The sequence below is a fragment of the Phoca vitulina genome, unplaced genomic scaffold (assembly GCF_004348235.1).
Source record: "Phoca vitulina isolate PV1807 unplaced genomic scaffold, GSC_HSeal_1.0 scaffold62, whole genome shotgun sequence".
Lineage (NCBI taxonomy): Eukaryota > Metazoa > Chordata > Mammalia > Carnivora > Phocidae > Phoca > Phoca vitulina.
In genome coordinates, this window is record NW_022589765.1 from 6,629,520 (window position 1) to 6,701,130 (window position 71,611).

Consider the following 71,611-nt stretch of genomic DNA (forward strand, 5'->3'; position numbering starts at 1 on the left):
TGCCTCTTGTTCCGTCCTTGAGTCTCTCCGACCCGCTCTTCACTACCTCCCTCTTCCATGGTTAAGGACTCATGTGATTAGATTGGGCACACCTAGATAAACCATGATCATCTCTCCATCTCAATGTCCTTAAACCTTAATCACATCTGCAAAGTCCCTTTTGCCATGTGAGGTAAATAGTCACAGGTTCCAGAGATAAGGATGTGGATACCCTTGAGGCAGGGATCATCATTCTCTCACCCCAGGTTTGGACAACTGTCTGCTTGACTTCTCTACTTGGATGTTTCATGGGCATTTCAAATCTAACATGTCCAAAAGAGAACTTTTAATTCCTTCCCCACCAAAAATCTACCCTACATTGTCACATGGCAACATTATCCACCTTGTCAATCAAATCAAAAGCCAAAAACCTAGGTGCCGTCTTTAATTGCTTCCTTTTATTTGCTACATTCAATTGCTCCTCAAATCCTGCTGAGTTCAACTCCAAAATATGTCTGAATACTCTCTCCTCTCCAGCTTTAGTGCTACCATTCAAATCTAAGGCATCATTTCATTTTTTAAAAGATTTTATTTATCTATTTGGGAGAGAGAACAAGTGGGGTGGGGAGGGGCAGAAAGAGAGGGAGAAACAGACTTCCCGCTGAGCAGGGAGCCCGATACGGGGCTCAATCCCAGGACCCTGGGATCATGTCCTGAGCCGAAGGCAGACGCTTAACCGGCTGAGGCACCCAGGCGCCCCTAAGGAATCATTTCTTACTTGGACTTTGTAAGTCTCTTCTTACCTCGTCTTCCCACTCACAGCCTTTCTTCCCTCTAATCTATTATCCACACAGCAACCAGAGGGATATTTTTAAAATGAAAATCAGATTATATTGCTTCTGTACATAAAAACCTTCAATGACTCCTGACTGCATTTAGAATAAAATCTAACTTCTTTTTTTTTTTTTAAAGATTTTATTTATTTATTTGAGAGACAGAGTGCGAGAGAGCGTGAGCGGTGGGGAGAGGGGCAGAGGGAGAGGGAGAAGCAGGCTCCCCGCCGAGCAGGGAGCCCCATGCAGGGCTCGATCCCAGGACCCTGGGATCATGACCTGAGCCGAAGGCAGACACTTAACCCACTGAGTCACCCAGGTGCCCCAAAATCTAACTTCTTATTATGGCGCCAACAGTGACATATGATCTGGCCCTCTGTCCAGCCTCATCTCTCACACACGCTCACTTGAGCACCACACTACCAGTCTTTTCCCACTACCAGTAGCACTTTTGCACCTCTGTTCCCTCTGCCAGAATGCTCTTCTCCCTAGCTCTTTGCACAGTTGGCTCATTGTCATCTTTCAGGTCTCATCTCAAATATCACCTCTCAGAGCACTTAAAATATTTCCCTCAGGGGCGCCTGGGTGGCTCAGTCATTAAGCATCTGCCTTCGGCTCAGGTCATGATCCCAGGGTCCTGGGATCGAGCCCCGCATCGGGCTCTCTGCTCAGCGGGGAGCCTGCTTCTCCCTCTCCCACTCCCCCTGCCTGTGTTCCCCCTCTCGCTGTGTCTCTCTCTGTCAAATAAATAAAATCTTTAAAAAAAAAAATTTCCCTCACTCCCACCTAATTCTCTGATAAAGTACCCTGTTTGTTCCCCTCATACCATTACAATTTATAATTACCTGACTTGCAGATTACTTTTTTATTGACTCTCAACCTTCTAGAATGTAAGCTCCATGAGGGCAAGGAACTTATCTGCTTTACTTTCCACTGTGTCCAGAGGTCCCAACAGTTGTCAAATTGATGTGTGAAAGCCAGTCTTCTTACTCTATCCCACTTTTTGCTTGCTTCCATCTTTGTGACACTGCATATGACCCACCTTCAACCTGCAACCTATCCTTAGACCTATTCGATCTCCAAACTATTCTTGACCAACTAATATCCTCTCCTCTCCTTCAAAACTTAGCTCAAGACTCGTTACTGGCTCCTCTCACCTATGCGGATCCCTTTCTTTTTTCTTTCTTTTTAAGTAGGCTCCACACCCGTTGTGGAGCCCAACGTGGGGCTTGAACTCACGACAGGGGTTTGAACTCACTGAGTTCAAGACCTGAGCTGAGATCAAGAGTTGGACACTCAACTGACTGAGCCACCCAGGCACCCCTAAGATGATCCCTTTAATCACTGATTCAGTAGGTATACAGGGAGCCCCTTGGTAGTCTTATAGACAGTTGCTACCACATTATCATGTCTTTGCTTGTACTTGCTTTGTAATCAGGGCCATTTCTTGTATGTAGGGATGTTTTATCTTTAAGACTGTGCTTTTCCTGCGTTAATGTTGTATCACATTTCTTTATAATCCTCCTAAAGTACTTAGTTCAGTTTGATGCACACCTCCAGCCGTAAAGCAGAAAAGCAGAACACTTCCTGAGAAAATGAAAATAAGCTGGAAGTTTATTTTAGGAACAAAGCTAGAGGTTTTTTAAAGTTAATTTTATTTATTTATTTATTTATTTATTTATTTATTTATTTACTTTAGTAATCTCTACACCCAACGCGGGGCTCAAACTCACGACCCCAAGATCAAGAGTCGCACGCTCTTCCGACTGAGCCAGCCAGGCGCCCCCCAAAACCAGAGTTTTAAGAGTTGTCCTGAAATTAGAAAAACGAGGCATTCCTTTTCCCCACTTAACTTTATTGAAAAAGCCAAAACTACAGCTCAGGGGACATTCCTGTGTGTGACAGTAACAAGAGTGTGGCTATCCGTCTCATCGTATGGGTGGGAGAATACACAGAGGATATTAACACGGTGTAAGTAACCTGAGGCTCGGATTTTAGAGCTAGTGAAAAAAATAATTTTTTTGCAGATTTCAGAACTTTAAAAAAATCGGTCGCCTCAAGGAATATGAAGGGCTAATAAATAGGGACTATTCACTATGGGTAAAGAAGTTGCCACCCTCTGCACTGTAACAGATTGGGCTCCAGATGAGATCCTCCGCTATAACTCACCTTAGGGATGAATGACCAAACAACATTTTTCTTTGGAAATTACATTTAACAGGGAAAAATACTTCCAACATACTGAAAGCCTGTGTGTGTGTGTGTATAAATTAACAATTTAATATTATTGTCTTTTAATGCATAGATAGGCACTATTTGAAAGTAAGGTTATATAATCTTGCCATGGAGTTCCCAAAGTGGAACAACGCAAAATTTGATTTTTAAAAAATCGAGTAGAGATGATTAGCCTGAAGTGTTTTCGTTCAGTTCTATTTTTCTTTTTGACAACGTGTGTCAAATGTTCTATTTGATCCTTTTCTAGGCAACTGGGACATCTTGTGAGAATAACTTAAGTTGACTAAATAATTTATTTTCAGGGTAGGCTTGCAAAGCAAGTGGAAAAGGCAGGGAATTCAGGCCACTTCAACTGTACATGATTTCAATTGGAAGAAGGTCTTCTGGGGCATTAAGCAGTCACAGTAAAAACTGCCTTCCTAAAAAAGATTCCTGAAATTCTTAAGCTTGAGATGCTTCAAATTTAAATAAAAAAGGATGGTTCTACTATGAGAGAGTGATGACTTTTAAATGTTAAAGGTTTTAATTTAGTTTCTTTTTTTAAAAGATTTATTTATTTATTTGAGAGAGAGAGAGAGTACCCACAGAGGGAGAAGGAGAAGCAGACTCCCCGCGGAGCAGGGAGCCCGACGCGGGGCTCGATCCCAGGACCCTGAGATCATGACCTGAGCCGGAGGCAGACGCTTCACCGACGGAGCCACCCAGGCGCCCCTTTCATTTAGCTTCTGATAGGGTGTAATTTATGCTATAGCATGCACACGCAGAAGTCAGCAAACATTAGGAGTTTCGGAAACAAGCGTGTTGGGAAGACTCGGGTCGAATGGACAACGCGAGGCCAGTGTGGGTTAGTGCAAGCTGCAGCCCTGTGGCTGAGCTCCTGATGTGCTACTTGCTCAGCCGCTTTGAGGACATGACACTCTGAGGTCACGGTGATGCCCTTTCTTTGGTGTTGTGTAAGTTGCACATTTACGGAGTGTAATCGCACGTTTCGTTAATGCTAGCTTTTGTTACAAAATCTGGTGGAAGGCCACCATGCAGCAGTCGTGTTGGGAAGCTCTTCCAGGGCACAGGTGATCACCAGGACATCAGTTTGGAGCTTGGAGCTGGTTCTGTGGCTGAATCTTCTCACTTCCAAGAGCAGCAGATGGGAGTATCCTCTCGCCACTCCACGCACACACAGTTATGAGATGACATTTTTTAAATGATTATAACACGCCTTTGGGCAGTGCACTTCTTGTTTCATTCAGTTTTAAAGAGTTGGTTTTTTAGACTTCAGCTGTCCAGTTTTGAAGAACTTTTTAAGTTCCCGCAATTCCTGGGGCTTCAAACTCTGATCCACCCCTGGGGTCAATTTACAGCTCAGAGGAGACACAATGTAACCATTTTGGTAAAGACAGATTCTCTTGCAGAACTCAAAGGTGCCAAACATAACTCCAAAATATGGAACTATCTGTTTAAAAAGAAATGAAGATCATGTTAAAATCTTAAAAAGAAAATGTCAGTGCATCCGCAGTCAACCTGGACCAGGGTAAACTGAGGTAAAGGCTGTGGACAATACAACATCATTCTTTTTGGAGTCGGGGAAGATGGCAGAATGAAAGCTGACCCAGTGTGGGTTGGGGGAGCGTGGCCTGGATTAATGTGCCTGTGGACAACCTGACACTTGTTCGAGGTTAGTCCAGAGTTCTTAACCTTTTTTTGTGGGGAAGGCGGGGAGTCATGAAATTCTTTGGGAATATGATGAAAGCTATGGATCCTCTCCCCAGAGAGATGCACATACCTATACATTTTTGCATATGATGTTAGGCTGGGAGATTAGGTTCCCCTTAGGAGTCCATGAACCCCCATGTCAGGAGCCTCTACGCTGAATACTCAGCTCCTCCAGGATGGGGTGTCAGATGCCCTGCCACTGCACAGGGTCCCCCTGTCTCCGGGCTGACCGCCAGCCCGTGCTCATGGGTCAGTGCTAGACGGGGGTGTCCCCAGGCAACCTGTAGGGGTGCGGCAAGGGAAAGGGCTAGAATCCGAAGAGGCGGGGAAGCAAGGGATGGACCGCCCTTCTCACCTTCAGCAAGTTGGCTGTCAGTCCATTCCAGAGCGCCAGGACCCCTTGGGCTTTGACTATCTGCCGGAAGCAGTCCACTGCTCCTGAGAAATGGACATCCACTCCTCCATGGTGGGGAAGGTGCGGGCTCTGAGCCTGGCAGGAAATACAGAAGATGGGACGCGGTGATTTGGTCACCAGGAAAGAAATGTTCTAGTCAGGGACGCCAGGGTCTCAAGTCTGGGCTCTGGTTGCTATGCTCTTGGCCAAGATGCCTGCCAAGAATGGGTGCCACAGGGCGCTTGTTCGACGGGCTCAGAATGAATATTAACGCGCAGTGAAGTCAGGACACCCCGTTCACCTATTTGTGGCTTATTTTGCTTGGAAGGAAGCAACCATTCAGGACAGATTAAACTTCATACTTAACGTCGCTTCCCAACCTATGCCCCCTGGACATGATAGACGTTCTCCCGCGCCCTTAACCTTTTCTAAATACCCCTCCTCCCCTGGTCTCCTTGTCTTAACTGATGCCTCCTCTGTGAAGTTCTCAAGCGTGGGCTGCTCATTTCCCCACATCCCAGATGTTCCAGGGTGAAAAGCAGAGGGATAGCGGCATTCTTCTAGTTCCCTCTTACTGTCCCCAGACCCCGATTCCTTCCCTCTTGTGCCAGAAGTTCTTGCCTGGGGCTCAAGTCCCTCAACCACACTCCTTGTTGCTGCTCGCATCTCTTGACCTCCTGAAGGTCTTCTCCATTCACTGAAGACCGTGCCACCTGGTGGCTTCCCCTCTTCCAGATTCACCATCATCTTAGGGAACTTCAGCATCTCTAAGACAACCAACCCATCCCACACCCAGTTTCTGGACCTCGACTTCAGTGATCCTTACTTTTACGCCTCTTTGGCCACCCACAACTTTGGCCACTTCATGGACTTCATCACGACTCCCAGAACAATCCTGACTGATCACCAACATGCTCCATCTCTGAAAGTAACATTTTTGTCCTTCAGTAGAAGACAGTTTTGGGGTCAGGTGAAAGGACTTTTTTTTAACATTTTATTTATTTAGTTGACAGGGAGAGACACAGCGAGAGAGGGAACACAAACAGTGGGAGTGGGAGAGGGAGAAGCCCGCTTCCCACCGAGCAGGGAGCCCGATGTGGGGCTCGATCCCAGGACCCTGGGATCATGACCTGAGCCGAAGGCAGACGCTTAACGACTGAGCCACCCAGGCGCCCCAAAAGGACTTTTCAGTGGACCATCTCTATACAAAACTGACACCTCTTGCCCAGTGGGAGGGGGACAGCCCCTCAGAGCTGGCTTTCAATAACGGTGTCAAGTTCACACGAAGCTTCGCACATACTTTGGTTTGTTTCTGAAACGTCTAGTTGAGACTAGCACAGCATTCTAGTGGAGTGGAATCAAGATTTTCCACTTAGGAGGGGCGCATGGCTGGCTCAGTCAGAAGAGCACACGACTCTTGATCTTGGGGTCCTGAGTTCCGAGCCCCAGGTTGGATGTAGCGATTACTTAAAAATAAATAAACAGCAACCAAAAAAGATCTTGCATGTGGGAGAGGCAGGACAGTCTAACAGTCCGAAAAGCAGAACCTCTGGAGTCGGACAAGTCAGAGTCTAGCTCTGGCCGCTTCGCGTACGGGCCACGTGACCCTGGGCACTTACCTAACCCTCCTGAGCCTTAGTTTCCTTATTCACAGTACCCACTTCATGGGGCTGCTGTGAGAATTAAATGAGATATGCATGTAAAGCGATCAGCCGTGTCAGGCGCATGGTAAGGATCAGTAGGTATGAGCTAGTGCTATTACTATTACATAGAAAGTATGCTAAATACGGGCACCTGGGTGGCTCAGTCGCTGAAGCGTCTGCCTTCGGCTCAGGTCATGATCTCGGGGTCCTGGGATCGGGCCCCGCGTCAGGCTCCCTGCTCAGCGGGGAGTCTGCTTCTCCCTTTCCCCCTGCCTCTCCCCCTGCTTGTGCTCTCTCTCTCTCTCTCAAATAAATAAAATAAAATCTTAGAAAAAATAAAGTGTGCTAAATAGCAATACAATCCCTTACCTAACGTTACTAGTCCTCCCCACCCACCTCTCAAATCTTAGACTTCAGAAGCCCCGGGACCACGGCGTCCTCATCCACCGGCCCCCTCCCTCGCTGGTTCCTATTACTCATCACAAGCCCCCAGGCACTTGCCCCCTCCCGTCTTCCGCAGGCCACCAGTTCCCTGCAGGCTTCAGTGGCTTCCCTTTCCAATCCTCGCCCAGCTTTCTCTGTTCCTACTCTCAAAATCCTTGCCCCTCGTCCTCCAGCCGCTCTCACCCACACACCCCTGCTCTGCCCCAAGCCACTGAAGACGAATCCACAAAGGGGCAGATCGGTACTACTAAAGCTTCGAGGTTGCCAACCTCTGCTGGGCTTTCGTACTGCGAACCGAGCCTTCAGAGCATCCTTGCCTGTTCCTCGAGGCGGCCCTGCCCAACCTTCCCACAGCCCTTGACGCCCGGCACCCCGCACCCGGTCCTCTACTCTAGGTGGGTGACCTGGTCTCCTGGTTCATAGAGAAAACAGACTGTACGGGGCCTCACCTTTTGCTTCTTCGCATAAACATCTTTTCTTCCCACCAGTGCCCTGGATCTCACACCTTTGAACTCCTCTTGGGCACCCTTCCCAAGAGACCTGACTTTCCTCCTTAGCAAATGAATAAACTCAAGTCCCTCTCATCTGCAAAACAATTCCTTCTGCCGATCTTGACTTTGCCCTTCAGATACAGTCCAACCTCTCATTCCCACATTAATAGACAGTAAAATTACCTGGTTTCAGGGTAGAGGGCTAGCAGTTTTAACATATGTACCCATTTGTGTGACCACCGTCACCATCAGGACACAGAACTGCTCCTTCCGCCCCCACCATTCTCATGTGCTGCCCCTTTGCTGTCAAGGCCTCCCCCATTCCCAGCCCTGGGCAGCCACCGGTCTTCTCTCTGTCCCTACAGTTTTGCCTTTTGAGAATGTCAGACAAATGGAAGCAAACAGCATGTAACCTTTTGAGACTAGCTTCCGAAAGTATTTTTTAAAAGTTTTATTTATGGGGCGCCTGGGTGGCTCAGTTGGTTAAGCAGCTGCCTTCGGCTCAGGTCATGATCCTGGAGTCCCGGGATCGAGTCCCACATCGGGCTCCCTGCTCAGCGAGGAGCCTGCTTCTCCCTCTGATCCTCCCCACTCTCATGTACTCTCTCTCATTCTTGCTCTCTCAAATAAATAAATAAATCTTTAAAAAAAAAAAAAAAGTTTTATTTATTTAAGTAATCTACACCCCATGGGGGGCTCGAACTCACAACCCTGAGATCAAGAGTTGCACGCTCTTCCGACTGAGCCAGCCGGGCGCCCCTTGAGACTGACTTCTTTCACTCGGCACGATGCTTCTGAGATTCATCCATGTTGCTGTGTTCATCAATAGTTTCTTCCTGTTTATTGCTGAGTAGTATTCCATTGTGTGGCCATACCACCGTGTGTCTGTCCACTCATCTGTCAATGGACGTCCCTCTCCCTTCTCGTCTGCACTTACTGAAACAGCGGTAGGCTCTGGCGGACTCCACTTCCTCCCTCCCCACGCGCTGCTCTACTCACTGCAGTTGGATCCGTGTCCGTGACTCTGCTTGTTGATTCTGGCCAGGCCTACCTTGGTTCCCTGCCTTTCTTTTTTTAAATTTTTAAGTTTTCTTTTATTTCCAGAGCACTCACTGCCTTTTACGATTTGGTATAATTTACTTATTTCTTTTCTTATTTATCTACTCCTCCCAACCAGAGTTTTAGCTCCGTGGAAGAGGGGATTTTTGCCTGTTTGGTTCACTGCTGTATCTTCAGGATCCTCAACACGTAGCAAATGTTCAAGAAATATTTGAATAGGGCGCCTGGGTGGCTCAGTTGGTTAAGCGACTGCCTTCGGCTCAGGTCATGATCCTGGAGTCCCGGGATCGAGTCCCGCATCGGGCTCCCTGCTCAGCGGGGAGTCTGCTTCTCCCTCTGACCCTCCCCCCCTCTCATGTGCTCTCTCTCTCCTCTCATCCTCTCTCTCAAATAAATAAATAAAATCTTTAAAAAATAAAAAATAAAAAAAAAAAAAGAAATATTTGAATAGATGAAATATATTCACTCAGGGCCTCCTACCTGCCAAATTTAGTAGATGGGTTTTTTTTTTATTTTATTTTCTTACTGGATTTTTGGGCAGCGTTTGGCACTAATAACCAGCAACTTTTTGTCCTCCTCAATTTATACAACTTCTCTAGGGAATTCTACTGTAGCCATGGCTTTAAACACCATCTACAGGTAGATGACTTCCAGATCTTTCTCTTTGGCCCTGACCTCCCCACCCTGAGCTCCAAGATCAAGCATCCAGCTGCCTACCGGACATCTCCCCTGGGATAGCACACAGGTTCTCAAACCTTGACACACTTAGAACCCAGTGTTGCCTTTCACCTTGACCACATCAAATTTATTTCTAGCTAGCTATCTAGCTAGCTCCACACCCAGCCTGGAGCCTGACGTCAGATACTTAACCGACAGAGCCACCCAGGTGCACCTCTTCTGTATTTATTTCAGTAACCAGCCGGCTGCCCTAAGCCAGGAACTGGGATTCCTTATCTGCTCACTCTTACTGCCCTAGCCCATCAGTCATCAAGTACAATCACTTTTATCTTCTAAATATGGTACTTCTCAGATCCATCTCCTTTTCGACATTCTCAACTGCCACTCTCTTAGTTCAGGCTACCACCATCTCATGCGTGAATCTTGACCCAGTCCTGTTCTTCCCAGTGCATTCGGAATGCATCTCTAACATTTCAGTGCGGACCACTGACTCCTTCACCGACTTTCTACCACCTATAGGATGAAATCCAAGCTCCTTAGAATGATATACAAGGCCCTTAAATGACAATTTTCCTAGCATTAAAAGCACCGTTCACCCCCTGCACTCCTTAGCAATATTTCTGTACTTCTATTAGCTCCCCTTATCCCCTCTGAAGACTTTTCATTTATTCAGATGTTTATTGAGTACCTACTATGTGCAAGACACTGAGGTTACAGCAGTGAACCAAACAGACAAAGAGTCCCTGTTCCCACAGAGCTGAAATTCTAGTTGTGGGGAAGGAACAGGCAAAAAAAATAAATGATTATATCAAATACTAAAGGGCAGCGAAGGCTCTGAAGAAAATAAAGGCAGGGAAAAGATACAGGGAGTGCCTGGAGGGTGCTGAAGTTTTTATTAGGGTGGTCCCCGGAGACTCACCAAGAAGATGATGACCTTTGAGTGAAGGTCTGAAGGAAGTGAACCGTACAGTTATCTGCAAGGGCCCTGGGGCAGGAGCTGGCCTGGGGTGTTAGACAACAAGCAGGCCAACGTGGTGGGAACAGAATGAACAAGAGAGACAGTAACAGGACAAGGCTCAGAAAAGTAACTGGCGACTAGACCACGACTGGAGCCCGCAAGGCTGGTAGGCCATAGTAAGTATTCTGACTTGAATTACTGGGTGAGAATGGGAGATGCTGCTGGGTTCTCAACAGAAGAGGGACAGAGCCTTGGGGCGCCTGGGTGGCTCAGTCCATCAAGCTTCTGCCTTCGGCTCAGGTCGCGATCTCAGGGTCCTGGGATGGAGCCCCATGTCGGGCTCCCTCTCCCTCAGCCCCTCCCTCTCCCCACTCGTGCTCTCACTCTCTCTCTCTCTCTCAAATAAATAAATTAAAAAAAAAAAAGAAATTCCCATCCAGGGGCGCCTGGGTGGTTAAGTGTCTGCCTTCGGCTCAGGTCATGATCCCAGGGTCCTGGGATCAAGTCCCGCATCGGGCTCCCTGCTCAGCAGGGAGCCTGCTTCTCCCTCTCCCTCTGCTGCTCCCCCTGCTTGTGCTCTCTCTCCCTCTCTCTCTGGCAAATAAATAAATAAAATCTTTAAAAAAAATAAAAATAAATAAAAAAAAGGCAGAGTGACGGAGCCTAGTTTATATTTTAACAGGATCACTTTGGCTGCTGTGTTGAGAATGTTCAGTACAGGAGTGGTCTGGAATTTTAAAAGCATTTTGACATAATGCTATGCACGAATTATAAAAATGGTGGGTCAACACCTATACAAAATGATATAGACTCTTTTTAGAAAACAAGGCTCACACTTCAAATGATTTCTTCTCTCTTCGCAACAATAGCGTATAGATAGTTCTATTTGACTAAGAAGTGACAGCGTCCAAGTACAAAATATCCGTAATGATGTTGCTACCGCAGCTACTAATACAGAGGTTTATGGACTGCTTACGTGCCTGTTCCAGGTGAGGAGACTGAGGCTTGGTGACAGGCTAAGTGCTTTGATTAAGGTCATACAGCTAGTAAATGACACATTTTATTCTATTTCATATGAGTTAGTTGTTTCACGTTCTTTCCTCCAGGAGACTGTGATGCCTGGTGGGGGGGGGGGCACTACGTCTTACTCAGCTTCTCTTCTCTCCATCCTCCATAAAACTCTGTAGAACGTAGGAATAAATTACAACTAGAGAAGTAGCACTAAAACTCAATTTTAATCACTGAAACAAACTACCCAGAAGGTCAGGCCTTGTGGACTATAGATTTTTGTCGTCTCTGACCATGAAACCTGGCCCTTTCTTGCTCTCGGTTTGGTTCCTGGATCTCATGACTCCAGGCCCCCATAACCCTGAGTCCCCAAACCACAGACTCAGATCTGAAAGGGACCTTAAGATATTCCAGTCCAGGGGCGCCTGGGTGGCTCAGTCGGTTAAGGGTCTGCCTTCGGCTCAGGTCATGGTCCCAAGGTCCTGGGATCGAGCCCTGCATCGGGCTCCCCGCTCGGTGGGGAGCCTGCTTCTCCCTCTCCCACTCCCCCTGCTTGTGTTCCCTCTCTCGCTATGTCTCTCTCTGTCAAATAAATAAAAATAAAATCTTAAAAAAAAAAAAGGTTCTAAAAAGATATTCCAGTCCAATGGGGACACCTGGCTGGCTCAGTCGGAGCATGTGATGCTTGATCTCTTGGTCGTGAGTTCGAGTCCCACATTGGGAGTAGAGATTACTTAAAAATAAGATCCTTAAAAAAAGATACTCTGATCCAATGACTTCATTTACAGATGGAAACCCAAGATCTTGAGAGGAAGAGTGACCAAGAGTGACAAAAGCCAGGTGCCCCGCCTCCTGGGCTGCTGCAGTCTGCCTTCTGGGACCCTGCTTCCCAGTGACTCCCTGACCTTGGTCTCTAGGTTCCAAGACGTAAAATGACATGAGCTGTACCTGACACCTACCTAGCTTGTGCCCCCGCAGGACACTCCACCCTGCCACCTGTTGCTGCATGGCCCTGGCAAGGACAGTCATCCTCTTTCTCGTCAGACTCTAGCCTCTCTCGTGAACCCCCACCATAAGGGCATTCGATAAACAATACAGAAAAATGTCAGTAATTCCAATGTGTATGTGTGTGTATGTGGGGGGGGGTAGTTTAAATTAGTGAAGCCTAAATTATGAAATTTGGGGATGATATTCCATTTTATTATATATGACTGAAACCGGATTAATGAAGGGCAGCGAAGTAGAGAGACTTTCTGGGCCTACGTGGACCACAAGGTCACGTGCATGGATTTTACCATCACACAAGCTTGGATTTGCACCCTCGTCTCTTCCACTCATTAGCTCTGTGATCGTAAGCAAGTTCCTTAACTTCTCTGAACTTCGATTTCCTCATTGCAAAAACGGGGAGAATAATACCTCATATGCTGTTTATATTATTCATTTCCTTACTGAACCCTGGGTTGCTATTATAATTTTAGTGCCGTGCAAATTAATAAGGTTCCACAGTTCTTCATTTTATATATGAAAGACTGTTGTATCTTTCCTCGTTAATCTAGCTCAAAGGGTCAACATTCTTTTTCTTAAAAGATTTTATTTGGGGCACCTGGGTGGCTCAGTCGTTGGGTGTCTGCCTTCGGCTCAGGTCATGGTCCTGGGGTCCTGGGATCGAGCCCCACATCGGGCTCCCTGCTCGGCGGGAAGCCTGCTTTTCCCTCCCCCACTCTCCCTGCTTGTGTTTCCTCTCTCGCTGTGTCTCTCTCTGTCAAATAAATAAAATCTTTAAAAGATTTTATTTTTATTTTTTTTAAGATTTTATTTATTTGAGAGAGAGAGAGCGCACAAGCACAACGGGGGAGGGGCAGAGGGAGAAGCAGACTCCCCGCTGAGCAGGGAGCCCCAAGTGGGGCTCGATCCCAGGACTCTGAGATCATGACCTGAGCTGAGGGCAGACACTTAAACTGACGGAGCCACCCAGGCACCCCTAAAGATTTTATTTTCAAGGAATCTCTACATACAATGTGGGGCTCGAACTCACAACCCCGAGATCAAGTTCGCACGCTCTACTGACTGAGCCAGCCAGTGACCCATGGAAGGATCAACGTTGTATGCTTTAACCATATAGAGTCCTATATCAAGGTGAAGGGTGAGCCTCTGGGTTAGCCCTTCCTTTTGGGGTACAGAAACAGTCAAGTGCATACCAGAGTATGAGAAATAAAACATGAAATGGACAAGCTGAGTCTCCCAGCCTGGAGTTTCAGGAGCCAAAATGGTCAGGGGTCTTCGGTGAACGTCTTACTTTAAAATGTTTACCCGGACACTGTTGCGACCTGACCTCCTGTCCTTCTCACCCCACCAATAAAGCACCATTGCCAAACAGGTATTAAAAGCTTCCTTTCCGGGGCACCTGGGTGGCTCAGTCATTAAGCATCTGCCTTTGGCTCAGGTCATGATCCCAGGGTCCTGGGATCGAGCCCCGCATCGGGCTCCCTGCTCAGCAGGAAGCCTGCTTCTCCCTCTCCCACTCCCCCTGCTCGTGTTCCCTCTTGCTGTCTCTCTCTCTGTCAAATAAATAAAAATCTTTTTTTTTTAAAAAAAGCTTCCTTTCCCCTTAGAAAGAATCTGCCTAGTCATAAGACTTGAAGTTCCTCCTGCTACTGTAAGACTGACATAATGAAAAGAGATTATGTTCATGCAGGAAATTAACCTTCTTATTCTGTTATGAAATCATATGATTGATTTATCTTCTGCTGGTTTCCAGTAAAACTACAAAAAAGCCCTGAGTCATGAGTCAAGGTCATCATTTTGTAACCTGGTGCGGTGCCCCCCACCACAACTAAAACAAAAAGACACTAAGCAAGTTACATGAGTTACAGAACAGGGCAATTATAATCAACTTGTCATGAATCAAGGGCCACCTATATTCAATCTTAGGACCTTAACCATCTTCCAAATGTCTACTTCACTCTACCTTCACCGCCAAGCCACCATCGTTGCTGACCATTATGGACCATTATGCAGCTCCCTTTTGGTCTCCTTGGGACAGCGAGTTTGAGACTCCTCGCCTGGCCCCTTTATAGTCCATTCTCTAAAAAGTTGCCAGAGAGATTTTTTAAAAAATCACATCTTTTTACTCATCTGCTTAAAATATTTTAATGGCTTTATAGAACACTTAGAATAAAATCTACATTTCTTAGTGTTACCTGTAAGCTGTGGTGGTAATGTAGTGGTAAATATTTAACAACTGATTCTCTGGGGAGAAAAAAAGCCTTGAGTTGTAGCATTTGCCAATTTCAACGGTGTCAATACTCCCACATGGCCGATTTCAAGCTACCAACTGTGAGGTCCACCAGCTCCAGGATTTCCTGCCATTTAACAATCAGCTTTCCCAGGGCAGCTGGGTGATTCAGTCGGTTAAGCGACCCACTCTTGATTTAGGCTCAGGTCATGATCTCAGGGTCGTGAGATCGAGCCCCGCATTGAGATTCTCTCTCCCCCTCCTTTTGCCCCTCCCCCCGTTCATGCTCATGCTCTGCCTCTCTCTCAAGTAAGTAAATAAATAAATAAACTCTTAAAAAAAAATCAGCTCTCCTGAGCCAAGAGGAGCTGGCTCTAGCCACACTACTGGAAGGTTATAAGCCCTACACGATCTGCCCCTGCTCACCTTTTCAACGTGAGCAAGAGATTGACACGGTTTCGTAACCCATCCGCACACCTCCAGTCTCTGCCCTCTCCAGCCCATCCTCCACACTGCAGCCAGCTACCATTCCAAACTCACCAGATGCTGTCACTGCTTTGCTGAGAAACCTTTACCAACTCCCAGTTTTCTAAGAAAAGTTTTCCAAAGAGAAATGTAACAGAATTCAAAACCCTCTATAGTTTGGCGCCCACCTGTCTTCCCAGTATTATTTTCCATTACCAGCCTGTGATGGTTCATTTCATGTGTCAACTTGGCTAGGCCATGGCACCCGGATATTTGGTCAAGCACCAGTCTTGATGTTGCTGAAAAGGTATTTTTTTAAAATCTTATTTATTTGACAGAGAGAGAGAGACAGCGAGAGAGGGAACACAAGCAGGGGGAGTGGGAGAGGGAGAAGCAGGCTTCCCGCCGAGCAGGGAGCCCGATGCGGGGCTCGATCCCAGGACCCTGAGATCATGACCTGAGCCGGAAGACAGACACTTAACGACTGAGCCACCCAGGCGCCCCACTGTAAAGGTATTTTTAAGACGAAATTAACATTTTTAATATATTTTTTTAGTTTAAGTTTTTATTTATGTATTTTATTTTTTTAAAGATTTTATTTATTTATTTATTTGACAGGGGGAGAGAGAGAGAGAGACAGCGTGAGAGGGAACACAAGCAGGGGGAGTGGGAGAGGAAGAAGCAGGCTTCCGGCTGAGCAGGGAGCCCGATCCCAGGACCCTGGGATCATGACCTGAGCTGAAGACAGTCGCTTAACCAACTGAGCCACCCAGGCACCCCTTAAGTTTTTATTTAAATTCCAGTTAGTTAACACACGGTGTTATATTAGTTTCAGGTGTACGATAGAGTGATTCAACACTTCCATCCATCACCTGGTGCTCATCACAAGTGCCCTCCTTCATCCCCATCACCTATGCCCCCTCCCTCCACCCTCCTCCCCTCTGGTAACCATTAGATTGTTCTCTAGAGTTCAGTCTGTTTCTTGCTTTGACTCTCTTTTTCCCCTTTGCTTGTTTGTTTTCTTTCTTAAATTCCACATATGACTGAAATCATACGGCATTCGTCTTTCTCTGACTGATTTATTTTGCTTAGCATAATACTCTCTAGCTCCATCCATGTCTTTGCAAATGGCAAGATTTCATTCTTTTTTATGGCTGAATAGTATTCTATTGTATATGTATGGGTATTTATATATATATACCCATACACACATATATATATATGGGTATTTATATATATATAAAAATATGGGGGTATATATATATATATATATATATCTCACCTCTTCTTTATCCATTCATCAATTGATGGACACTTGGGGTGCTTCCGTATCTTGGCTACTGTAAATACTGCAATAAACGTAGGGGTGCATGTATTCCTTTGAATTAGTGTTTTGTATTTTTGGGGTAAATACCCAGTAGTGCAATTGCTGGATTGTAGACTAATTCTATTTTTAACTTTTTGAGGAACCTCCATACTTTTTCCAGAGTGGCTGTGCCAGTTTGCATTCCCAATGCCTGGCATGTGACTCTTGATTTCAGGGACAGGAGTTTAAGCCGCACGTTGGGCCTAGAGTTTACTTAAAAAACAAAACAAAACAAAACACTTTTTATTGTAGAAAATTTCAATCATATACAAAAGGGGTAAAATGAACACAAAGTTCCATCACCCAGCTTCAACAATTAGCAACTCATGGCCAATCTTTTTTCATCTCTACCCCTATGAGACATCATTTCAATTCATCTGTGAATATTTAATTATGTTTCTCTAAAATATAATGGCTTCTTCTCTAAAATATAAGTATATATAATACCATTATCACACCTAAAATTATAATGCCTTAATATCACGTATCCAGTGTTCACATTTCCTTCATTGCCTTGTAATTATTTTATAGCTTCTATGTTTGAGTCGAGGTTCTTTCTCTGTCTTGTGCTCTCTTAGCTATTTGTTTGGACCTCTGCTTTGGGACAATCTACCTAGTATGAGTTATCTGCGTGCAAATCTGGGCTGGCAGCCTATGGGCCTATGGGATCAGGCACTAGGCCTTCCTTCTGTCCTACTTCTTCAGGGTCTAACGCCCTTCATTTCACATATCAGGCACTCATCAAATGTCAAATCAAATTCCCCTCAGTATCTGTGTCACCAGTAGCTTTTCCCAAATACAACTGTTTTCTTGTGATCAGGCTCAAATAAGCCACATGGATGGTCATGAAGCAAAAAAATGAGTGATGTTTCCCGAGTGCTAGGTGGCAGGCATTATGCTGAGCCCGTGACACCTACATCTCATTTAATCCTCACAAAAGCCTCGTGAAATAGGTAGTATGACCTTATCAGCCCTATTTTGCAGATGACAAAATAGAGTCTGTGAAAGGATGAATCTCCAAAATCACAGAACATGAGACAAAGCATCAACTTGAATTTGGGTCTCTTTGACTCAGAATCAAGCTCTATCCCAGTCAGCTCCACTGTCTTCTGATACCCAGGACTGAGAATACTCTCTTAGCCCTTGGCACACTTACTATACAATCATCACTGAATGTGGCTACCACAGCGTGTACCCGGAATGAATTCTCTAGGCTAAAACTGGAACTCATGGTAGTTTTTTAAAAGATTAAAAAAAAATTTTTTTAAGTAGTCTCTACACCCAACGTGGGGCTCGAACCCACGACCCTGAGATCAAGAGTAGCACTCTTCACCAACTGAGCCAGCCATGCGCCCCGGGACTCATGGTGTTATTGAATAAATGCCACTATCCGTGTCGGACTAAAGGACTATAAAGGCAAGCACAGATTCCTGGCTGTCCCCTGCTATGGACAATGTTTCTGTGCCCCCAACATTCATTATGTTGAAGCCCCCGTGTGATGGTATGTGGCGGTGGGGCCTTTGGGAGGTGATTAGGTCATGAGGGTGGAGCCTTCATGATGGGATTGGTGCCTTCACGAGGGGAGACACCAGAGAGTTGATCTCTCTCACTCCACCGTGTGCAAACCAGGATGAGGGTTCTTTTTTTTTTTTTTAAGATTTTATTTATTTATCTGAGAGAGAGATGAGAGAGCACACACAGAGGGAGAAGCAGGCTCCGCAATGAGCAGAGAGCCCGACATGGGGCTCGATCCCAGGACTCTGGGATCAGGACCTGAGCCGAAGGCAGACGCCCAACCGACTGAGCCACACAGGTGTCCCCTGGAAGACGGTTCTCACCAGATATCCAGTCTGCCGGCACCTTGATCTCCGACTTCCCCAGCTTCCAGAACCGTGAGAAGTGTCTGTTGTTCAAGCCACCCGGTCTATGGTATTCTGTGATTGCAGCCCAGACAAAGATACCCCCAAAGGAAGAAGGAATGCAAATGACACATACCAGTGTTTCTCAACCCTCACTGCATATGAGACTAACCGGGGAAGTTTTTCAAAACCAGCCGGGATTGGGATCCACCCCCAGAGACTGTGATTTAACTGACCCGGGGTGAGGGCTGGACATGAACAGTTTCGGGGCAAGCTCCCCAGATGATTCTGGCGTGCGGACAGGGTTGAGGGTCACTGCTGCAGCACGCCACTGCACGAGGCAGCTCAGGGTGCTGACTCTGACAGCACGTGGGCCACTCACTAGCCTCAGTTTCCTCATCTGTAAAATGGGGTAATCAGAATATCCACCTTATAGGATTGCTGTCAAGATTAAATGAAATCCGGGCGCCTGGGTGGCTCAGTGGGTTAAGTGTCTGCCTTCCGCTCAGGTCATGATCCCAGGGTCCTGGGATCCAGCCCCGCATCGGGCTCCCTGCTCAGCGGGAGGCCTGCTTCTCTCTCTGCCCCTTCCCCCGCTTGTGTTGTCTCTCTGTCAAATAAATAAATAAAATATTAAAAAAAAAGATTAAATGAAATACATGTAAAGTGCCTCAAACAGCATTCAACGTATAGCAAGCGCTACAAAAGTAACTGTCATGATGAATGCCATTATTATTTATTATCTAAACTTGAAGAAGAGACAAGGACACTGAAGACCAAACTGACCCACTGGACTGGCACGTGAGACTGCCATTTGCCCAAACTGTATCTTACTAGTAAAGAGAAACAAAACGTGTCAGGCTGCTAGTCACGAGGACCTGAACTTACAACTTCCCTCCACATAAACCCGAGCAACTATCCCGTACTCTCTAGTTCAGGCCCACCGCTCCCAGGATGGGCGTGCCGCAGAACGCGCCATGGCACCATCTAGAAAGACCCAGAGAAGCCAGCTCTTCGGTCTGGCTCTGCCCCTATCTGGACGACCTTGCTCAGCTCCTGAAGTTCTTTGAACCTTGGTTTCCTCCCATGTCAAGTGGGCAGACTGGAACTAGATGCCCTGAGGGCCTTTCTGGCTCCTCTGATCCATACTGCTGGTCCTACTCCATGCTCCTTCCTGCCTCTCTGCTCAGCTAAGTCTCTCTGAGTGATCAGAATACACATTGCTGGGTGCCTGGGTGGCTCAGTTGGTTAAGTGACTGCCTTCAGCTCAGGTCATGATCTCAGGGTCCTGGGATCGAGCCCCACATCGGGCTCCCTGCTCAGCGAGCAGTCTGCTTCTCCCTCTCCCTCTGCCCCTCCTCGCCCCCGCTCGTGCTCTCTCTCTCTCAAATAAATAAATATTAAAAAAAAAAGAATACATACCGCTTCCTCAGGGACATCTTCTCAGACCCCGCAGACTAAGTCAGGAGCCTAATAAACATTTTTGGTCCCTCTGTACGTCCCCTTCAGGGTACGTGACACAGTTTGTAATGATTTAGTGCATAATTATTTCTGCCACGTGTATTCTCCCCACCCTGCCTCCAGGACCAGAAATCCCACGAGGGCAGTGACCGTGTCTGTCGTGTTTGTGGTTTTATCCCCGAAACCTACCAACATGCCTGGCACACAGTTATGTGCTTAAGACATATAGAAGGAAAGAAGGAACAGACCTGCAGTACATGAAAATGAAAGATAAATATTTCAAAGCAAAGCACGTGATTATTTCTCTGAAAAAGTCCACAGAGGCCTTCCAAAAGAGGTAACATTTTAGGTTGTTCATCCTTTCCATGAGCACTGAAATAAGTCAACAGTATTTCTAAAGATGTAAAACTCATACACCCTTTGACCAAAGCAATCCTATTTCTAGGAATTCATTCTCCAGATATATTTGTCCATGTGGGAAATGATGTGTGTGTGACAAGGATTTTTGTTGCGGCATTGTTAGTAACAGCAGAAAATTGGAAATAATCTAAATGTCCACCAATAGGGGGCTAGTTAAAGAAAGAGTTCATCGTACCGTGGAATACTATGTCACCATTGAAAAATATGTGGCGGCTCCGTCTAACTGATATGGTGCCACCTCCAAGATACATTTTGAGGTGGAAAAAAAACGGTGCAGAAGAGTCTATGTAGCTGATGATCTAAAAACGGAAAGAACATGAATGTGCATGTTTATGTGTATCTCTGCATAGGCCATCTTTGGAAAGATTCAGACGAGATACTGGGAAGCGTTGTCTGCAGAGAACAAAGGTCGGGGAAGACTTACTTTCCAACGTATACTCTTTGCACCTTATGGATTTTCCACCATATGCCTATGTTACCTATGCAGAAGCTAGAATAATTTAATTTTAAAAGAAAATGAGAAGACAAGCCACAGACTGGGAGAAGATATCTGCAAAAGACACATCTGATTAAGGACCATTATCCAAAATATACAAAGAACTCTTAAAACTCAACGATAAGAGGGGCCCCTGGGTGGCTCAGTCTTTAAGCGTCTGCCTTCGGCTCAGGTCATGATCCCAGCGTCCTGGGATCGAGCCCCGCATCGGGCTCCCTGCTCAGCGGGAAGCCTGCTTCTCCCTCTGCCACTCCCCCTGCTTGTGTTCCCTCTCTCGCTGTGTCTCTCTCTGTCAAATAAATAAATAAATAATCTTAAAAAAAAAAAACCTTAAAAAAAACCCCAAAACTCAACGATAAGAAAACCCAATTAAAAAATGGGCCAAAGGCCTTAACAGCTCAGCAGAGAAGATATACGGGTGGCAAATAAGCATATGAAAAGATGCTCCTTATCCCATGTCATCAGGGAGATGCAAATTAAAACAACGATGAGATACCGCTACACGTGTATTAGAATGGCCAATATTAGAACGGCCAAAATCCAGAACACTGACACCACCAAGTGATGCTGAGGCTACGGAGCCATCTGAGGATGCGGAGTGGATTTCATTCACTGCTGGTGGGAATGCAAAATGGTACGGCCACTTTGGAAGACAGTTTGGGGGTCTCTCATAAAACTAAACCTACTCTTACCACAGGGTCTAGCGATTGCACTGATCGGATCAGACCTTGGGATTTACCTAAAGGAGTCGAGAACTTATGTCCACACAAAAGCCTGCACATGGATGTTTAAAGCAGCTTTGTTTACAATTGCCAGTGCTTGGAAGCAACAAGATGGCCTCTTTCAGTATGGGAATGGAGAAATAAAGTAGATCCAGACAATGAAATATTATTTAGCATGAAAAAGAAAGAAGGCATCGAGCTATGAAAAGACATGGAGAAACCTTAAATGTATCTTCCTACGTGAAAGAAGCATGTCTGAAAAGTCTATATAATGAGGGGCGCCTGGCTGGCTCAGTTGGTAGCGCATGTGACTTTTGAGCTCAGGATCGTGAGTTCGAGCCCCACATTGGGGGTAGAGTTTACTCTAAAAATGAGAAAAAAAGTATATACTGTGTGCCAGGCATGTTGGTAGGTTTCGGGGATAAAACCATATAGATTCCAACTATATGGACACTCTGGAAAAGGCAAAACTATGGAGACAGTAAAAAGATCAGTGTTTGCAGGGGTTTGGGGGGACGATGAGTAGGCAGAGCACAGAGGATTTAGTGAAAATCTTCTGTACACTAGAATGATGGGTATATATCATTATACATACCATGTCCAACACCGCGAGTGAACCCTCAGGTAAACTATGGACTTTGGGTGACAATGATGTGTCACTGTAGACTCGTCAGTTGTGATGAACTTTACCCCTCTGGTGGGGGAGACTGTGCGTGTGGGGGGGCTGGGGGTGCATGGGAAATCTCTGTACCGTTCTCTCAATTTTGCTCTGAACCTACAACTGCTGGAAAATATCAAGTCTTAATTTAAAAAAGAGTATTTAAGAGGAGAGACAAAAGAAAGAAAAGGGAAACAAGAGGAGTCTTCTAGCTGGAGCAAACAGGAGCTCAGAACCTCTCGATTGTTATCGGAAACAACTTTTGTCTTCTGTAGACGCATAAGACACAACCTGAAGACCAAGCTGCCCACTTCCCAAACCATCTGAGGCAGTTGCCGTAGGAAGCTTGTCTTTTGGCCCATCCCCAATAGTCAAACAGGCCAATCGTGTTGGAGTAAAAGGACCTTTCTTTTTTTTTTTTTTTTTTAAAGATTTTATTTATTTGAGAGAGAGAGAGCAGGAGCAGGGGGCGTGGGAGAGGGAGAAGCAGACTCCCCACGGAGCAGGGAGCCCGACTCGGGGCTCGATCCCAGGACCCCGGGATCATGATCTGAGCCGAAGGCAGACGCTTAACGACTGAGCCACCCAGGCGTCCGGTAAAAGGACCTTTCTGTCCTGGGAACCACGTGGCCCAAGTTTCTCTTGGCAGAGCCAGACCCCCAGGAGCTGTCCTTGCATAGCTGGGAAGCGCCCGGGCTCCGAGGTGTGGGTGTCTGCACACGTGGGTGTGGGCGACTGTCCCCAGCATGGGCCGCCTGCCAGCCACCCTCCAGCCCTGCGGCTGCACACGCCTCACCTCTCAGCAGACCAGGGGACCAACTCGCGGCCCAGGAAGCCCGCGGCAGCGGTAACGGTGGGGAAGCGAGCCAAGGGCCCGCAGGTTAGCGTTGTGCTTGGGGCGAGAGAGGAGACAGCTGGCTGGCGTGTGTGCACGCCGGGTGGGGAAACCAGACTGCAGGAAGCCGTTGAGAGGCGAGTGGAGCTGCCCAGGCCGAGGCCAGGGGAGCCGCATACAGAGCAGCAGTAACCCCGAAGCCCCCACTTCTAGTGTCCCCCCGAGGGGGGCTCAGGGAAGAGACCGCACGGGCGTTTTCAGGAGGCTGGCAAGATACAGATTTGGGCAGTGCTTGCACGGGGTGGCCTCTAGCTAAGTGCCTGTTCAGCTTACCGAACGGATGAATAATGAGCTCCCCTCCCTTCCCGGCTCAGCATTATCTATAGAGATCGAGGGTCCTTTGAGGTTTTGTGAGGCTAGCTAGAGTTCCTTTGTGTTTCCAGCAATCATGGAAAACACAGAAACACACCTGGGCTGGCTTTTGTGGTTCTAATCAGGCCCCCGGTGCCATGCCTAGATTCTGAAGAGATGCTTCAGGAACAATAGAACTAGCACCTCGGCCGCCCCGAGTGTCGGTCACGTGCCCAGCTCTGTATCTGCGGGAAGCCGCGTCGGGGCTCCGTCCCGTGTGCCAGGGAGGCACGGCGCTCACGCCCCTGGTTTTCAGATGAGGAGGATGAGGCTCAGGGAGGCCGGGCAGCTCACCCGGGTTCACGCGGGGGGGGGGGGGGGGGCAGGGCCGGCATGCGAAGCCCGCGCCCTTGACCGCGCCGTCCTTGACCGCCGAGCACCTGTGCCCGCTGGAGCTTTCTGATAAGCCCAGCTGTCAAAACCAAACAAGCACGGGCAAAGGAGGGGACAACCGGGGCTGCGTGCGTTTCCGAGCTGGCTTGAGGCCAGCTGGGGGGAGTGGGGGTCCCTCAGCAGGACCTACTGTCTCTCCTGACAGCAGGCCTCTTCTGGGACCTTCCTTTCCCTTTCCCCTACCCCCTTCTTCACCCCCATTGGGGAGGAGGTGGGTGGGTGAGGGGGGGGTCAGCTCCCATCCCAGCTGCTATTATTGCTGGGCTGCAGCCCAGAGAAGCCTGCTTAGCACGGGGCGGCCATTTGGCTTCCCAGCCTTGATCGCTTGGAAGGAGTAAGCCAGCTCAGGTCAGGAGAAAAGGCCGGAGTGATTTTACAAGAGTGGAATCAGGCAGGCTCCTCCCTCCTCCCTCCTCGCCTGTCCTCTAGGGACAGTCTTGTTTCCATGATCAACAACTGCCATCCCTCAAGTATTTAGGGCACTCTACCTTTTGGGAACACAAGGGGGAGAGTTCTCCTTTCCCTACACCCAAACAACGAAGCTCCGACAGAGCCACCTGGCCTAAGGGAAGTCCAGACATCTACCCGGATCCGAAAAGTGCCTTTTTTTGCAGACTGCCAAGGCAATGCTATGGACAGAGGCAGAGGTTAGTCCCCAGAGGGGCCAGACCCCAAAGTAAGCCCGCAGACCGCAAGGAGTTGAAATTGCAACAAAGTAAAGGTAATGCTCCCATCCTCTCCCACCCTCCCCAGAGCTTAGAACTCAGCAGTGTTTGCACTTCGGGACAGGTGAGGCGGCTCTGCTGGGAAAATGGGGCTCTGTCCCTACTGAAAATAGATGCTATGTCAACCAAGAAATGTTGAGCTAGGCAGAAAACCTGAAACCTGTTAGCACTTCTTAGGAGGTGTGGTGATAATTTACTTGTCCCTCCTGGGATTTTGTGCCTTCTCCCCAGGGGCTCGGAGAGCCAGTGGGGTTTTCTTCCCAGTGCCCTCCAACAACCATGGTCAGTTTGTGGCCAGCCAGAGGGCCGTGGCTGTGGAATGATCTATGCTCCTCATTCCGATCTGCTGGCTTCCAGCCTTCCATTGTCAGGCAGCCAGGGACTAAAAGTGGGCCCTGGTTTTCTGAAGACTGCCCCCCCCTTTAATTTGAGTTAACCATTTCCTGACCAAAGCCAGGCTCTTGCCTGTCCATTTCTGAGCTTGCCCATTATTGTTGGGTTTTTTTTTTTTTTCCCAACCCCTCTTGCACTGAGCCTGAGAGCTCCCAATTGCCAAGGTCTGGTCTCCTCCTTTCTCTTCCTCTACTCCTGTACCCAGGGCAAGGGAACGGAAAGAAATGAACTGATTACCTAGCATCTAGAAGCAAGGCACTGTACTTCCTTCCAGGGGCCGGAGGAAGGAGAGACGGGTGTTCAATCCCAGCTCCACCACTTACTGGCTTTATGGCTGTTGGGCAAGTAACTGACCCTCTCTGTGCTTCATTTCCTCATCTAGAAGATAGGAATAATACCGGCACTTATTCCATAGGGTCGATAGAGAGGATGAAATGGGATAATAAACTGCCTTGCCCATATTAAATGACAAATAAATGGTAGTTACTATCAGGTTTTTGTAATTTCTCAATCCCAGGGAAGGCTTTCCTTTCATTCCCTCCTCCTGACATATTTTGCCCCCACCCTTACCCATGACGAAAGCCTCCCCATCGCAAGAGAGCACAGATTTAGACCCCATTCATTTACCTTGGGTCACCTTTGCTGAAATCAACAAACAAAACAAATAGAAATTCTATGATGCTGTGATGTGTCAAGCACTTGCAGGCACCATACAAAGCAGTGGGACGTTGCCGTGAAGAGGGGCTGTACATCAAAACGGTGTCAAAATGGTTTTCCTTTGTCCTTTGCGCCTATTTGCCTATGTTGAAATATGCACAGCTGTTTGGGCTGCAGGACGCAGAACCTGACCGCTAAGGTAGGTGAAGGAAGATAGTGCGGAATCAGAGCGAAGATGAGAGGCACTTTGAGAGAGGGGACTAGCAGAGGTTTACCTAGGGCAGCAGGCCGGGGGAGGGGAAGGCTGTTCTTACCTTCACCATGGGTAGGGATAAGCACAGGACTTGGAGCTCGCCCCACAGCAGCTAAGGTTCAATTCTGGGCTCACAGACAGTGAGATCTCCTAAGCCGGCCCTGAACTTCATTCATTTTTTAACAAGTATCAAGTGCCTGCTACATGAGGCTACGTGCTGTGGGGATATACAAATGGGTAAGCCATGCCTCCCAAAGGCAGAGAGCTTGCAGAATCAAGGGAATCATGGCACCGAAGATTGTAACACCAGGAAGCATGTGACGTGAGCCAGACGTGAGCCAGAAGAGAGCCGTAGTGCGCGAGTGAGCTATGGGCATTCGGAAGGGGGTGGTGCTGAGACGGGGTGGAGACAATTGGTGTGGACACTGGAGAAGGTGGGGCACGTAGAGAAAGGCTAAGGAAATTAAACTGGCTGGCTCAGAGGGCCCTTCTAGACTAAAGGCATCATTTAAAAGGGATTACTCACCCACAAAGCTCTTGCAACAAAATAACTATACCCTGGGGTGTGTGTGTGTGTGTGTGTGTGTGTGTGTGTGTGTGTGTGTGAAAGGGAAAACAGAGCCTCTGCAATTATTGATAGAGCACATTGTGAGTTAACTCGGCTTCTCTTGCCCCACAGTCCCCTCCTCCTCTGTGGTCTGGAATGCCCCCATTGTGGTTCTGCAAGGGCGAAACACCTGCCTTTATCCATCAGGATAGGATAGTTGTTTTGGGGGTGGGGAAAAAGCCAACTCATTTATCAGACAAAACCAACAGATGTATGCTACCTTCAGTCAGAAGAGGCGGCCACCGAGGCAAATCTCAGTGGAGCCTTTAAGACGAAGACAAATACTCCAGGTGGAGGTGACAGGAATGTGAAATACACTCATTTATTCTTTAGGGGACTGGGGGGGAGGGGACGAAGATCGTTTTGGCGGAATTGGAGGCTTGAATAGAGCAAAGTTTATAAAAAGGCGTCTTTTAGTTAGCCCACGCAAGATTCGACAATTTGCATTTGCCAACACTGAAAAATTGGGAGATTTTACATAAAAATCGGGATTTTCATCTCCCTTGAATAACTGGGCCCACATTGCAAAATGGCATCCAACCCTTGGAGAAGAGGAGCTGGTCTTGCTTTGCCTCCACTGGCCTGCTTTATTCCTTCCTGCTATCGGTATTTAGATGCTAATCACACTTTGCAAGTACAGAGCAAGTTAGCTCTCCAGAATGCTTTGCAAGCCAAAAGCCTGTGATGGCTCAGAAACGCCGGTTTCCTGGCGTTTTTTTTCTTCCTGTTACTGCCAAGTTCTTGTTGGCGTTTGATTTTGCAACAACTAATATATTTGATTTTGCAACAACTAATATAAGACCTCTGTGCAACGAGGGTGGCAAAGTGGGTAAGGGCCACATGCCAGGCCAAGGGGCAGGGCCTCAGCCTTTACTCTCTTGGGGCAATACAGAAGGACAGAACACAGGCCGATCTTAAGAAAATTAGTCTGGCAGGAGCCATGGGCCGGGGCTGGAGGGACTGAAGTGAGTGCTGACCTTGGAGACAAGCTACCCGGTCTTAAATCTCAGCTCAGGTACTGGGCGGGTGGACTTGGGCAGGCTACAGACCCTTTCAGTGCCTCCGTTTTCTCATCTGTAAACTGGGCTTGATATGAATGGTACCCACCTCGTAGGGTTGTTTTAAGGATTCAATGAGATAATGAGCATAAAGCACTTAGCACAGTGCCTGGTACATTAGTGCTCCATGCTTATGGTCATTTTTATTTATTTTTATTTTATCTTACCTTTATTTTATTTGTCAGAGAGAGCACGCACAAGTAGGGGAATCAGCAGGCAGAGGAAGAAGCAGACTCCCCGCTGCAGGGCTCGATCCCAGCCCCCGGGATCATGACCTGAGCCGAAGGCAGACACTCAACCGACTAAGCCACCCAGGCATTCCTTATGTTCATTTTTAGAATTAATCCTGGAGACCAATGAGAGGATGGCTGCCATAGCCTGGTTAGGAGTTAACAGGTCCTAGATTGGGGCAGGGACAGCGACTCAAAGAAAGACCAGTGTGGGAGGAGTAGGCACCAAGAACCAACTGGGCTCAAGGTTGCCTGGGGGAGGGGCAAGAGGAAGAGTCAAAGACAAATTCTGGCCTTCCAGCCTGGGTGACTGGGTGGTGGGGCGATGGTACTGAAACGAAAACTCTGGGCAGCAAATTTCAGGGGAAGGAGAGGTCAGTTTGATACCCATTAAGTCAGAGGTGACAGCGTAGAGGTGCTCGCCAAGATGGCGCCGCGCAGCAGGCAGTGAGAAGTGTTGGGTCGGGGCTGAGGATGTGGAGTTGAGCATGAGAAACCAGGAGGATGCCCAGTCTGGCGAGGGCAGCCTGAGGTGTTAAGCATCTCTGTTTGAACAGGGCTGGGGCCTCTCTTCGCTCAGGGACTGTGTGTATTCTGCTCGGTCAGCTGTGCCCCTTGGATACTACCTTTGTCCTTCAGTTTATGTACTTTCAGTTCAAATGCTGACCTGGCCCAATCCTGCTTGCCTTGTGAGTCTTGATGGGGTCAAAGTCCCCTGGGGTAGCGAGCAACAGGCGGACACTTGGTTTTATATTTGATGAGATGGAGACACCTAACATGGGCCACAGGGGAGGGTGCCAGAGTTGCGGGGTGTGGGTGGGGGCAGGGACACCAAGCTTCTGCCTGGTGCTTCCCACCTGATCCTCTCCGAGGGCCCACTGGGGGCTCCACGGCTCCCACATTCTCGGCTGCTCCCTGGAGTTTCAAAGCAGCTTTTCTCCCTCTCTCTTCCACATGCACCTGTCCAGAGAACCTTTTGCTCAGGACTCCCTGGTCCTTAGTTGGCGCCCGCAGATTAATCAGACAAATTAACCTCCATCAATATTTCACCCTTCCCGCTGGTGCTCTCAATACACTAAGCGCTGCCGCCATCTCAGGCCCATACTCTGGGCCAGGCGTGGGATATAATGAAGATGAACAGGCCAGGCCATACCTGAAAGAGCTTGAGCCACGAGGCACTGAAGCGCGGTGAAAGCGGGGTCCGAGAAAGCACACCAGGTGTGTGTGGGGGGGGGCACCTCATTCCATTTGTGCACAGGGCTGACCCACCCGCACCCCTTTCCCACCAGAAACCGTTGCATCAAAACACGCACATACATAATTTATTTCCCTCTCCATTCTCTAGCATGCCAGCCAGGAACGAAGGCAAGAAAAAGAGAAAGGAATAAAATGAGTGGAAGCATGGTGAAGGAAGGGCTCAGCTGGTTAAACAAGACTTCTGATTATTGTCATTAATGTTTAAGAGAGTCCCAACCTGATGTGGCATTAAATGGGCAGACTGTGTGTGTGTGTGTGTCTGGACAAAAGCGTATTAGGAGAATGAGACATTCAGACAAAGTGGCCAGTCGGTGAGAGAGCTGGGAAGATTCCCCGTCTAGCTGGTTATCTAACAGACACCTGACATTGATTTGCTTCCTGACGGGCAGCGCAAGGAGGAAAGCCAGGGGAATGCAAATATTACCATTAAGTGTGCTCAGTTCTGAGCAGCCTGGCAGCCCTGCAAAGTTCCCTCGTTATAAATTCTGCTGGCAAACCTTGCCGGCTCCCGTTGAGGGGAGACGGCTACTAAAGCTCTCTCGGAGAAGCTGGATTGTGTGCTTTGCAGGAAAAAAAACCCACAGCAGAATTTAGGGTTAGCCTGCTGTTTCCGGGCTCCTTGTCCTCTAAACTGAAGGTGTATTTCAAGCAGGGATTAAGGAGGATGTTGACTGGACAGAGATCACTGGCCGCCAGGCTAAGCCCCTCAGAGGGCTCAGAAACGCTCCATTTACTGCAGCGACATCTAATGGCCAGAGGAAGTACTGCACGTTCTCATTGAAAAGCAGCCCGCGGTTCTAGCGAGTTTTTTTTTTTTAAATAGGGTGGATGAGGTATTATGATGTTTATTAACGCCTGTAAAATAACACTTTGGCCGCAACCCTAAGAATTCACTTCCTACATCTTTGGATGGTATTTGTGATGTTATTCATAATTGGATGCTGATCATATTTTATGAAAACCATGCAATTACCTCTTTGAGATTTTTTTTTTTTATAACCACCATGACTTTGCATTTATTTTAAAGCATCTTGTTGAAGCTCTGTGTATCTATTACGAGAAGGTTTCCATACCAGGGAAAAGATGATCAAGTTTACTTCCAAATACCCACTTCTAGTGTATCTTACCCCAGTTTATAGTAGAGTGTTGTGGTTAAAAAAAAAAATTGAAAAGTGATAGTAATCACTGCTGATGATTGTTAAGGAGATGAACCACTCACTCACAGCTGGTGCAAGTGTAAACTTACAACCTTTCTGGAGTGCAAAGTTCATTAAGAGCCTCAGAATTATTTTTATCTTTTTTAAATTTTATTTTAAAATTTATTTTAAGTAGGTTCCACACTGGGCGAACTCATGACCCTGAGATCAGGACCTGAGCTAAGATCAAGAGTCAGATGCTTGGGGTGCCTGGGTGGCTCAGTCGGTTAAGCATCTGCCTTTGGCTCAGGTCATGATCCTGGAGTCCCAGGATCAAGCCCCACATCAGGCTTCCCGCTCAGCAGAGAGTCGGCTTCTCCCTCTGACCCTCCCCCCTCTTGTGCTCTCTCTCTCTCAAATAAATAAATAAATAAAATCTTAAAAAGAAAAAGTCAGATGCTTAACTGACTGAGTCACCCAGGTGTCCCAGAATTATTTTTATCTTGTGACCCGTAAGTCGATTTGTAGGAATATAGCTGAAGGGGGCCATCACAGATGTGAAAAAAATACAAGGGTTTTCACTGCAATATTCTCATACTGAAGAATTAGAAATAGCCTAAGTATTTAAAAACTGAGAAACTGTTATTGAATGCACAGTGGAGGCAGAGATTGAAGTTCTGCAGCCACAAACCAAGGGATGCTTAGGGCAACTAGAAGCTAGAAGAGACAAGGAAGGATCCTCCCCTACAAACGTCAAATGGGTCCCGGCCCTGCCAACACCTTGATATTAAAATTCAAGCCAGCAGAACTTTGCGAGAATAAATCTTTGTTTTAAAAAAATATCTATGGGACATCCAATATGGTGGAATATATTTTTTTAAGATTTTATTTATTTGTCAGAGAGAGAGAGAGAGAGAGGGAGACAGCACAAGCAGGGAGAGTGGCAGGCAGAGGGAGAAGCAGGCTCCCCGCTGAGCAGGGAGCCTGATGCGGGGCTTGATCCCAGGACCCCGAGATCATGACCTGAGCCGAAGGCAGACGCTTAACCGACTGAGCCAACCAGGCGTCCCTATATGGTGGAATAGTACGTGAAAATTTAAAGAGGTATTCTCGGGGTGCCTGGGTGGCTCAGTTGTTAGTTGTCTGCCTTTGGCTCAGGTCATGGTCCCAGGGTCCTGGGATGGAGCCCCGCATCGGGCTCCCTACTCCGCGGGAAGCCTGCTTCTCCCTCTCCCACTCTCCCTGCTTGTGTTCCCTCTCTCTCACTGTCTCTCTCTGTCAAATAAATAAAAATAAAATCTTTAAAAAAAACCCTTCCATATACATGTATCATATATATTTATGCACACACACATATATATTCATGCACACACATTCAAACATGCAGAAAAACCATTAATCATAGTGCATAGGTGTTGGGTTTATAAGTAATTATTTTCTTTTTTATACTTTTCTGTGTGTCCCAAATATTCTATAATCTATGTACATTACTTTTTTTTATTGTGGAAAAACATTCATACTACACTTGATCTTAGCCAAAAGGCCGAGAAGTGATTGTGGTAAAAACATTCATAACATAAAATTGACCATTTTAAGGGTATGACATGTACATTACTTTTAAAATTAGGAATAATGGGGGCACCTGGGTGGCTCAGTTGGTTAAGCGGCTGCCTACGTATGGCTCAGGTCATGAACCCGAAGTCCTGGGATGGAGCCCCGCATGGGGCTCTCTGCTCAGCGGGGAGCCTGCTTCTCCCTCTCCCTCTGCTCCTCCCCCCAACTCGTGCACTCTCTTGCTATCTCTCTCTTTCAAATAAATAAAACCTTTAAAAAAAACTAGGAATAATAGTTTTTGTGAATAGACGCGCACTAAGCAGGTGCTAAACTTACACCTACATTATAATTACAATAATGTGACCATCATTTATTTGTTTGGACAAAAGACAGGAAACGAATACAACCCAGAGAGATGAAGTCTGATGGATGGGGGCAGCAGAACTGGGGGGTCATTGTGATGTGTATTATTCTGAAGGCAGTTTTTCTTTATAGGTTGAGATGGGTCCTTTCAGACTTTTTAGTGCTGAGGAAGGTGAGGCCCAAGCCTAGCCAAGAAAGCCACAAGGAGAAGCCAGGGGTAACCGAGGCAGCAGAGGGACGAGTTAGAGACAGCTAACAGACTCAGCTGGGACTGATCATTTAAAATGGGATTCAACTGAATTATGATTGGTAGTTCCTGGCCGACTTTGGTTCTTTCCAGTCTCTCTCACTGAGACAGCTTTAAGGAAGAGAGGAAAGAAAAGTGGGCTTCATCTGGAGACTTCATCAAAGACCTAAAAGAGCAGAGTATGGGAACAGGGAGGCTGCTTGGGCTCAAGCCAGCAGCCCCGAGTTTAGCAGCAGAAATGCCAATGGAGTGTGTGTCCGTGTGTCTGTGTGTCTGTGTGTCTGTGTGTGTGTGTGTGGGGGGGGTGGCATCGTTTTTGTGTGAGCCTTCGTGAGCTCCCTGGAAACCTGGCATCACTCAGAGTCACTGTTCTTTGCAGTCGCTACCGCCCGCAAGCACAGCAAGGCACCCCTCCTACCTGATGCCCCCCCACCCCGTTCCCCCAAAGAGCTCCTCACCTGCATCTTTCTCTTCACCGTGTCAAAAGGAAAGGAGAGCGTCTGGGTTACGGCAGCGGCCAGGCAGACATTGGCGAAGTTCTGGAGGGGAGAGAACCGATCTCGGGGTCCATTCCAGAGTTTCTCCAGGTTCATGTAAACTAGAAGGGAGCCAGCAGAGAAGGGGAGAGCACCTGCAACAAGAAGGCCAGACAGAGGCTGCTGATGTCTCGGGCGCTACTGGCTCGAGAAGCTAAATGCCTGTGGGGAATCCGAGTGAAGTAAACAGGACTGGCTCCGCGCTCCTGACAGGCACGCCAGCCAGAGCTGCCCGAAGCAACTTTTCTTCGGTGACGATAATGTGCTCCATTTTGATAGGGGGTGTGTTATTTGTCAAAATGCATCAAACGGTTCACTCAAGGTTGGCGCACTTTGCTGTATGCAAATTTTACTTTACAAAGAACTGCAAACAAATATTGAACTCTAGTTCATGAGACACATGTTGAATGGCCGAGGGGTGAAGAGCATTGATGTTTGCAAATTGCATGGAAGTCATCCAGAAATGTGTAAGATGGACTGTTGAATGGCCGGAGGGATGGACACATACATGATAAAGCCACGTGTTAATTGGAGCATCCGGATGGTGTGCATACGGGTGTTTCCGATTCTTGTAACTTTTCTGCGTGTTAGAAATTTTTAAAAAAATAAAATTTTGGGGGGGGGCGCCTGGGTGGCTCAGTCATTAAGTGTCTGCCTTCGGCTCAGGTCATGATCCCGGGGTCCTGGGATCAAGCCCCACATCGGGCTCCCTGCTCGGCAGAAAGCCTGCTTCTCCCTCTCCCAATCCCCCCACTTGTGTTCTCTCTCTCGCTGTGTCTCTCTCTGTCAAATAAAAAAAAAAGATTTAAAAAAAAATCTTGGGGAAAAAAAAATCACTCCCACAGAGGAAAGTCAGCGAGTGGCACTTTGTCAGGTTTCGGAGGCTGGGAGGGACTGGTCTCTGGCTGAGAAGGAGACATTCTGTGCAAACTAGAAAGCAAGACTGTACTGGTGAAGGAGGGCACTTGACCTTGCTTTGGGGAATGATGTGGCAGTATCAGGGCCCAGGAAAAGATGGCAAGCAGGTGTGCGGTAGTGGCCCTTTCAAGAAACTTCCAGAAACTTTGGGAGCTATCTTAAGTTTACAGAGGGGCTAAATTTCTCCCTCAAAATAAGATTTAAAAGAGGGGCTAGCATCAGTGGGGTTGCTTGTCTTGAGGAAAATGTAATATCTATTTAATAAACACATTACAGGGCGCCTGGGTGGCTCTGTCGGTTAAGCGTCTGCCCTCAGCTCAGGTCATGACCCCAGGGTGCTGGGATGGAGCCCCACGTTGGGCTCTCTGCTCAGCGGAGAGTCTGCTTCTCCCTCTGCCTCTACCCCTCCCGCTTTGCATGTGCTGTCTTTCCCTTTCTCTCTCAAATAAAGAAATAAAATCTTTAAAAAAAAAGAAGAAAAAAAAACACATTACAAATGAAGTACCAGCCCCCACCATTTACCTTCATTCGGAAAATATTTGTGGAGTTTACGTGACGTGCTGGGCCCTATGCTGGGTGCTGGGAATACAAAGAGGTGCAGGCTAATTCCTGGAGGAGACAGGCAGCTGTTATGTGCCAGAACTGGGCGGGGGGGGGGGGGGGATACAAAGTGCTTTAAGCACACGAGGACCAGAGGGATTAATTTTGCCTAGGGGAATCAGGAAGGACTTCACAGAAGAGAGAACATTCCCACTGGGCCTTGAGGATTGAGTAGGAGTTCGTCAGACACTGGGAGAGCGGACAGGCAGTCCAGGCAGAGGGAACAGCAGGTACAAAGGGACTGGTGTTTCCAGGAAATTGCAAGTGTTTCTGGATGGCTGGAGCATGAGTGCCGGCAGAGGGACGGCAGGAGGTGAGGTGGGACGGGTCGGCCGCGGCCAGGTCTGAAGGATCTGATGGCGTGCCATAAAGAATTTGGGCCTTTCCCTGTAGCTCAGGAGTCAGGGAGGGCTGGAATGTAGGACACTGGAATGAGGGGTGGTGAAATGACCGACTTCAGTTTCGGAGGGTCCCCAGGCCCAGGCAGCAGTGCCTGGGACTGGGACCCGGTGGGAACCTCTCGTAAGTGTCTGCGGGAAGGATGAGGATGAGGGCAGAGGTGGAGATGGAGGGCGACAGACTGACAGTGGAGGGGTCAAACTGACAGTACTTGGTGACGGAAGCCACAGCGGAGAGGAGAGGAGCTGAAGCGGTTCTAGGTTTCTTCCGGCTTGGGCCACTGGGTGAAAGGCAGGCGGTCGCATCCTTTAGGGAACCCAGGAGGAGCAGGTGTGAGCCTAACGAGGACGTCAGGTTTAATCTTGAGCTGGATGCGCCCAGGGAGCAGCAGGTGAAGGTGTCCAATAGCAGGTATTCATCCTGCCATTGGGAATTGGTAGCAGTCAGTGGTTAAGACAGAGGGCTCTGGGGTCACATCGCTAGGTTCTTCCGCTTTCTCCCTATGTGATCTCGGGCAAGCCTCTCCGTTTCCCTAAGCATCTATTTCCTTGTCTGTAAGCTGAGGCTTAAGTGAGAAACTGTATGCGAGGCGTTCAGCACAGTGCCGGGCACAGAGCGAGCCACCAATAAATGTTAGTCACTGTTGTTACAGAGTTGACGTCGGGAGTCCTTAGAGTATCATGATGCTTGGTTAAGCCACGAGCTTAGCTGAGGCCACCTGGGGAGGGGATAGAGGTGAAAAGAAAGCCAAGGAAGGAGCCCTGGGGGAACAGTGACACGGGGGGGGGGGGTAGCTAGCAGCATCAGATGAGCCAGATAGGACAGAGCTGCCAGAGAGCTGGGAAAGACATCCAGGAGTTGGTGGGGTCCTAGAAGCCAGGTTTCCAGAAGAAGGGGTGGTCAGTCTTAGTAAATGCTGCAACAAAGGTCCGATATTGGGTGAGAGTCTGCCGGGTTTGGCAGCTGGGGGGACTCTGGTGACTCGTGCATGTGTAGCCCTGGCAAAGGTTCCAGAGATCACGGAAGCTACAGTTGCGACCCTGGTTATGCTCACACATGTGTGTATGCATGCTGAGTCTCCTTCCCACAGTCAGATGGGGTGTGTGGGATTATCTTCCTATCAGTTTCGGCTGAGCCACCTTCCCTCTCTCTTCCTCCCCTCCCTGGGATGTGACGGGCCAAAGTTAGGAGTGGGGTATATGGCTATGGAATAGAATGAAGCTAATTGGCTCTACATGGATTGAATCCATAGGACCTTGACCTCAAAAAACCTCATTTAACTGGTTACAAACAAAGGTATACAATCTTCATCTATATCAAAGAACACAACCTTTCCTTGGACAAGGTGAAAAATTCCATCTTACCTAGAACAGTAAGGGAAACCCCTCGATACAGCGCTAAGAACCCTTCCTGTTGATAAATGGTAGAAAAAGCATGGAGGATCCCTCTGTAAGATGGTTCCAGCAGGTTCTGCACAATCAACCGGGTTTTGATGAGGTCTGTAGGGTATGTCACAATGGTGGAAACCATGCCTGCAAGACTCCCAGCCATGATGGAGCTCCACTGGGAAATATGGCCCAGGTCATCTGTGAATAGTATGACAAACCTAGGAGAAAAAAAGGAGGAAAAACCCAAGAGAATCAGCTATGGATTGTGCTAGAGTGTTCTATACTACTTCTTGCAATATCTCCCAGCATTTGGAAATGTTTTACAAGGTAAAAATTACTACACTAATGTATTAGGATTCACGAATAGCACATTCAATTCTACTATATTTATAGAATTTTGTTAGCTATAAGGAGATGTCCGACCCTCTTCTTTATGTCTACCCTAAGTTCTTCCCACTTCATTTTAAGCATTTTCCCCTTTATCTGTATAACTGTCAATCCTGGCTTGCCAGTGGGGTATAAATTAATAGGAGTACTTGGTAAATACTGAACTGGAAAGTGCTCCTTTGGTTCTGTTGAAACTTAAATGAAATCGCTTGAAATGACGACTTTGATCATCCTCAGTAATTGAGGGTTTTTTTTTTTTTTTTTTTTTTAAGTAAGCTCTATGTCCAACGTGGGGCTTGAACAACTCAGGATCCCGAGATCAAGAGTCTCATGCTCTACTGACTGAGCCAGCCCGGCGCCACACCCCCTTCAGCCCCCAGTAACTGAGTTTAAACAATGTACTGGTTTGGGCGCCTGAGTGGCTCAGTCAGTTAAGCATCTGATTTCCGTTCAGGTCATGATGCCAGGGTCCCACTGAGCCTGCGTAGGACTCCCCGCTCAGCAGGGAGTCTCCCTTTCCCTCTCGCTCTGCCCCTCCCCCCCGCTTGTGCTCTTTCTGTCTCTCTCTCAATACATTAAATCTTAAAGTATTGGTTTAACAGTTATAAGGGAAGATGTGCCACCCTACTAGTTGTCTGGGAAATGACAGATAAAAACAAGATACCATTTCTCACCCAGCAGATTGGCAAAGATGAAAAAGTCTGATAGTATCAGGTGATGGGGAGGACACGTGGAGACAGGAATGCCCCCCCACTGCTGGTAGAAATGTAACTGGTCCAGCCCCTTTGTAGTACCCAGCACGACTGAAGGAACGCCTCCTTTCACCCCAGCGATTCCATTTCTAGGTGCATATCCTACAGAAGCTCTTGCACACGGACATGTGAAGACACACAACATTGCGTGTTAGTGTGAAAAGTCGGACAACCTAAAAGTCCATTTGTAGGGGAATGGATAAATTGTAGTAGTCGTACAATGGATACTACAGTTACAATGAGCTTGTGACTATGTATTCATAGGGATAATCATAAAAGCATAAAGTTGAGTGAAAAAAGCAAGTTGCAGGGTGACCTACAGTATAGGACAACCATCTATTTAAATTAAGAAACACACTCATAAAAGCCTACCTTATATTATTCATGGATAGATATAGCTACATATTTAAAAAAGTGTAAAATAGGGGCGCCTGGGTGGCTCAGTTGGTTAAGCATCTACCTTCGGCTCAGGGCATGATCTCAGGGTCCTGGGATTGAGTCCCGTGTCGGGCTCCCTGCTCAGCGGGGAGTCTGCTTCTCCCTCTGCCTCTCACCCCGCTTTTGTGCTCTCTCTCTCAAATAAATAAATAAAATCTTTAAAAAAAAAAACCTTAAAAAAAATAAAAAAGTGTAATATAGCCCTCCAGGAAGGTGGCGGGGGCCGGGGGGGGGAGGGGCTGGGAATGAGAAAGAACGGGACTTCAGCTTTCTCTGGAATCTTTTATTTCTTGTATTAAAAAAAGATACTGGAAGTATCTCTTATGCCGTCTTTCATGCTGTTACTTCTGGATGGTGGGTACATGGGCACTCTTCTTTGTGTTTCTCTACAGTTTTATAATGTGGTCAAAAATGGCTTTGGGTGGACTTTTCCAAATGCAAGCCAGAAAGCCACTGTTACAGTCCCTCTTTTTGGAAGCAGCACATCCCCAGTCATGAGGACCTACCTTGGCAGAAATTGTTCTAAGGGCACTTTTTCACGGTACACATTCCCTGCCCAGGAAGCAAAGGAATTTTACTCCTTGCTGATGAGGACAAAATCAAGAAGGGCTTAGAAACCAGGAAAAATAGTATTTTCTACCAGAGAATAAGGTAGGGGAGAGGGAAAGGAATAGCAGGGGTTTGAAAAAAAAGGAAAGTGAACAGGGCTAGGCTAAAAAAAAAGTATTGTATCTTTTTTACATATTTTATTTATTTATTTGAGAGAGAGAGAGAGAGACTGCACGTGTGCCCAAGTGGAGGGAAAGGCAGAGGGAGAAACAGACTCCCCGCTGAGCAGGGAGCCCGACCTGGGGCTTGATCCCACGACCCTGGGATCATGACCCGAGCCGAAGGCAGACGCTTAACTGACTGAGCCACCCAGGTGCCCTGTATCTTTTTAAAAATGAGACCATCCCCAGTTCTTTGGCTTTCAAATCTCCCATAAAGAGGCGTGTGTCCTGTTCCTTCATCCTGGCAGCAAGCCAGGGCCCTCTGTGTGATAAATAAGACAAGTGGGTATTCAGGTGAAATCATTTGAGGAGTCCTAGGATGGTTCCTTTGCTCCCAAGTAAACACTCATTGATTAAAAGCATCTCTCTCAAGGGGCACCTACTGTTGACTACTGTTAACTGCACTAATTGGAACAGTCATAAAAAAAAAAAAAAAAAAAAAAACCAGGGGCGCCTGGGTGGCTCAGTCATTAAGCGTCTGCCTTCGGCTCAGGTCATGATCCCAGAGTCCTGGGATCGAGCCCCGCATCGGGCTCCCTGCTCAGCGGAGAGCCTGCTTCTCCCTCTCCCACTCCCCCTGTTTGTGTTCCCTCTCTCGCTGTGTCTCTCCTGTCAAATAAATAAAAAAAAAATCTTAAAAAAAAAAAAAAACCCAGTCATGATTTAACCAGCTACTTTTGAAAGACGCAAGTCACTGAAGCTGGCATTCGTCAATGGGCCATTGGCCTGTCTCACTGCCTCCACACTTCCTTGCTCCTCCCTTTCCTCTCCGCTGGCCCGTCGAGTTGGAGGGGGAACCTGAGGAGGGGCAGGGGAGACAGAGGAAGTGGACATGCTTGACTGGAGGGGTGGTCTGCCGCCAGCTGGAACAATCTAGACGACGGTGAGAGTTTGAAATGCCAGAAGAAACCCCGTTCCTTCTCATCGCCTTGCCCTATTCCCTATCCCACTTGGCCACTTCCCGGGCATGAAGTAATTCATGACCCATTCATCGAACATCTACCATGCGCCCCTGTGCTAGCGCTCAGCAGAGGTCCTAACAGAGCTCAATAGTCCTGCCAAAGCTGTGGCGGAGAAGGGCAACGGGGGAGGAAATAGGCCTAGTTTGCTGAACGACTTGATGGACTAGGAGACTAGGAATAGGAACCCTGTCTTACGTCAGGTTGATTTATAAAGTAGGGTCTTACTATCAAATAGACAAAATTCAAAACAACCAAACAAGTCCTTTCTTCTCAGACTCTTACCATCCGATAGAGACAAGGACCACCAACCCTTCCTCTGGGAATTGCAGTCAAGGCAGGCAGCCCTGATAGGCCATCAATGACATCATCCTGCCCCTCCCCGCCCCCGCGGCTTCAGGTCTTGTCTGATTGGCTGGGGCAACAGCGTCCCCCTTTCTGCTCTCCTCCCCGCCCCACCCCCCACGTGCACAGACGCTTTCCCCAGAGAGACTGGCTAAGCTGTTGAGCAGCAGTAACCCCTTCCTTTCAGCCATGGGCTATCACACACACACGAGCTCACGAAGTGGTTATACAGTAAGAAAGTGGTGCTGGTCACGAACTGTTCCAGAGCAGCAGGGACCCAAACCAATGTTTATACAGCTCGACAAGCAGTCGTAAAGCTGGAGGAGGATCTACTGGTTGATGTATTTGACAGCCAGCTACTGTGTTACGTGCTATTTATTGCCAAGGCCTAGCTCCTAACAGACTCTACTGAGTGGACTTTTGATCATAAATCCAAGGGAGCAGATATATCAGCAGCACAATGCTGGGCAGAGCTGTGAACTAAGGAGCCAGAAGACCCGGTTTCAAGCTCCAGCTCGCCATTAATTCTCTTTGGGGACAAGTCAATTAATCACTCCGTTTCCTGAACGTTCTAGATGTTTACGCTTTGTTCAAACCCCTGCTCCTAGGCTATATACCGTTACCCTCAGCCGACTGTTTTTGCAAACTCACGGCCAGGAAAGAGATGAGTCAGCATAACGACGGACCAAAGGTACCATCTCTATGTAGGAAGGATGGCACCATGATTAATCAACCACTTTGCTTTCTATGTTTAGCCCTTCACTGAAATACTCTCTTTTAGTCTCCAGAAGGAAAACAATCTTGCAGGAAACATTATTAGCAAACTTGGGCTGGGGAACGCTTTCTTTCTTCCTCTCGCGGTCACCAGCCACCAGCCTATGTCAGGTGCCCTCAGCTGCCACATGGATGAGTGCAACAGGTTCCTAACTGGCCCAGCCACCCCCGGTCTCCCTCCTCTCTAGTCATCGTACCCTGCCACCAGGTGATGGTAATTCCTGTTGAGCTGCTTTAATCATCACCCCCCCCCCCCCCCGCAATCACCACCTCCTCAAAAATCTCCCACAGCTAACCTTGGCCATACTGAACAAAGTCCAAAGTCCTTAACCCGGCCCTCTGAGATCAAATTTCAACCTGCTTTTCTGGCTGTACTTCCCATTACTGCTGTAGACACACTCCGTGTTCCAGTCCTGCTGCATGCCTGCCCACCTCTGTGCCTTGGCTCATGATGTTACTTGCAATCTTTCTATCTTTCTCTCCATCTGTGCCCAGCAAACTCCTACTCATTCTCCCCAGACCAAACTCAGGTGGTTTTTCTCCTCTGTGAGGTCCTCACATCTCTTCCTCCTCATCAGAAGTGTGAATTTCTTTGTTTTCTTTTAAAGATTTCATTTTTAAGTCATCTCTACACCCAATGTGGGGCTCGAACTCACAACCCCGAGATCATGAGTTGCATGTTCTACCGACTGAGCCAGCCAGGTGCCCCAGAAGTGTGAGTTTCTGTAGCACTCAGCCAGATGCTAGAGACACAATAATCTTTTTCTGTTCTTCTATTCCTCTGTAAGCCCCGGGGCACCGGGACCACACCCCTTTCACCCCTGCATTGTCCCCAGCATCATGCACACAGTGGGTACTTAAAGAGGCCTGGTTATATTAACGTCAAATGAATGCAGAGAGAAAGGCAGCATGATGTAGTAGAGTAATGGATTTGGAGGCAGAAGGTCAGGTGATGGGGCTCTCAGCTCTATCACTGAGGAGTGGTGCGGCCAGTCCGAGCCCAATTCTGTACCTGTAAAATGGGCATGATACTTCCCACCCGATGGACCTTACAGGGCAGGAGGCAGGAGTTGTAGAAATCCAATGATGTACACACACACACTCTCAAAGGTAACTAGGTGGAGGTGATGGCTATATTGATTAGCTTGACTGTGGTGATCATTTCATCATGTATATGCACATCAAAACATCAAGTTGTACACCTTAAATATATATTTTTTATATGTTGAAGATATCTCAAAAGGGCTGTTAACAAAATGCAATGATGTACATATACTGGGGGGTGTCGGGGCCAAGGGCAGGCCTCCCCATGATGGGCAACAATAGCATGGAGATTATCTTGAGCTGAAAACAATCAAGGCCCAAGACTCAGGCAGAAACTTTGACCTCCCCCCTCAACTGCCTGAAAAGCATTTAGAGGACCTGCTCCAGGAAGAAAGCGATCACCCTAAATAACACAATAACCAGGGGTGATAGACAGGGAGGAAGTTAGCAAAGTCGGTTAAAATTCCTCTCTACCTCCCCTAGTTTCTGAGTGGCCCAGCAAACACTTGTTTACCAAACATTTGCTCTCTTTCATTCTGGTGTGACTTGCATTCCTTCCTTTGAAGTCTCAGACCCCTACCTCCTCCTCCTCAGTTCAGAAGGACATCTATACCTCATTTTGCCTGTCTTGGAAACCTCACGTGTGTGTGGATTCCCCGCAAGGAGGAAATTAAGTTTGATTTTCTCCCGTGAATCTGTCTCACGTCCATTTAATTCTTATTCCGGCTGGAAGAACCTTGGACAGAGGAAAAGGTCTTCCATTCAGACGGTGATGACCAGGACAGCCACAATATTTAAACCCGCTCGTAAAGGTCTGCCTCCTAATCCTTGGCATACATTCCAAAGGAAGATTTCCATACCACTTTGGGGAGAAGAGAGGGACGTGGGGAGAACTGTTTACAGACATCAGGCCAGGTGTTGCTGAGGGGGAAAGAGAGTGTTGAGACAAATGCCCCAGGATCTCAGGACCTTTCCTCCCCAAGCCTAGATGAAATTCGCGCTGGCCCAGAGGGCTCAGTGAGAAGGATGATTCCATCCCGCTGGCCAGCAGCAAAGCTGAGAATCCTGCCTGGTAGCCTCCAAGGCTTCAGCTGGGTGGTGAAGACTGTGAGTGGTCTAATTCAGAGCCAAGGCCAGTCCTCGGAGGTGGCACTGTGCCCACAGAACGAGGCGCACATGGACCCTCCCCCCAAGTCCAGAAACATCCCCTCTCCCTGAAGCTCCATCAGTACCATTTCATTCTTCTCGGCTTGTTTTCAGTTAAAATGCAAAGATCTCTGAGCTCTGAGGAACCTTTGAAGACTCATCTGGCATTTGCATAGTTTCCCGAGAGGCAGCTGTTGTTGGGAGAAGGTGAAAAAAGCACAAAGGAGGAGGCCAGTGCGCAGAGGGTGGGCTGAGGCAGTAAGCTGAGGGACCTGTTTGCAGCTTCTGTTGGGCCCTAAAGGCAAAGCGCCATTGGTTGGGGGGTGGGCAGAAATCTGTGGCCTTTTGTGGCCTTGGGTTGGGCCCTCTCCCCCTACCAAGCACTTTCTTCCGTGGGCTTCGCTCACAAAGGCACAACTGCATACACACACCTTCCGAAGGGTGTCTCTCCCCTACGCCAGCCAAGGCAAAACATTTCCAAGTTAGTGGACGGTGGGAATGGTCAGGAAGCCATCTCTCTGGAGAGGTCCTGACTCCTTCCCCCACCCCCGGCCCCGCCCCGAATCTCCTTTTGCCCCATTCCACCTCCTCGCCCGTCCAACTCTGGGGAGCCTCTCGGAGCCGCGGGCTGCGCCCCACAAAACGGCATCTGGCGGGGCGGGGAGCCCCGAAGTGCACCCCGGAACCTGCGCAGGTGCCGCCTCCCAGCCAGACCGCCCCCCGCCCCCCGCCGAGGGGCTCGCGCGCGCGATCCGGAAGGAGGCCGCGGCCCCCCGCGGGGGTTCCCCCCCCCCCCGAGGCCGAGCCCGGGAAGCAGGACGGCGTCGGGCTCCCTCCCCCCCCCTCCCCGCCCCGGCAGCGGCACCCCGCGGCGGCCTCCCGGCTCCGGCTCCCGGGCCCGCCGCGCCGCGCCCGGCTCTTACTTGCGGTAGGCGGCGAGCTGCACGGCGCTGCAGGGGAAGAGGCGCAGGCACGCCACCCCGTTCCCCTTCCACAGGGCCCGCGGCCCCTCGGCGCGCCACACCCGGAGCCCCGCGGCCCACGGCCCCCGGGCCCCGCCCCGCGCGGCGCCGACCTGGGCCAGCACGGTGGCGAGCTCGAGCGGCGCGGTGAGGCTGAGGCTGAGCGCCCCCGCCGCGCCCGCGCACAGCAGCCGCTGGCCGCCCGTCAGCCGGCCGTCCCGCCGCCACGTCGCCATCGCGCCCCGGCCCGGCCCGGCCCGGCGTGGGGGGAGGGACGGCGGGGCTCGGGGCTGCGGCGCCCGGCGGGCTCCCGGCCGACTCCCCGGCGCGGCGCGCGGATCGGGGGCCCCGCCCGGCGTGGGGGCGGGCCGCGGCCGGATCGGGAAGCCGGGTGCTGGCGGGCGCGCGCCGGAGCCGGGGCCGGGGCCGGGGAGGTCGCCCCGGGCGGAGGCCTCGCCCACCGGCTGCTGCTCTTCAGCCGGCCGGGTTCTGTTTCCCCTGGAGAGTCGCCGCGCGCTCCGGGCCCCGCCGCCTCCTCTTCTGGCTTCCCAAGGCTTCCGCGCTCCCCCCCCCCCCCCCGCCGCCTCCTCTCTCTTGTTTACCCCCCTCCCCCGCCATTCTCCCTTTCCACCTTCCACCCCTGGCCCGGGCTCTCCTCCCTCCGACCTCTTATTTTGTGCCCCAGGAAGCAGCCGCGCCAACGGCGCCGTGCAGAAGGGGAAAAGAACCCTCTCGCACACAGCGGCTCCCTGTCACACTTGTCAAGCCTTGGGCTTCCCGTGCACGATCTCATTTAAACCCCAAGAGCGCCCTTAATAGGCACGTCCGCATTTACTGCCCTCATTTGGAGAGGCTGTAGCCGCGGTCTGGACTCTGGAACCTGCCTTGGCATCTTGGCATCTTGGCATCTTGGCTCGGCAGCTTACCAGCTGTGTGACCTGGGGGGGGAGGGGGGAAGTCACTCCAAACTCTCTCTGTGCCTCAGTTGCTTCATCTCCAGTTTCTTCCTCTAGGGGTTGTTGTGAGGATTAAAGGAACAATGACGCAGGTCAGCCCCAGCAAGAATTTCCGGTCCCCTTCCAGGGCCTTCTAGATTGATTCAGAGTCAAATTGACAGCAGACAGATTAACAGGGGAAAATCAAATTTAATTGTATACGCATGGGGAATCCACACAGACTCGGACATTCCAAAGACAGTCAGGCAAAACAAAGTATCACCCCGAACTAAGGAGAGGTGGGTCCGGATCTGGGACTTCACAGAGGAATGCACTTCATGGGACAATAAAAAGAAGAGCAGATGTCTGGCAGTGAGATGTTTGCCCTGCCAGACAGATGTGTCACTCAGATAAAATTTATCTCTTGTAATAACCCTTATTCTGGACAAGAGCCCCCAATTTAGATTCTTTTGTGTAGTTAAGGGAGGGGCAAAAGTTTCTCCTGAGCTCATGTGGTCTGGATTGCCTCAGCTCAAAATGGTCCACATGCTGTCGTGGCCTATCTTGGGGCAGCCGGCCCTTGGTCCCTCCAGCACTATGTGTTAGCTATGATTAGATATTATTTGGCAGAAAAGGAAACCAAGACAGAGAGCTTGACTTACCCTAGGTCACAGCTGCAAGAGGCAGTCAGGATTCAAATCTAGGTCGATTTTTTTGCCAACCAACGGCTACACGACGCGTCCCCTGTGACTGCAGAGTGTAACTCAAGCAGGGACATTTTCAGTGGCTCTGTTGGCTGAAGAGGACAATGGAGGCAAAGAAGGGCTAAGAGCGATTTGGCCAGAATCCAAGAAGAATTTTGTTAAGTTAAAAAGAATTCCAAGTTTCTCCCTGTCTCTCTTTTTGAAAAGCCACATTGATAATAACAGTGCAGAGGAAAGGGGCAGTCGGCAGTCTGTGAGGGTAAGACACCCCGAGCGCGCAGCGGCATTGAGGCTTATCTCGTTATTTCCTACAATTTACTAACACACAGGACGATAAAGGAACCTTTTCTAAAAGGCATCACAGGGCCTAGATTCAGAGGACTCATTCTGCTTGTGGAAAACTTGCTCTGCTCTCAAGGATTGGAGACCGCTTACTTTTCATACTTTGTGACTGCACAGCTGAGGGAGGTTGGAGAAAGGAGGCTTATGGCTGTGGACTTGAGGCTGTGGACTTGAAGAGACTGTGGACTTGAACTGGAACTTGGGGACAACAGTAAGGAGACCTTCAGGTAGCACTTTGTCCTAAAGCTCCTTCCGCCCTGAGAATGGAACAGTTGGTGCAGTAACCCCATTGTAGGGAGAGTGGCTCGAGCCAGTTGTTTTCGTTTTGTTGGGAGGCATCTTGTGTGAGGGGGTCAGCAGCACGCATCCTGGGGACGGGGTATGGATATGCTTTTTCTTAGCGCTGCCATTCTTTTTGTCCTGCACGAGTAAGATTGTTCGGGTGAGCTGGAGGCAAGAAGAACCATTTTTACTTTTCATAGCTGTGGGCCAGGAGAAATCAGGAGCTGAAGGTTTATTTTAACCTCGAAAGTAAAAATGTATATATTTGTTTCACTACAGGTTCAACAGTAAAATGAGTAACAGCAAAGTGTATGTTTGTTGCCTCCTGTCTTTTCATGACAGGGTGCTGACAGAATGGGGTGTGTTCCTATTCTCAGCCAGAGCTTCATTCGTTTGCTAACCATGAGGAACATTATGTATATTGATCTTAAACATAAATCAATTCCTGAGTATGTCCCGTATTTGGATGGTGCCTTGGAGACTCAGGCTAACCTTATTGCTTCTTTTGCACACCTGGTGGAAAGTTGGTGAAGAAGCACAGCAGGTTAAGGACCCGCAACTTTGGAAAAGGCACATGATGTGAAACTGGGGTACTCTGTTAAAAAATAAATGTATGAGGGTGCCTGGGTGGCTCAGTCAGTTAAGCATCTGCATTCGGCTCAGGTCATGATCCCGGGGTCCTGGGATGGAGCCCCGCATCAGGCTCCCTGCTCAGCGGGGAGCCTGTTTCTCCCTCTCCCTCCGGCCGCCACTCATGCTCTCTCTCTCTCAAATAAATAAATAAAATCTTTAAAAAAATAAATGTATGATTACTTTAAAAAAAGGATGCAGAGGGCACCCGCTTAGTCGGTTAGAGCACGCAACTCCTGATCTCGGGGGTTGTAAGTTTGAGCCCCATGTTGGGTGTAGAGATTACTTTAAAATCAAAATTTTTAAAGGAGGCAGTTAGTAAAACAAACAAACAACAAACAAACAAACTGAGAAGTAGTAATTGAGCAGAACGAGAAGGGATCGAAGGCAGTCTCCTGTCACCCTGGTCAGGCCTTGGGACATGCGGACAGTTTTAAATTCAACTACTGTCCTTTTTACTTTCTCTTCTAAGTGATATCCTTTCTCCACTGTACTGTTAAAAAAAATTCGACCAAGTAATCTTGAAGATCTAATTGGCTTACTTTCTTTACTTTTTTTTTTTTTTTTTAAGAGAGAGAACGTGCATGAGAGCGTGCACTGCAGAGGGAGAGAGAGAATCTTAAGCAGGCTCCACGATTCTGAGACCCTGAGATCATGACCTGAGCCGAAGGCAAGAGCCGGGCACTTAACCCACTGAGCCACCCAGGTGCCCCTGAAGTGATTCTTCTTTCTTAAGTGATTCTTAAGTGATTTTTAAAAAACATTTTATTTATTTATTTGAGAGAGAGAGAGCATGCACCAGCAGGGGGAGGGGCAGAGGAAGAAGCAGACTCCCTACTGAGCAGGGAGCCCAATTCGGGCTCCTTCCCAGGACCCCGGGATCATGACCTGAACCGACTGAGCCACCCAGGTGCCTCTCTTAAGGGATTGAGTAGATTCCCTGTGGCAAGTACAGATGCTCAGAGGAACTGTGCGAAGTAGAAGGTCGTTCTGGGCAGGAGGGTGGTGGGGCAAGAAGTCATTAGCAAAAGAAAAGAAAGGATCAGTTTAGGCTAGGTCATCTTCTTTTAGGGGGGAAGGGAATGGTAGGTTGTTTATCACACAGATTATCACGCAGATGACATTACTAGTGCTGATCAGGATGTTTCAGATTGCTAAAAAAGTCACATTCCTGGGAGAGGTGGAAACTAATTAAATTTTGGCTGGCTGTCATGGGGGGGGGGTGACTCCAATTCGCACTTGTTTTTCTTTTCTTCTTTTTTTAACAATACATTAGCTTAGTTCGACTTGCTGATGTTCCTCAGATTATAGTTTATCTTGTTATAATTATACCAACGTTGGTTGATTCCTGCTTTCTTAATTTGTCTTTTATTCTCTAGCCTTATGAAATTTTGCAAATTACAAAAGTAGTAAATACCTGTCAGGCACCAACACAAATGGTACAGAAGTGTATTAGAGAGAGTTAAGTCCTCCTGCACGTGCTGTAGGGAAATCAGGGGTAAGAGCTTGCTGTGCATGTGGGCATCCTTCCTTGCATTTTCTTCCTGCTCAAATATTCGTTTATATGGGGTTTTCCCCTCCCTCTCTCCCTTCGTTCCTTCCTTCTCTTAAAAATGGAGTCACTTATGCTAAACCCCACCAAAACTTGGTACCTAATCTAACTGCAGCTTCCCAGCTTCTCCCAGAAATGTGATCTTTAACCAGACAGCCTGGAATTTTTCTGGTCAGCATTAGGAGCTGATGGACCCTTCCATTCCCCTTAGGAGGGCTGCCTTGCTTAAAACAATGGATTCTTTGCCAAAAATACTACCCTACCCACCCCCATCTTGAGAAACCTTTTGTTTTTGGCAGCTCCTTACCATTTGCTAGACGGGATGCTGCCCAATTTGTGAATCACTAGATAAAGCCAATTTGATCTTTACATTTACTCTGCTGAATTTTTATTATTGAATCTTCCCTCCTTCCCTCCTTCCTTCCTTCTTTTCTTCCTTTCTGCCTTTCTTTTAAACAAAAATGAGATAATTCCTTGGGAGAGCTATCTGAAAAGCTGTTAATCAGGTTATCTCTAGGAAAGGAAACTGGGAGACTTGGGAACAGAGGTCCAAGGGAGATTGACTTTTGACACTGCCCTTTTGTGTTATAGGGGCCAAGGCCGACTAGCTGAGCTAAAAACAATCAAGGCCCAGAGGATTCTGGAAGAAATTTTGACCTTCCCCCCCAAAACTGCCTAAAAGAATTTAGATTAGGGGCCTCCTCCTGGACGGGAGCTATTATACATTATAATATGAACTTGGTGTGGTAGACAGGGAGGAATTTAGCATAGCCTGTTTGATCAAAATCCTCTCTATGTCCCATTGTTTCTAGGTGGTAAACATTTGTTTACCAAACTTTTGCTCTTTTTCATTCTTCCTGAATTGCATCCCTCCCCTTTGAAGTCTCAGGCCCCTTCCCCCTTCTCCTTAGTTCAGGATGATTTCATGTTGCCTGACTGTCTTTGGAATCTCATGCATGTGTGGATTCCCTATGCGTACGAAATTTGATTTTCTCCTGTCAGTTTGTCTCATGTCAGTCTGATTCTTAGTCCAGCTAGAAGAATCCTGGAGGGCAGAGGTAATTTTTCCTTCCCCACAGTACTGTTGGCTTCCCCACTCTTTTCTTTCTCCCAATTAAAAAAATTTCTTTATCAATTAAAAAAAAAACCCCTCTCATCCATCATCAATTTCCTCTGAAGCATTCCCATTAGGCACAGTGTTTTCTGTGACATTTGCTTTGTCATCGGGGATGGGTTGGTTTTGAAATGTTGAACAGCTCTTGGTGAAGTTCGGAATGAAACAAAATCGGACCTACCTTCTCTTTACATGGTACTTGCATTCCTTGGAAAACTCCGTGTACAGAAACACTGTGCAAAAAGTGTTTTCTCTCTCTCTCTCTCTTTTTTTTTAAAGATTTTATTTATTTTTTGACAGAGAGAGAGAGAGAGAGCGCGCGAGAGAGGGAACGCAAGCAGGGGGAGTGGGAGAGGGAGAAGTGGGCTTCCCGCTGAGCAGGGAGCCCGATGCAGGGCTTGATCCCAGGACCCTGGGATCATGACCTGAGCCAAAGGCAGACGCTTAATGACTGAGCCACCCAGGTGCCCCTGTTTTTTCTCTTTAAGAGTTAAGCAGAGTTAAGTTCTCAGCTCTGATAATTATTAACAGCTTTGCACCTACACGGATGTCTGGTAGGATCTATGGACGTCATGAAGGATGCAGGACATTCTTGAGCATTGCAGATGTGCCGCGTCCCTGGCCTTTGCCCATTAAATGCCAGCAGAGTACCCCAATCACGGCGGCATCCCCTTACCCGATTTTCAAAATGCCCCCTGGAAGGCAGGGCCGTTCCTTTTGAGAACCACGGCCCTAGCTGCTGCTCCCTCTGCTTGGAAAGTTCTTTCCCCAGATGTTTGCAGAGCCGATTCCTTCTTGTCATTTAGGGCTCAGGTGAAATGTTACCGCTCTCAGGGGGCTGGCCTTTTCACCCGATCTCCAGAGGCCCTGTTCACTCGGCCATGTTGCCCTATTTGAATTCTCTGTATAGCCTTTATCCCTATCTGCTGCTTTTCTGTTCTCCCCCGTGCCTGGGATGCTGGTTGACGCATAGTGCTCTGCCCTCATTAGTCACAGGAAGGGAGAAAGGAAGGGAAGGACGGGGTCTCTTTTTCAGTGGTACAATTTGGCACAGACTAGCAAAACACAAAGTCTTCATGAGATATTTTAGATCAGGTATGATAGATAGCAAAAGATTAGCTCAATTCACAAGATCAGGGGATTCCTCAGTTTGCAGTGAGTAATATTCAGAATAGCCTGGTTAGAATTGGCGATTTACCATTTTACGTGTAGAGCTGCATCCGTAATTGTCAAGTGAACTGGTATCTGACAGAGCTGCTTGCTTTCTCCCCAGTCATCATTTCCACCGTGTCTTCAGCAGCCGTTTGGGCAAGGGTGTCAACAATGGATGACGTCAGCGTCTCTAAACTTTGCAATGAAATATAAATACCATAGGGGCGCCTGGCTGGCTCAGTTGGTGGAGCATGTGACTATTGATCTCGGGGTTGTGGGTTCAAGCCCCCCGTTGGGTGTAGAGATTACTTAAATAAATAAACTTAAAACAAATAAATATAGGGGCACCTGGGTGGCGCAGTTGGTTGGGCGTCTGACCCTTGGTTTTGGCTCAGGTCGTGATCTCTGGGTCGTGGGATCGAGCCCCATGTCAGGCTCCGGCCTCAGCATGGAGTCGGCTTGGGATTCTCTGTCCCTCCTGCTCGTGCTCTCTCTCAAATAAATAAATAAATACACCATGATATGTGGCTTCCATGGCTTTCGCATTTTTATCCTTTGGCACATGGCATTTAATTTTAGGTGATGCTCGAATATCCTTCCATTCTGCTTCAAAAGTCTTGATGATATTTGAAGAGGGAAGGTTTCATATAAAAATATGTGAGCCTTTTTCGGGGCGCCTGGGTGGCTCAGGTTCGGGGCGCCTGAGGCTCAGACCTCAGCCTTCGGCTCAGGTCATGATCCCAGGGATCCCATGATCCCATGATTCCCTGCTCAGCGGGAAGCCTGCTTCTCCCTCTCCCACTCCCCCTGCTTGTGTTCCCTCTCTCGCTGAGTCTCTGTCAAATAAATAAATAAAATCTTTAAAAAAAAAAAAACGTGAGCCTTTGTATTCATTCCATCAATCACTCATTTATTTCTTCCACAAATATTTGTCCAATACTTACTCTATATCAGGAACTATGCTGTCACATAATGGAATTTAATTAGCTCCCATTACCAGGCCATAGTAATCCAAATTTCAATGGCTTTTTTTATGGTAGTCCCATGATACTTTTAGTTTCCTGGCTGCTGGTATTTTTACAACTCTTAAGAGATGGTCTAGGTGATAGAGTGATGCATCTCTAGTGCCTATTTGAAGACCTAGTGTCAGCGCAAAAAGCCTGTGTCTCGGCTCTTAGCACAGACGTAATAAAGGATTAGAGATCAGTGCCCAAAGTGAAAGCTGAAAGCAGCTTTATTAAGGACTGTACGCTCTTAAGGTGGGAGAGCAAGAGCGCCAGGCTCAGAGGTGGTAACTGCCCTGAGGCTATAGGCTCCTTTCCTTTTCTGTGAGTGGGGTCTTGCGTCACAGACGTGGTGGTCTCTAATGGAGGCTGCTTCCAATCATTTGGGGGACTCCTCCCACAGGTTGGGAGGGGGAGTTTTTGACCCTACAAGGTTTGTATGGAACTGTCATGGCAGCCTTTCCCCATGGAGGGGGGTTATAACCACAGTGCAAATGCATTATAATGAGTCTAGAGGTTACCGTGGGGCAGAGGTGGAAGAGGAGAGTGCATGCTCTGCGTCTGTGGCTCTTGGTCTGTCAGCCTCGAGTCTTGGAAGTCACAAGGTCAGGACGTGGTGCCCCTGGGCTTCTAAGTGTAACTTATTGATCACTGTCCTTCCCTCTAGCTCATGTCTAACTAACTGCCTACTCTAAACTCATCACATTTTTAAAAATATTTTATTTATTTATTTGAGAGAGAGACAGAGAGAGCACAAGCAGGGGGAGGGGCAGAGGGAGAGGGACAAGCAGACTGCCCACTGAACAGGGAGCCCCATGCGATACGGGGCTCAATCCCAGGACCCCAAGATCATGACCTGAACTGAAGTTAGACAACCGACTGAGTCACCCGGGTACCCCTAAAAGCATCACATTTTAATCATAAACTCCAGCTCCACACTTTTGACAATTCATGTATAGTAAAATTACTTTGTTTGGGGGTAGAGTTCTAACAGTTTTAACATACATGTCGATTTGTGTGACCACCACCACAATCAGGACACAGAACTGCTCCTTCTGCCCCCACCATTCTCATGCGCTGCCCTTTTGCAGTCAAGGCCTCCCCTATTCCCAACCCTGGGCAGCCACTGGTCTTCTCTCTGTCCCCATGGTTTTGCTTTTTCAGAATGTTGTATAAATGGAAGCATACAGCATGTAACCTTTTGAGACTGGCTTCTTTCACTCAGCACAAAGCTTCTGTGATTCATCCATGTTGTTGTGTTCATCAGTAGTTTCTCCTGTTTATTCCTTCTGTTGTGTGGACGTACCACAGTGTGTTTATTCATTTGTCCACTGGTAGACATTTGGGCTGATTGCAGTTTGGGGCTATTATGAATAAAGTTTCCAGGAATATTTGTGTATAGGTATTTGTATGAAAATATCTCCTTTTATTACATAAAAGGTAACATTCTATAGATATAATCTTTGGCACGTGGCTTTTTACACTGGATACTATATCCAAGGAGTCACTCCAACTCAGTTCACAGAGATTTTTCTCATTCTTTTTGTACAGCTACATAGTATTCTATTGTATAGATGTATCATAGTTTTTATTCAACCACACTCCTAAATATGGACATTTCAGTTGTTTCCAATATTTTGCAATTATAAGCAAAGGTATAATGAATAACTTGGTGCATATGTATTTTAGTATTGTTGGATCTTCATCCACTGCTAAACTTTAAAATCCCGTTTGTAATCACTGACTCACGTTGAGTTCAACAGAAAACAAGACAGAGAAGAATGAAGCACAAGTCTAATTCCTAATAAAAATGATACATGTCTTTACATTCTTCCTGTACTAAAGGTTTACCGGCTTCTGGAAATCATGTGATGATGTACTAATGAAATGAATGCATTGGGGTATATGGACCTTCAAGATACAAGGCCCCATGCTGGTGCTCCATACTGGGGTTATGAAGTGCTTCCCAAAATGGTAGTGGTCATTGGCAATGAGCAGATTTTTTTTTAAAGATTTTATTTATTTATTTGACAGAGAGAAACACAGTGAGAGAGGGAACACAAGCAGAGGGAGTAGGAGAGGGAGAAGCAGGCTCCCTGCTGAGCAGGGAGCCTGATGCGGGGCTCGATCTCAGGACCCTGGGATCATGACCTGAGCTGAAGGCAGACGCTTAATGACTGAGCCACCCAGGCGCCCCGGCAATGAGCAGATTTAGGAAACAAGAAGCCAGGGTGCTGGGTGGTTGACCAGATGAATGTTGAAATCACTGAAAAGACGGGAGAAGTTGAGTCAAAGAGGACAGACAGTGAGCCAAGAGCTAGAGCCTTGAGGAATGAAGGCAGTGACCAGGACGGTGACAAGACTACCACCAGGATGGGGAAAAGGTTAAAGCATGGGATGGTGTGAGCCAAGGAGGAGCCAGAGGTTTCTCAAGAGTGGGGAGGAGGAAAGACCTAAGGTGGCCTTGGGGAGCAAGGAGAGCCCCAACTCCACGTCTTGCACTCTCTAAGGCATTGAGCTGTGGGGAGATGAGAGAATAGACAGCCTGCACTTTAGAGGCCAAGGTTTTAGTTATAGCAGGATGTGGAGGGAACATCCTGAGGAGAGGTTCAAGGCTCTAGGGACTTAACCCATCACAGACGGGGAGTTCTAACCTTAACCTAGCCCTAACCCTAACTTAACCCTCATCCTCACCCTCACCTTCTGGTAATATCCAGCTGTAGTAGTGTAAAATGTCCCTTCACTTCCAGCCAGCTGGTGTTGGTGGTAGCAGTGAAAGTAGCAGCTAGCTACCATGAGCCACGTGGCTCTTTGCTGTTGGGGCACTGAGAATGGCTTTCAGTGTCTCTTCTGGGTGTTCTCCAAGATTAGGCCCAAGGACCTAGTTGGGGGTCACAGGGCTGAGCTCCTCCTGCAAGTGTGACATGCGTGGTTCTGGGGTTTAACATCCCAACTAGAGACTAGCCCGATCTCCCATAGTATTGCCAAGCTACTGCTATTTTGCATATAGTTTGCATGGGGTTTGCTGCACTTACAAGATGTCAAAGACAAAGACTGACCGACAGACTGAAAGTGACGTATCAAGATAAAGTATGAAGCATGTTGAAGCTCTGGTACATCCAACTGGAGGGCTCGTTTCATATATTCAAGCTGCTACACCAAAAGTAGAGTCTGTTATGGCAGAGACTAAACACCAACACCTGTGTGCTCCTGTGTATTTCCCAGCTTTCCTTTTAGCCAAGTGGGGCCACGTGGTTTCGTTTTGGCCAATGGAATGGGGGGCGGGATTGAAAACTGCCACTTTCAGGCTGCACCCATACAATAGCCCTCATAATTTTTCATGCTGAGACCCTATTGGTACAGCTGGAAGCAAAAGACTCTAAAATGGCCGAGTGAAATGCAAGGAACCTGGAGCCTCGAGCTTGCCACTTTGAGGAAGCCTGCCTGGGAGAGTTGTTCAGACAGGAACCATCTCCTTTGTGAGAATGAGAACTCAACCTTTGTGTTACGCCAATGACGTTTCAGGGTTTATTTGTTTTTTTTTTTTAAAGATATTTTATTTATTTATTTGAGAGAGAGGGAGCATGAGTTGGGGGGGAAGGGGCAGAAGCAGAGGGAGTCAATCCCAGGACCCCGGGATCATGACCTGAGCCGAAGGCAGATGCTTAACCGACTAAGCCACCCAGGCGCCCCTCAGGGTGTATTTGTTACCACGGCAGAGTCTAATCTACCCTGACTAACATATCGACACACAGTTGTCCCCAGAGAAGCCCTCTCCACCTGAGCTACCCATGAAGATATACAGGAAGCACTTAATGCTTGTCAGTCACGTTAAGAATTTTTTTCCCCCTCAGCTTTATGAAGAGACGGGCAATGACTCTAAATAACTGCTTTTGCACTGATTTTCATAAGGCAAATTGTCACTTGGCTATTTGAGCTTTAAGAAAAATCTGTGATTCTGGGGGAAAAAGAACAACTTCTTCAATCTGAATGATCGTAAGCATGACGAGGACTGACTTTGAACAACCCCAATTTACGACAAGCTTCACCAGTGTTGTGCCATGCAAGAGAAACTGAATGCCAGGATAGCAAAAGCTGTAGCCTTAAGCCACATGCCTTGACGGAGATGAGGAGTTTGGGGGTGTGAAATGCTTTTCATGGTCTGAATTACCTAGTTTTGAATTCAACTGAGGAACTTGCGGCAAACATTTTGATCTTAATGAAGAGACTCTTGAAATGCTTGATTAAGTGTGTTCTGCAGAATTTCTCCAAAGTGGATGGCAGTGGTGAGTGGCTAATTGTGCCAATTTGGGTCCTCCAGGAAGCAGATGCTAATATGGAGTTAGGAATGCAAGAGGTTGATTGGGGACAATGCTTGTGAAAGATACAAGGGAGCAAGAATGGGCAGGGAAAGCCCTTAGACCATAATGCAGATCTGCCCCACCTGCAAGGGACTGGGGAGGAAGAGAAATGGGCAGAGCTCCCTCAGACTGCAAGGCAGATGAGACAAAGCCTTGGTCAACCCAATGGGGAGTTCTGGAAGAAAGACCGCCTGCTAGAAGAGTCCCGTGTTGGGCAGAGGCGGCTCAGGCCTGGTACTGCCACTGTGCTGGGTCATTGGCTAGAATCTTCCAAAGGTCTTGTCAGGAATGCTGCAGCTGATCTTGCCAGGTGCTGCAGTTGGAGGCCGTCAGCTAACGGCGCCCCTCAGAGATACATGGCAAACTCTTTCCTGAAGGGAGATCCAGCGTGCAGCTCCGTTCCTGCCACCGTCCACCCTTAGCGCTGCTCCGCTGAGCTAGCTCTCCACACCCGCTCAATGTTCCTCTGGACTTCTCTCGCTGAGGACAAACCCGGAAGAGGTGAGTGCGAAGGGCTACACCTTTGCTGTAGTTACCCTCAGCGCTGCTACCGGTTCTCATCTTCTCCTTTCTCCAAGATGCCTTCTGATACCCACACCGATTTTCTGTCTACTTGACCTATAATTCCCGACAAAAGGGTGTTGAGGTCTCCAGTTATAATGGTCGATGTATTTATTTTTCCTCGTAGTTCTGTCAGTGTTTGGCCTCATTTATTTTGATGCACTGTGATTAGTTATAGATATATTCAGGATTGTTCTGTTAAGAATTCTCAATTGTTGGGGCGCCTGGGTGGCTCAGTTGGTTGGGTATCTGACTCTTGATTTTGGCTCAGGTCATGATCTCGGGGTCCTGGGATGGAGCCCCGCGACTGCGCTCAGCAGGGACTCTGCTTCAGTTTCTCCCGTTCCCTCTGCCCCTCCCCCTGCTTGCTTGCTGCTCTCTCTCTAAAATAAATAAATCTTTAAAAAAGAGAATTCTCAATTGTTGAGAATTGACCCTTTATCATTAGGTAATGCTCCTCCTCTTCCTCCCCCCCTTTTTTTTAAAGAAGACATTCTTCCTTTTTTTTTTTTTAAGATCTTATTTTTGAGTAATCTCCACACCCAACATGGGGCTTGAACCTACAACCCCGAGATCAAGAGTCACGTGCTCCACCAGCTGAGCCAGCCAGGCGCCCCCCCCCTTTTTTTTTCTGGGTGTGTTTGTAAGGGTGTTTCTGCATGAAGTTAACATTTTTTTTTTTGTTTTTTTAAAAAGTTTTTATCTTAATTCCAGTATAGTTAACATACAGTGTTATATTAGTTTCAGGTGTACAGTCTAGTGATTCAATAATTCCATACAACACCTGATGCTCATCACAAGTGCATTCCTTAATCCCCATCACCTATTTCCCCCATCCCCTGACCCTCCTCCCCTCTGGTAACCATCAGTGTGTTCTCTAGAGTTAAGAGTCTGTTTTTTGGTTTGTCTCTTTTTCTCTTCGTTTGTTTTGTTTCTTAAATTCCACATATGAGTGAAATCATATGGTATTTGTCTTTTTCTGACTTATTTCAGTTATCATTACACTCTCTAGATCCATCCATGTTGTTGCCCCTGTTGTTTCTTGTGTTTTTGGTTTTAGCCATTCTGACAGGTATGAAGTGATATCTCATTGCGGTTTTGATTTCCATTGTTCTGATGATGAATGATATTGAGCATCTTTTCATGTGTCTGTTGGCCAACTGTATGTCTTCTTTGGAGAAATGTCTGTCCATGTCTTCGGTCCATTTTTTAAAAAAGATTTATTTATATAAGAGAGAGCAAGTGGAGAGAGGGAGAGGGAGAGAATCTCAGGCAGACTCCCCACTGAGCACAGAGCTTGATGCGGGGCTCGATCTGACTGCCCTGAGATCATGACCTGAGCCAACATCAAGAGTTGGACGCCCAACAAATTGAGCCACCTGGGTGCCCCTTTGGTCCATTTCTTAATTGGATTATTTGTTTTTTTAGTGTTGAGTTGTATAAGTTCTTTATATAGTTTGGATTCTAACCCTTTATTAGATATGTCATTTGCAAATATCTTCTCCTATTCTGTAGGTTGTCTTTTAGTTTTGTTGATTGTTTCCTTTGCCATGTAGAAGCTTTTTATTTTGATGTAGTCCCAATGGTTTATTTTTGCTTTTGTTTCCCTTACCTCAGGAGACCTATCTAGAAAGATGATGTTATGGCTACTATCAGAGAAATTACTGCCTGTGCTTTCTTCTAGGATTTTTATAATTTCGGGTCTCACATTTGGGTCCTTAACCCATTTCAAGTTTATTTTTGTGTGTGGTGTAAGAAGGTGGTCTAGTTTCATTCTTTTGCATGTAGCTGTCCAAGACTGGTATTATTATTATTTTTTAAGATTTTATTCATTTATTTGACAGAGAGAGACACAGCGAGAGAGGGAACACAAGCAGGGGGGGTGGGAGAGGGAGAAGCAGGCTTCCTGCTGAGCAGGGAGCCCAATGTGGGGCTCGATCCCAGGACCCCGAGATCATGACCTGAGCCACCCAGGCGCCCTAAGACTGGTACTATTATTATGGTATGTAATTGCCATGGTGATGCAGTGTTCTTCCTCCTGGGGACCCAGCCACCTCTTTAGTCAATGGGTTTTGGGTCTGAAAACTGACTCAGGTCAGGAACTGGACAGGGGATCATGGCTTTTAATTGGGGTGTTGCCCTCACCCTCTTTCTATTGCTGCTTTTTAAAAAATATGTAATTAGGGACACCTGGGTGGCTGAGTTGGTTAAGCATCTGCTTTTGGTTCAGGTCATGATCCAAGGGTCCTGGGATCGAGCCCTGAATGGGGGCTCCCTGCTCAGTAGGGAGCCTGCTTCTCCCTCCCCCCCTACTTCTGCATGTGCTCTCTCTCTCTGTCTCTCAAATAAATAAAAAATCTTTAAAAAAATAAAAAATTATGTAATTAAATAGTATCCTAATTGGCTGTCCATCTATTTGCCCCTGGGACACCATACTCTATTAATCCTCTTATTGTCTTCTATCATTGAATAAAAGCATTTTAAAAGTTGTGTATTAGAGGGGCGCCTGGCTGGCTCAGTTGCTAAGTTGCAATTCTTGATGTCAGGCTTGTCAGTTTGAGCCCTATGTTGGGCATAGAGGTTACTTAAAATAAAATCCTAAGAAAAAATTGTGCATCTAAGAAGTAAAAAATTGCCCTTACGGACATCTAGTTCCAGTAATGTGGTGGACAAGGTGAATGTTTCACACCTGCATGCATAACACTGATATTAATATTAATTTATATCACCAACACGGCAGCAGTAACAAAGTACCACAGACTCGGTACAGATATTTATTGTCTCACAGTCCTGGGGACAAGGAGTCTGAGATCAAGGTGTTAGCAGGGTTTCTTTTCTTTTCTTTTTTAAGTTTTTATTTATTTATTTAAGCAATCTCTACACCCAATGTGGCACTTGAACTCAGGACTCCAAGATCAAGAGTCACATGCTGTTCTGACTGAGCCAGCCAGGCGCTCCCAGGTTTTGTTTCTTTCTTTTTTTTTTTTTTTTTAAGATTTATTTATTTATTTTAGAGAGGAGGGGAGGGGCAGAGGGAGAAGAGAATCCCAAGCAGACTCCACGCTGAGCATGGAGCCCGACGCGGGGCTCGATCCCACGACCCTGAGATCACGACCTGAGCCAAAACCAAGAGTCGGATGCTCAACCGACTGTGCCACCCAGGTGCCCCGGGTTTCTTTCTTTTGAGGGTTGGGAGAGAGAATCTTTTCCATGCTTCTCTCCTAGCTTCTGGTGCCTTGCTGGCAATCTTCAGTGATCCTTGGCTTGTAGACACATCTTTGCCTTCATCCGCTCGCCTGGAGTTCTCCCTAGGTTTCTGTCTGTGTGTCCAAATTTCCCCTCTTTAAAGGATGCCAGTTATGTTGGACTAGGGCCCACCCTAATGACCTCATTTTATCCTGATTACCTCTGTAAAGACCCTCTCTCCAAATAAAGTCCTATTCTGAGCTACTGGGGGCTAGGACTTCAACATCTCTTTTTTTGGGGAGATATCACTCAACCCATTACACTAACCCTTTTGAGGAGGGAGATAAAAGTATTAGAGTATATATTCATTTTTTAAACCACAAAGGAAGGTATTAATATTTAATATATATATATATATATATATTGACATCGTGGGCATGCTCGCTTGGTCTTATGTGTGACAGTTGGCAGAAGCAGGATGCAGGGTCTCCTGAGGGAAACGCGGGGGTCACCACACGGCAGGGTTGGTTGTGCTGTTGCACGAAGTCTTCAGTTTCCAGTGTATTACAAGGTTTTGCCACTGACTATGCCAAGTTAAGTGAATTCATGGACAATACGATCTTGTTTCAATTAAATGAACCCTTACAAAAGGTACGTACGGATTAAAAAGTTTCCTGCAAAAACAAACAAACAAATACCCCTCTGCTCAATGCCCCCCCCAAACCCAGCCACAGAATGAAAATAATACTAATCCTGCAAGCACAAATAAATAGCGAACAAAGGAAAAAAAAAACAAACGGGTAAATAGCACAAATTAAGGTGGTAGGAAGAAATCCCATAAACTAGCAATGAGAATGTAAACAGATGAAACTTACAAGTTGAACAACGTATATTGACAAATTGTGTTTTAAAAAAATCCAGGCAGGGGCGCCTGAGTGGCTCAGTCGGTTAAGCGGCTGCCTTCAGCTCTGGTCATGATCCCAGGGTCCTGGGATCAAGCCCCGCATCGGGCTCCCTGCTCGGCGGAGAGCCTGCTTCTCCTTCTCCCTCTGTCTGCCGCTCTGCCTACTTGTGCTCTCTCTCTCTCTCTGTTAAATAAATAAATAAAAATCTTTAAAAAAAAAAAAATCCAGGTATACACTGTTCATAAGAGAGACACCTGAACTATAAGGACACAGAAAGTTTGAAAGTAAAAAGACAGAAAAAAAGATGGCCAGGAAATATAACCAAAAGAAAACTGGTGCCACAGTATTAATATCAGACAAACTAGACTTTAAGGTAGAAAACATGATTAGGCCTAATGAAGGTATAGAAATTATGGGGCACCTGGGTGGCTCAGTCATTTAAGCGTCTGACTCCTGATCTCTGCTCTGGTCTTGATCTCAGGGTCAGGGCGCTCAAGCCTCACATTGGGATCCACACTGGGTGTGGAGCCTACTTAAATAAATTTTTAAAAAAATTAAAGAAGGTATAGAAATTCTAAACCTGTATATATCTAATGATAGTATCATAAAAAAGGCAAAATTACAAGGAGAAAAGAGTAAATATACACAAATAGGACAGACCTTAACATATTTTCTTCATATTTGAGTAGTTATACAGACAAGAAATTAGTGAAGTATAAAAGATTTGAAAGCACAATTAATAGGCTTTCTCTACTGGACACACATAGAATCTTACATCCATCAATTAGATGATACATATTTTTTTCAAGCACATATATAACAGTTTAAAAAATGGATCATTAATTTGCCAAGTACATAACAAATATCAGAGAATATTTGTCACAGAGATCATATCATGGAGATCTCTGACCATCATGAAATTAAGTTGGAAATGATAAACAAGAGGGAGAGGGATGCCTGGGTGGCTCAGACAGTGTTGAGCATCTGCCTTTGGCTAGGTCATGATCCCAGGGTCCTGGGATCGAGTCCCGCATCAGGCTCCCTGCTCCGCTGAAGCCTGCTTCTCCCTCTGCCACTCCCCCTGCTTGTGCTCTTTCTTTCTCTCTGTCAAATAGATAAATAAAATCTTAAAAAAAATAAATGATAAATAAGAGGATAATTTTAAAGCCGCAAATGGGGCGCCTGGCTGGCTTAGTCAGTAGAGCATGCGACTCTTGATCTTGGGACCGTGAGTTCGAGCCCCATATTGGGTGTAGAGATTACTTAGGTAAATAAAAAAATTAAAAAAAATAAGGCCACATATACTTGGATATTTATAATCACATAGCATATGGGTCAAAGAAGAAATTGCACTGGAAACTAGAAAATGTTTAAAACTAAATGACAGTGCTTGTGACAATACAGCTAAGGCGGTACTTAGGGAGAAATATCTAGCTTTAAATTCTTCTATTAGAAAAGGCGAAATGCTAAAAAGTAACTAAAGAAATTAGAAATAAAATGACATAAAAGTACAAGGAAAGAAATTAATGAAATAGAACACCAAGCCAAATCAAGAAGAACAACAAAATAAAACACTAGTTTTTTTAATATGAATATAAAGATGACATATATACATGCTAGATATGCCAGGATAGGCTTGATCTCACAGATAATTGTTGTTAATGTTTGTACTTCTTCTCATGTAATTTTATTCTTTCTGATAAATGTTGATTAAATAGAGAATAAAATGTGGCTTCGCCTTTTTAAGTCACAAATGCATTCACAAATCAGACCAAAAAATATGAATGTTTTAACATTACAAAAATCTATTGAGGGGTGCCTGGGTGGCTCAGTCGGTTAAGCGTCTGCCTTCGGCTCAGGTCATGATCCCAGGGTCCTGGGATCAAGTCCTATGTCGGGCTCTCTGCTCAGTGGAGAGTCTGCTTCTTCCTCTCCCTCTGTGTGCACTCTCTCTCTCTCAAATAAATAAATAAAATTCTTTAAAAAGAAAAAAGAAAAAGAAAAACCTATTGAACCACCGCAATAATAAAGGAACAAAACTATCAGTTCTATTCAATGTTGCACTGTAGGTCCCAATCAGTATAGTAAGAAAAGGAAAGTAAATAAAAAGTGAGGATTGGAAAAGGAGAAACAAAGGTCATTATGAGCAGATGGCATGCTTGTCTACATAAAAATACAAGAGAATATACGAATTATTGAAAAATTAGGGACAGCCAGGTTTGAGGATATAAGACCAATATGAAAAAGTAAGTAGGGTAATACTTAGAGCTTAGAGTAGCAGCAAACACGGCAAGTCACCCAAGAATAAATCTAACAAAAGATGTGTAAGACCTGTATGCAGAAAAGCATAAATATTTATTGAACGACATTAAAGAAAACCTAAGTTAATGGAGGGATAAAATATGTTTATGTATCAGAAAGCTTAATGAGTAATCCTATCAAGTCTCTCTGAATTCACTTAGAGATTTCATGCAATTCCAATTAAAATTCTAAATAGGACCGAGAATAGCCAAGACAATATCAAAGCAGCACAATATACCCTAGCAGATGTCAACACTTTTTATAAGTGGTAGTAATTAAGACAGTGCAGAGAAAAATAAATAGGCCAGTGGAACAACATAACCCAGAAACAGACCCACACATCAATGGAAACTTGATACATGAGAGGAGGAATTATTTATTTTTTTGAATTTATTTTTTTCTTTTTAAAATTTAAATTCAATTAATTAACATATAGTGTATTACTAGTTGCAGAGGTAGAGGTCAGTGATTGATCAGTTGCATATCACACCCAGTGCTCATTACATCATGTGCCCTCCTTCATGCCCATCACCCAGTTACCCCAGCCCCCCCCCCCTACCTCCCCTCCGGCAGCCCTCAGTGTGTTTCCTAGAGTTAAGAGTCTCTCATGGTTTGTCTCCCTCTCTGATTTCCTCTTGTTTTATTTTTCCCTCCCTTCCTCTATGATCAGGAGGAATTATTTAATAGACGTGGCTGGAACCATTGGTTATCCATATGGAAAAAAGAAATTATATCCTGACTGCACACCATATACAAAAACAAATTCAAAGTGGCTTTATGACCTAAATGTAACAAGTACTTGAGAACTTTTGGAAGATCATATAAGCAAATGCCTTTATGTTCTTGTGATAGGGAAGGATTTCTTAAAATATAAGTAGATAAACCATGAGTGAAAGCTTGATAAATTTTACTACTTTGAAAATTTAAACTTTATGTACAAGTAAATAAATCATGAACAAAATGAAAAAATAAGCCATGGACAAGGAAAATGTATTTGTGACATCCTTGCTCCTACCTCAGACCCTTGGCACCTGGTCTTCCTCTGCCTGGAACAGTCTTCATCCAAATATACATTTGGCTCTCCCCTTCAAGTCAGTAATGTCTCTGTCCAAATGTCACCTCTTCAGAGAGGCCTTCCTGACCTCCTTATTGAAAGGAACACCTCCGTCACTTCCTCTTCTGTTTTCCCTTCCTACCACTTAGCACTACCTGACATTCTATATCTATTTGCTCATTTATTTATTGCCCACTTCTCTACTAGAATTCAAGCTCCTTGAGGACAGGGACTTTGTTTTGCTGGCTGCCATATTTCTTGGCCCTCAACCCATGTCTAGCACATGATATGTACTAATAAATACTTAATGAATGAATAAATGAATATAAATGATAAAGGATTGGTATTCAGAATATGTAAAGAACTACAGATCAATTAGAAGCCTTTGAAAAAATGGCTCAAGAGGAAAATTGTTAAGTACAGTTCACAAAAGAGGGAACCCTAAGGGACAATAAAAATATGGAAAGATAGGGGCGCCTGGGTGGCTCAGTCGGTTAAGCGTCTGCCTTCGCCTCAGGTCATGATCCCGGGGTCCTGGGATCCGGCCTCGCATTGGGCTCCCTGCTCGGTGGGGAGCCTGCTTCTCCCTCTCCCTCTGCCTCTGCCTCTCCCCCTGCTTGTGCTCTCTCTCTCTCTGACAAATAAATAAAATCTTTTAAAAAATATGGGAAGATATTTACTATCATTGCCGATCAAGAAATTGCAAAATTAAACAATAATGAAGCACAATGTCATACTGCAGAGATTGGCAAAACGCCTGATAATGCCAATTGTTGGGAAGGATTGAGGAAAAGGGAACTATGTTCACTGTTGGTTGGAGTATAAATTGGCACAACCATTTTGGAGAAGAGTTTGGTAATATCTAATAAAGATAAACATGCACATACCCTAAGACCCAGAAATTCTACTCCTGGGTAAATACACTAGAGGTAATTTTCATATCTAAGTCAAGAGACTACACAAGAATATTCATAGCAGCATTGTTATATTTTTTATTTTTAGAATTTTTTTTTAAAGATCCTATTTATTTATTTGACACAGAGAGAGAGAGAGAAAGAGAGAGAGAGAGAGAGAGAGAGAGAGCAAGCAGGGGGAGTGGCAGAGGGAGAGGGAGAAGCAGGCTTCCCACTGAGCAGGGAGCCCGATGTTGGGCTCGATCCCAGGACCCTGGGATCATGACCTGAGCTAAAGGCAGACACTTAACTGACTGAGCCACTCAGGCGCCCCTATTTTTTTTTTTTAATTTTTAAAAAGATTTTATTTTTAAGTAATTTTTATGCCCAACGTGGGACTTGAACTTACAACCCTGAGATCAAGAGTCGCGTGCTCTAATGACTGAGCCAGCCAGGAGCCCAGCAGCATTATTTGAATAGGAATTTTACATATTTTACACTTACATTTTACAATTTTACAGTTGGGTATAACCGAAATGTATATCACAGGTAGAACAGATGAACAGTGGTATATTCATACAACAGAATACTATACAGCATTAAAAATGAACAAACTGTAACAACACACAACAGTGTGGATGAATCTCATAAATACACAGAACAAAAGAGGGAAATTGCAGAATACATGCTGTATAATTCCATTTATGTAAAGTTGAAGGCATGATAGACTGGGCCATGTGTTGTCTATGGAACGTGTGGTCACAGGGTAGCGGTTAACCTCTGGAGTGGGAGGGAGTGGTGTGGGATTAGAGAAAGCTTCAACGGGGGGCTTCAACTGTATCTGTTTGGCCACTTTAAATTTTTTACTTTATCTTATTTTAATTTAATTTTTAAGTAAACTCTATGTCCAACGTGGGGCCCGAACTCATGACTCGGAGATCAGGAGTCCCACGCTCCACCAACTGAGCCAGCCAGGCGCCACTGTTTTGCTCCTTAGAAAGAAGCAAATATATGAAGATTTGACAAAGTTGGGTGGTGATGATGTCATGACATGATGTAATTATTTTATTATTCTCCGAGCGTGTGTTTGAAGTGATTTCTTTGAAGTGCTATTAGTTCAGGATCATCTATTTCAGTGTATGCTTGAGTTAAGAGTTTAAACAGTTTGGTAATGCTACCATTTTCCCACCCTCGTGGCCTCTTCTTGCTGTTAGACTGCCCCAGCTTTAGAGTTATTTGCTGAACAGGGATCACACAGTTCTTGAACTTGAAACTCAGCTTCATCTGGAGCAGGAATCAGCCAACTTTTTCTGTCAAGGGCCAGATAGTAAATATTTTCAGCTTTGTGGGCCACCTGAGCTCTCCTGCAACTACTCACCTCTGCCATGGTAGTTTGGAAGCAATGTGGCAGGCAGAATTCTAGGATGGTCCTCAAGATTCCTGGCCCCTGATGGACACACACTTTATTCCAGTTGTTCAATTAGACACCAATCTAGGTGCTGCTGTGACTATCCTTGGTAGACTTAACCTAATCAGGCGAACCTGTATTTTTTTTTTTTAAGATTTTTTATTTATTCATTTGAGAGAGAGACAGAGACAGAGAGAGCACAAGCAGGGAGAGAGGCAGAGGCAGAGGGAGAAGCAGGCTTCCCGCTGAGCTGGGAGCCTGACATGGGGCTCGATCGCAGGACCCCGGGATCATGACCTGAGCCAAAGACCCAGGCGAAATTTTAAAAGGAATGGGACTCTTCCCAGTAAGAGAGATTCAAGGTGCTGGGGCGCCTGGGTGGCTCAGTCCGTTAAGCGTCCGTCTTCGGCTCAGGTCATGATCTCAGGGTCCTGGGATGGAGTCCCACATCGGGCTCTCTGCTCAGCAGGGAGTCTGCTCTCCCTCTCCCTCTGTGCTCCCTCTCCCTCTGTGTTCTCTCATGCTCTCTCTCTCTCAAGTAAATAAAATCTTTAAAGAAAAAAACCCAAAGTGTTAAAGAAGTTCAACGTGAGAGAAATTCTCTGTAGCTGGCTTTGAAGATGGAGGGGCCATGTGGCGAGGAATTGGGGGGGGCAGGCTTTAGTTGCTGAAAGCAGCCCGGAGCAGACAGCCGAGTAGGAGACAGGAGGCCTCAGTCTTATAACTAAGGAACCAAATTCTGCCAACACCAATGTGAGCTTGATAAAAGACTCTGAGCCTCAAATCAAAGTGCTGCCCCAGTTGACACCTACCTTCCTTTCAGCCTGGTGAGATCCTGAACAGAGAACCAGCTAAGTCCTGCCCAGACTTCTGACCTACAGAGATTATGAGGTAATGAATTTGTGTTGTTTTAAGCCACTAAGTCTGCGGTAATTTGTTATACAACAGTAGGACACTAATATAAGTAGCCATTGACAATATGTAAATGAATGAACAAGGGAGGCTATGTTCCAATAAAACTTTATTTATGCACACTGAAATCTGACTTTCATATAATTTTTGTATGTCACAAAATATTATGCTTTTTTTGTTTTTTCCCCCAGTCATTTAAATATATAAAAACTATTCTAAGGGATAAAAGGTACAGCATAGGGAATATAGTCACTGGTCCTGTAATAGCGTTGTACCGTGACAGATGGGAGCTACACTCGTGGTGAGCATGGCATGGCATAGAGACTTGTTGAGGGGCGCCTGGCTGGCTCAGTTGGTTAAGCATCCGACTCTTGTTTTTGGCTTGGGTCATGATCTCAGGGTTGTGGGATCGAGCCCTGCATCTGGCTCAACGCTCTCACTGTGGAGTCTGCTTGAGATTCTCTCTCCCTCTCCCTCTGCCCCTCCTGCCATGCTCTCTCTCTCTCTCAAATAAATAAATAAATCTTTTAAAAAAGCACAACCAAAAACATACAGACTTGTTGAATCACCATGCTGTACACCTGAAACTAATATAACATTGTGTGTCAACTATACTTCAATAAAAAATAAAATATTGAAAAAATTAGAGGGGTACCTGTTTGGCTTAATCGGTAGACCTGTGACTCTTGATCTCGGGGTTGTGAGTTCAAGCCCCACGTTGGGCATAGAGTTTACTTAATAAAAAATATATGTATATTTAAAACAAATTAGAGTATTGAAAAAAACCCATTCTTAACTCATGGGCTGAAACCAGTGGTGACATGAATTTGGCCTGTGGGTTATAGTTGGCGACCGCTGATCTAGGAATTGGTGCCTTTTTTAATCAAACCCTCTGAAATTTTAAGAATTTTTCAGGTCTTATAAGAATATGGAAATGGGTCTCTAAAACATTCTTCAAGATTCGAAATGAGTTACAGTTCATTTTCTTCACATAGCATCAATAAGCATCATAGCATTTTTCAAACGCTTGGTACGTTTTAAAACAATCTTCTCTAATGGCCTAAGTCTTCTAAATATCAAATCTAAACTATAAAAACATTTAATTTATACATCAATTTCTAACACTCAAATAGGTTTAAAGGAACATTGCCAACTATCTAATGAAAATATTGTAGTTATTTATTTATTTTATGTCCCCAAGGAAGTACTCTTTATTCTTTTGATTGTATGATTCTAATTAGTTGCTAAACATGCATGGCCTTTCTTAAGACATGATAATTAGTATGGATGTTGCTATAATAGTCTAGCAATTTACATTTTCTGAATATCTGGTATATCATGCATTAATTTTTATCATTTAATGAAATTACTAAATCAGGAACTTAGAATGCTGTGCTTGAGCTGCCTTTAACTAGAAATGGAGATATGGAAGCAATCAGGACCCTGGGAAATCACAGTTTGATAGCAGAAGCTAGACATGATTTGGGGAAAACTTTCTGAATTAGTTTCATAGGGCTGCTACAAAGTACCACAAACTGGGGAGCTTAAAGCAACAGGAATTTATTCTCTTACAGTTTTGGAGGCTAGAAGTCTGAAATTAAGGTGTCAGCAGGGCATTGCTCCTTCTGAAACCTTTTGGGAAGAAAGCTTCCTTCTCTCTCTCTCAAAGCTTCTGTTGTTTGCTGACAGCGGCTGGTGTTCCTTGGCTTGTAGATGCATTGCTCCAGTCTCTGCTTCTTCTTCTTCTTTTTTAGATTTATTTATATATTTGAGAGAGAGAGAATGCACTAGCGAGCGTGGGGGGGGAGGGGCCGAGTGAGGGGGAGAGAGAGTCTCAAGCGGGCTCCCTGTTGAGTGTGGAGCCCGACATGGGGCTCTATCTCATGACCCTGAAATCATGACCTGAACCAAAACCAAGAGTTGGTTGCTTGACTGACCGAGCCACCCAGACACCCCACCAGTCTCTGCTTCTATCATCACATGGCTGTCTTCTCCCTGTTTGTTGTTTGTTTTTCTTTTCTTTTCCTCTTTCTTTCTTTCTTTCCTTTTTTATTAAGCAAAAGCATATATGTATATTTTTAAAGCTTTTATTTTTTATTTTTTATTATTATTCTTTAAAGATTTTATTTATTTATTTGACAGAGAGAAACACAGCAAGAGAGGGAACATAAGCAGGGGGGAGTGGGAGAGGGAGAAGCAGGCTTCCTGCGGAGCAGGGAGCCTGATGCGGGGCTTGATCCCAGGACCCTGAGATCATGACCTGAGCTGAAGGCAGACACTTAATGACTGAGCCACCCAGGCGCCCCTAAAGATTTTATTTTTAAGTAAACTCTACACCCAATGTGGGGCTCGAACTCACAACCCAGAGATCAAGAGTTGTATGCTCTACTGACCGAGCCAGGCAGGCGCCCCAACAAAAGCATGTATTAAACCATTTTATTGGAAACCTTGAAAGTCAAGGCACTCTAAACTTTATGGTTTCCTTGAGGTTACAATTTTTGGCTGCTATTAATACTATTTCAGAAAAAAAGCATATGGACTAAGCCTGCCTTCCAGACGCCCTGGTGTAGGTTCTATATATTTAAAAATATATAGAATATATCCTCATGAAAGGATTAAGTACACTATATTTAACAATTGGTAGCTTTCCTTTCAGCTCATTAATCGAAATTCAAGAAACAGCATGGTTTTATATACATACTACTGCATTAATACAAAATTCATTAATGTCTTTTAGAAAGTTTCTTTTATGAGTAAAGAGTAGAAGGTAAATTTTGCAGGCTGCTGTAAAGTACTTAGGAATGTCTCATAATGCTTTAAATTGCTATCAAATGCCCCAGAAGTCAGAAAAATAAGACCAGAGAATTTGTTAAAGGCTATTTTCTTAGTTTGGGAAAATTTCAGGGTAGAAATGCTACTTCATAGTACAGACATCCATAGTCTGAAAGGTATATTAAGTTCTTTGATGATTTTTAAAAGTATTTTGGGTCACATTATCTGCACGTGAATGTTATTTGATGCTTAAGACAGTTGTTTCTAAAAGCATGATTCTGAGTGTAAAAATGGAATACACTTATTTTATGTGCCTGTTGACCTATTTTTCACAGCTGACTGTTTCCCTTTGTGTTTCCAAATGCTTGGTATTGTTCTTATAAGGACACCACTCAGATCGGAGTAGGGCCGACCCTAATGACCTTCTCTTAATGAGATTACATGTGTAATTATTTCCTTTTTTAATTTTTAAAAAAGATTTTATTTATTTATTTGTCAGAGAGAGCGTGAGCGAGCACAAGCAGGGGGAGCGGCAGGCAGAGGGAGAAGCAGGCTCCCTGTTGAGCAAGGAGCCTGATGCAGGGCTCGATCACAGGACCCTGAGATCATGACCTGAGCCAAAGGCAGACGTTTAACCCACTGAGCCACCCAGGTGCCCCTGTAATTATTTCCAAATAAGGTCACATTCACAGGTGCCAGGGACTAGGACTCCAACATATCTTTTGGGCGGGGGGGGGGGGGGGCACAATTCAACCCATAACACTTTCCTAGAGAAAAAGACAAGAATGTAAGATAGAACCGGAATGTTAGAATAGGAGTGACCTTAACATTTTTCTACAACAGCCATTTGGTTTTACATTTGGAGAAACTGAGGCATAGAACAATCAGGAGACTGGCCCAAGGTCATGTAACTAGACGAGGACAGAGTTGGGACTGGAAATCAGTAATGATGGGGAAATGTACAAAGCATGCAAATGCATTCTGGGTAAATGCCTGAAATACTCAAGGTCAGCCCTAGGGAAAAAGTGAGAATCAGGCGAAGTTTATCTGAGCCCTTGTCACCTCTCTCTTTCATTTCTCTTTTCCTCCCTGTTGGAACCTCCTTAGCTGTACTCTCTCCTCTAGAAACAGGTGATATTTCCTGAGAGCTTCCTCTGGGCTAGACATTGTGCTAAGTCTTCTGTGATACTATCTCATTCATTTCTTATAATGTAGCCATTAAGTGCTAATATGATCCCATTTTATGAATGAGGAAACTGAGTCTCAGAGACGTTAATTAACTTGCTCAGAGTCTCGCAGTTTGAAAGTGGCCGGGCTGCGAGGCAAACACAAGCAGAACTCACATTCTTTTTTTTTATTAAAGATTTTTATTTATTCATTTATTTGAGAGAGAGAGAGAAAGAGAGAGAGAATGGGAGTCAGAATCTGAAGCAGACTCCATACTGAGCACAGAACCTGATGTGGGGTTCGATCCCACAATTGTGAGATCATGACCGGAGCCGAAACCAAGAATCAGATGCCCAACCAACTGAGCCAACCAGGTGCCCCAGAACCCACATTCTTAACCACTTTGCCACTCTGCATCTTCGTTCTTGCCATTGGCCCCTCCTTGCCACCATATGCTTGTGCACCCTTTACGCTTTGCTCAGGGGCCCTCCTTAAGCCTGCCTTCCCAGAGAGGGTCCTACATTTCAGGATCATTCCTTGGACTCTGCCTGTTGCCATGATGAGGTGGTCAAGAAAGAAACCAGCTGGCTGTATGAACAGGGCCTCCCAGGGGCCTAGGGTTTGTTTCTGAAAGGGTCTAGTGTCTGTTCCTCAAATCTGAAGATTCAGAAACTTTGTCTTGTTGGCTTCCCCAGGAGCGTTCCGGTCTAGGGTCAGAATTGCCT

At 46.4% G+C, this 71,611-nt stretch overlaps 1 protein-coding gene and 1 pseudogene across 1 annotated transcript; both read right to left on the reverse strand.

The window, feature by feature from the left end:
• Window positions 1-3,719: 3,719 nt before the first annotated feature.
• On the reverse strand, window positions 3,720-43,887 carry SLC25A43 (solute carrier family 25 member 43). The gene is made up of 5 exons (XM_032391414.1): window positions 43,613-43,887; window positions 36,051-36,292; window positions 32,692-32,864; window positions 5,113-5,247; window positions 3,720-4,497 (listed from the first exon to the last, which is right to left on the reverse strand). The coding sequence occupies exons 1-5, from the start codon at window positions 43,885-43,887 to the stop codon at window positions 4,297-4,299; spliced, it is 1,026 nt and encodes a 341-aa protein (XP_032247305.1). The 3' UTR covers window positions 3,720-4,296.
• Window positions 31,534-31,624, reverse strand: LOC116623940 (annotated as a pseudogene).
• Window positions 43,888-71,611: the final 27,724 nt, after the last annotated feature.

What these genes read in the sequence shown, in the direction of transcription:
- SLC25A43 (XM_032391414.1), bottom strand. Translation starts at nt 43,887, where the DNA reads ATGGCGACGTGGCGGCGGGACGGCCGGCTGACGGGCGGCCAGCGGCTG. An exon ending in CAGCTCGCCGCCTACCGCAA is followed by an intron (nt 36,293 to 43,612) that starts GTAAGAGCCGGG and finishes TTTTTCTCCTAG; the next exon opens with GTTTGTCATACTATTCACAG. An exon ending in CGGTGAAGAGAAAGATGCAG is followed by an intron (nt 5,248 to 32,691) that starts GTGAGGAGCTCT and finishes ATTTCCTGCCAG; the next exon opens with GCTCAGAGCCCGCACCTTCC.